The following is a 72,089-nucleotide window of genomic DNA, read 5'->3' as shown; positions in this document are numbered from 1 at the left end:
AATGAAATGACCATGTGGTTTTGTTCTTTGAGTTTGTTTATGTAGTGGATTGTATTGATGGATTTCCGTATATTGAACCAACCCTGCATTCCCGGGATAAAGCCTACTTGATCATGGTGGATGATCGTTTTGATGTGTTCTTGGATTCGGTTGGCAAGAATTTTATTGAGTATTTTTGCATCGATGTTCATAAGGGAAATTGGTCTGAAGTTCTCTTTCTTTGTTGGATCTTTGTGTGGCTTTGGTATCAGCGTAATTGTGGCTTCGTAGAAGGAATTGGGTAGTGTTCCTTCTGTTTCTATTTTGTGGAATAGTTTGAAGAGTATTGGTGTTAACTCTTCTTTGAAGGTCTGGTAGAATTCTGCACTGAAGCCATCTGGTCCTGTGCTTTTTTTGGTTGGAAGACTTTCTATGACTCCTTCTATTTCTTTAGGCATTATGGGACTGTTTAGATGGTCTAGTTGGTCCTGATTTAATTTTGGTATTTGGTATCTGTCAAGGAAATTGTCCATTTCCTCCAGATTCTCCAGTTGTGTTGAGTATAGGCTCTTGTAGTAGGATCTGATGATTTTTTGGATTTCCTCAGTTTCCGTTGTTATATCTCCCTTTTCCTTTCTAAGTTTGTTAATTTGGATACTTTCTCTGTGCCCTTTGGTCAGTCTGGCTAAGGGTTTATCTATCTTGTTGATTTTCTCAAAGAACCAGCTCCTGGTATTGTTGATTTTTTGTATGGTTCTCTTTGTTTCTACTTGATTGATTTCGGCCCTGAGTTTGATGATTTCCTGCCTTCTACTCCTCCTGGGCGAAATAGCTTCTTTTAGTTCTAGGGCTTTCAGGTGTGTCATTAAGCTGGTAATGTATGCTCTCTCCATTTTCTTTTTGGAGGCACTCAGGGCTATGAGTTTTCCTCTTAGCACTGCTTTCATTGTGTCCCATAGATTTGGGTATGTTGTGTTTTCATTTTCATTGTGTTCTAAAAAGTCTTTAATTTCTTTCTTTATTTCTTCCTTGACCAAGGTATCATTGAGTAGAGTATTGTTCATTTTCCACGTGTATGTGGGCTTTCTGTTGTTTCTGTTGCTATTGAAGACCACTTTTACTCCATAGTGATCAGATAGGAGGCTTGGGATTAGTTCGATCTTCTTATATTTGTTGAGGTCTGTCTTGTGACCAATTATATGGTCGATTTTGGAGATGGTACCATGAGGTGCTGAGAAAAAGGTATATTCTTTTGTTTTAGGATAGAATGTTCTATATATATCTGTTAAATCTAATTGGTCCAAAGCTTCAATTAGTTTCATTGTGTCCCTGTTTAGTTTCTGTTTTCCTGATCGGTCCATTGAGGAAAGTGCAGTGTTGAAGTCACCCACAATTATTGTGTTAGGTGCAATGTGTGCTTTTGGTTTTAATAAAGTTTCTTTTATGAAAGAGGGTGCCCTTGCATTTGGAGCATAGATGTTCAGGATTGACAGTTCTTCTTTTTGTATTTTTCCTTTGACCAGCAAGAAGTGTCCCTCAGGGTCTCTTTTGATGACTTTGGGTTGAAAGTCAATTTTATCTGATATTAAAATGGCTACTCCAGCTTGTTTCCTGAGACCATTTGCTTGTAAAATTGTCTTCCAGCCTTTTACTCTAAGGTAGTGTTTGTCTTTGACCCTGAGATGTGTTTCCTGTAAGCAGCAAAATGTAGGGTCCTGTTTACATATCCAGTCAGTTAGTCTGTGTCTTTTTATTGGGGCATTAAGTCCATTGGTGTTAAGAGATATTAAGGAATAGTGATTGTTACTTCCTATCATTTTTGACGTTATTTTTTAAATTTGAATGCTTAACTTCTTTTGGGTTTGATAAAAGGTTACTATCTTGCTTTTTCCAGGGTGAAGTTTCCCTCCTTGTATTGGTGTTGTCCTCCTATTATCCTTTTTAGGGCTGGGTTTGTGGATAGATATTGGGTAAACTTGGTTTTGTCATGAAATATCTTAGTTTCTCCATCTATGGTGATTGAGAGTTTTGCTGGATATAGTAGTTTTGGTTGGCATTTGTGTTCTCTTAGAGTCTGCATGAGATCTGCCCAGGACCTTCTAGCCTTCATAGTCTCAGGTGAAAAGTCTGCTGTGATTCTGATAGGTCTTCCTTTATATGTTACTTGGCCTTTTTCTCTTACTGCCTTTAGTATTCTTTCTTTGTTTAGAACATTTGGTGTTTTGATTATTATGTGACGGGAAGTATTTCTGTTCTGGTCCAGTCTGTTTGGAGTTCTGTAGGCTTCTTGTATATTCATGGGCATCTCTCTCTTTAGGTTAGGGAAGTTTTCTTCCATAATTTTATTGAAGATGTTTGCTGGCCCTTTAAGTTGTAAATCTTCACTCTCATCTATGCCTATAATCCTTAGGTTTGGTCTTCTCATTGTGTCCTGGATTTCCTGGATATTTTGGGTTACAAGCTTTTTGCATTTTGCATTTTCTTTAACTGTTGAGTCCATGGTTTCTATGGAATCTTCAGCATCTGAGATTCTTTCTTCTATCTCTTGTGTTCTGTTGTTGATATTTGCATCTCTGTCCCCTGATTTCTTCCCAAGGCTTTCTATCTCCAAAGTTGTCTCCCTTTGAGTTTTCTTAGTTGTTTCTACCTCTGATTTTAGATCCTGGATGGTTTTGCTTAGCTCCTTCACTTGCATGTTTGTGTTTTCCTGTAATTCTTTAAGAGATTTTTGTGTTTCGTCTTTCATGACCTCAGCCTGTTGACCAAAGTTCTCCTGTATTTCTTTAAGAGATTTTTGTGTTTTGTCTTTCATGACCTCAGCCTGTTGACCAAAGTTCTCCTGTATTTCTTTAAGTGTTTTTTGCATTTCCTCCTTGTTGGCTTTTGTATTCTCCTGGATTTCTTTCAATGATTTTTGTGTTTCCCTCGCAAGGGCTTCTAACTTTTGATCCATTTTCTCCTGAATTTCTTTATGTATGTCCTTCATGTGTTCCTGTACCAGCATCATGACCAGTGATTTTAAATCCAAATCTTGTTTTACTGGTGTGATGGGGTATCCAGGACATGTTGGTAGAGGAGAATTGGGTTCAGATGTTGCCATATTGCCTTGATTTCTGTTAGTGACGTTCCTGTGTTTGCCTTTTGCCATCTAGTTCTCACGGGTGTTAGTTTATCTTGTCAGTGCTGGACTCACCAGTGCAAGCTGCCCCTTCCCAGTTGGCCTCTGGTGCACAGCTTACCTCCTGCACTGCTTGTAGACAGTGTGCTGCTGCCCAGGCTGCTCCGATCCTGAAGCAGGCACCCGAAGGCTCCCGTTGGGGCCCGCTGGATTCACTGGAGCACACTGACTTCTCCCAGCTGGCCGCCCAGAAGCCCAGCTAGCCACTTGCAGGACTTGGATATGTGATGCTGCCGCCCAGACTGATCTGGATCCGGAAGCGGAGAGAGTAGAGCTGAGGGCTTCTGCCTGAGGCCTTGCCCCAGATTGTGTCTGTGGACCAGATGGAGCCTGTGTGCACCCCCAGGGAGTGCCGACGGTGTATGCTACTGTGACCTCCCCTGTGTTCCGCTCACTCCGCTGGGCAGCCGATCCGCCAACCGGGCTGTCGCACACAAGGTTAGCCTGGCCGCCAAGTCCCTGAGTCCAGACAAAAGCCTGGGAGGCCAAGGTCCGAGCAAAGTTCCCCTAGGGCTATGACTGTTAATTGGGTCCGCCAGGTGAGTAGGATGGCGGGCGGGCGCCCCCGTGCTCCCTGAAAGCGCTGGGAGAGTCTGCTTTGCTAACAATCACCTGGGCGGGTTGACTCACAGATGGCCCACCAAGCCGCCCAGTTCTTGGGGTCAGTCCTGTGCCTTTTGGGGCCTGGACCCCCGCTTTGTTAGCCTTAGGCTATGCCTGTTACAGGTCTGCCCGTCAGAGCTCTCTGTCGTCCTGCAGGCAAAATGGCGGCGGCGCGCACGCAGGCCTGGGCAAAAAACCTCCTGGCTGGGTTGGCACCCCGATGGCCCCCCGACCTGCCCAGGGCCTGGGTGCAGGCCAACGCCCGTCGGGCTCAGACCATCGCGGTGTTGGCCTCGGATTATGTTTGTGTACCTCAGTCTGTCCGATCCCTGGAGTACGGAACCAAGATGGATGCACCTCTCCTGACTGGTGGGAGGCCGAGTTCTGAAGTGGCCTCCGTGCAGGAAAGGCGCCGCACAACTGCAGCTGCTTGCTGCCCGGCTGGTCAGCGAAGGTCAGTGGTCGTGGGCGCAGGGCCTAACTGGTCCCTGTGACGCCTTGGTTCCACTGCTGATGGCCCTTCAGCTGGAGCAGCCACTGCTGCCGCTGCCGCCGCCGCCGCCAAAATGTGTAGCCCAGGCTGGCCTCGAACTCGTGATCCTCCTGCCTCTGCCTCCTTCAGCAAATCCTACCAGCGTGCGCCACCACAACCGATGTATCTAGTGATCGCCTAGATTGTAACAGTACGCATACACAATGCTATCTATCGGCATGTTGGGATGGTGGCTACGATACTGCCTTGGTAGTTCACCTACCCATGTTTGTGCCCATTCCAGTTATAGAAGACCCAGACACTTTTCCTATAGGACAATTGTTCCATTTCAAGAGAGATTTTGGTATTATTGTTGCCATTATTACAGCCATTACTATATCTGCAGCAGCCGCTGCTACTGCTGCAGTAGCCATGGCGTCTCAGGTGCAGACTGCAGAGGTAGTGAATAGTATAGTTGAGTGGTCTGCACGAGCCTTACAGACCCAAAATCAATATAATTCCCATTTAGAAGCTGGAATACGACTTTTGAATCAGAGAGTAGATATTCTACAAGAAGAAATTGATACACTTGTAACAATGGTGCAGGTATCTTGCGTTAAGCATACCCCAGGATTGTGTATTACTCCCCTTCAGGTAAATATGACAGCTCTAAAAGAAAGTCAGTACAATATAAGTGAATTCCTTAAAGGAAATTGGTCTCTTGAGGGAGAATTATTAACCAAACAGCTTGTATTTCAGATAGCTTCGCTTAAAGCCACAAGACTGAAGCCAATCACCGTGGAGGACCTGACCTCGTGGATCTCCAGTGCCTTTTCGTGGATCAAAGAGTGGGCTGGATTGTTAGCTATAGCCACCTTTATGTGCTCAGCAGCCTTTGTCTGCCTTTGGTGCTTCTGCCGTATTAGACGAGATCATGCAGCTCATAGAGCCGTAGTTTATCAGGCTCTTGCAGCTATAGACGCTCAGGAAGACGTCTCTGTGTGGTTGGCCTCTCTAAAATCTTAGAAGACTTCGCTCCAGGGTACACTGAGCATATAGTACTGTACATACTATACTGTCTGGAATCCAATGATACTCAATGACAGGCAAATTCTCAGCGCTTGGATCAACCTGAAACATGGGGCTCGGTGGGCGATAGGGTAACCCTTTGACGGGTAAGACTAAGTCGTGGCAGAGATGACATAAGTCAGGGGTCATTGGACAGTAGGATGCCAGTGACCCGATTAGCCCTGACCTGGGACGGCTTCTATTAAAACAAAAAAGGGTGATATGTAGTGAGCCACCCTTTGTTCTTCTCTGTTACAAGATGGTGCTGGCCACATGCAGCTCCCTGGTAGCAAATCACTTGAATACATGTGCAGTGTGCTGTATTATTTATCTCACTTACATGCTAATGAAGAACTCACTGAGTTCACCTATGAGAAAAACGGCTGGTTATCTCCCTGGGCAGATGAGGCTATCTAGGCTTCATAAGGTCAGGCTGGGAGAGAGCCCGGGCCGCCAAAAGAGGAAATAAGCTTAATTCAAGGTTTCCCGAATAAACCATTAAAGGAAGAAACTCCTTGGTGTTGCGTCCTCTTTGCTGGCGAAGGTGGACGCGACAGAGAAATTGAAACTAAAATGTAAAGTGTACCTATAATTGTGTTCAAAAGAATGAAGAGTAAATAACTTCTGGTGTTCTTTTCAGGTCAACATTAACCTTCAAACTACCTCCAGCAGAAACGTCAGGGGACATGGAGGCAAAGGGCCGGGGCTCCACACAGATCAGCATTAAAAAATCTGCTATGAGTGGACCATTAGCAACTTCTCATTTTGCACGGGGGGGCGGGGGGATTCAGAAAATGATTTCAAGCCTAGTGTTCTCATTAGAGGCCAATGAGGAAGTGGCATGGTGTTTGACAGTGAACACAAATGGGGTTGATGAAGAAAGCAAAGATTACCTGTCAGTTTACCTGGGGTTGCTCAGCTGTCCAGAGAGCCCAGGTTGGGCAAAGTTCAAATTCTGGATCACAAATTCTCAAGGAGAGAAATGTCAAAGTATGAAAAACCCCAATGTCGTAAGCTTTCAGCAATATGAAGACCGGGGATTCAAAAAGTACATCCTTCGAGGTTTCTTCCTCTCCCATCAGCAATGGCTTGTCGCTGAAGACCAGCTCAGCCTCTGCTGCAACATGAGCCTAGTAGAAGCCATCTTTAGCATGCCTGGACAGAAGATGACACCTGTAATCAAGGATTCAAGATAGATGTTGACAGATGACCTAGCAAAGCTGTGGGAGAAATCTCTCTTCACAGACTGTTCCCTATTGGTATGTGGCCATGTATTCAGGGCTCACAAGGCCATCCTAGCAGCTCGCTCTCCAGTTTTCAGAGCCATGTTTGAACATGAAATGCAGGAGAGCCTAAAGAACCTCGTTGAGATCCATGACCTGGAACCTCAGGTCTTCCAGATGATGTGCTTCATCTACTCAGGGGAAAAACATCACACCTCAACAGCAACTCCATGGCCATTGGTGTGCTGGCAGCAGCTGACAAGTATGGCCTGGAAGACTTGAAGGTCATGTGTGAGGATGCCCTTCTCAGGATCCTGTCTGTGGAGAAAGCTTTAGACACTCTCATCGTGGCTGATCTCCACAGCGCACAGTGACTGAAGACTCAGGCCCTGGATTTCATTGCACTTCATTCCTATGAAGTCTGTGAGACCTTGGGGTAGAAGGCAATGTTGGAGTCTCATCCCTACTTGGCAGCTGAAGCCTTCCACTCCCTGGATTCTGCACAGAGTATTTTCTTCTAGCCCTCACTCAAAGGCATAAAGAGATTTTAGGAGCTGGTCAGATATGACCAACTCCTGTCTTCCAATGGCAGCACCCAATGTAGTTACCAATGACTTCTGGTTAGAGTACAGTATTGCTGGAGCATTTACACTGCATCTGCAAGAAAGCAGCATGGTGGCTCAGGATTTAAAACAGCTCTGCTATGTTAAAATTTCAGGTGTGAATGGCAGAACAGGAGTCTCAGACAATCTAGATGATATCTGCCCTGTTGATGTTCCCTGTTTGTTTTTGTCTGACATGATGGAAACTGGGATTCAAGTTAGGTGCTGAACATGAGCACAGCCCAAAAGAATTTCATTGGGGAAAACTGTATGTACTGATCTAAACAGAACAAATGACCAGGGCCCAAAAAAAGGGAGAAATCAAACATGAATATTTATTTAAGACTTAAATGAAAATGAAGACTTTTTTAAGGCTCAGTTTGTGGGAACTCAGCTGCCAAAGGAATTACTGCTCTGTCAGAGAACTGTGGTTCATTTCCCAGCACACCCAAGAGAGTTTCAACCACCTGTAATTGGTCATCCAGAGGATCTGAGGCCCATCTCTGTTCTTCATGGCCACAAACAGCTCTGTAGACAAAATCCTAACCCAATAAAATATAATATGAATAAAATACTTGAAATCAGTCTATGGATTCCAGAGATGTTTATGTTCAGAGAAGTCACATATAGTCCAATCAGCCCTGCTCAGCTGTGGATATTTGTGGAGACTATCTTACCAGTATTACAAACACTTTGTCTTTTTTCTTGGCATCTACATTAGCCAAAAGCTCCATCATCATGCTCTTATGATGACTGAGAAGTGTAGACTAATGTGGAGGAAGTCTACTCCTCCTGGGAGAGAAGTGTTTGTTGGTCAAAGCATGCAAAAATCTTTTATGTATTTTGAAAATATTCGAAGAGATTGATTCATTATGTATTCATACTCCCTAGGCCAGTTGTTTCTCATCTTCTCAATGTTGTGCCCCCTTAATACAGTTCTTCCTGTTGTGGTCAACCAGAACCATTAAATTACTTGTTGGCTACTTCATTACTGTAGTGTGGCTCCTGTTATGAATTATACTATAAAGATCTGATATAGAGGATATTTGATATCCAACCCCCATGAAATGGTAAATACTCCACCACAGAGGATGAGGGAGCCACAGTTTGAGAAGCATGGCTCCAGGCCATGCCTGCCTTCATACCAGCTAGACTTCTTACAGAACTTCTTGCACTAAAGTTCCACCACACCTAATTCCACAATCTCAATTAACCTCTGTACCGCACCACCTGTGGGAGTCTTCACTGACCATTCTTTTTATATTTTGTGGATGCCACAGATCTTTCCCTTCTAGCCTCCCTACCCAACTCTATGCTATGTCCCAGGCTTTAAGTCCAGCTTGCACCCCTGCTAACAGAAGTGTCACTCTTTCCAATACAAGGGGGGAAACTACACCCTGGAAAAAGTAAGATAGTAACCTTCCTTCATCAAACCCAAAAGAAGATAATCACTCAAATATAAAAATAACATCAAAAATGACAGGAAGTACTAATCTCTATTCCTTAATATCTCTTAACATCAATGGGCTCAATTCCCCAATAAAAAGACATAAACTAACAGACTGGATAAGGAAACAGGACCCTACATTTTGCTGCATACAGGAAACACACCTAAATGTCAAAGACAAAAACTACCTTAGAGTAAAAGGCTGGAAGACAATTTTTCAAGCCAATGGTCTCGGGAAACGAGCTGGAGTAGCCATTCAAATGTCAGATAAAATCGACTTTCAACCTAAAGTCATCAAAAGAGACACTGAGGGACACTTCTTGATGGTCAAAGGAAAAATCCACCACGAAGAACTTTCAATTCTGAACATCTATGCTCCAAATACAAGGGCACCCTCATTCGTAAAAGAAACTTTACTAAAGTTCAAAGCACACATTGCACCTAACACAATAATTGTGGGGGACTTCAACACTCCACTCTCCTCAATGGACCGATCAGGAAAACAGAAACTAAACAGGGACACAGTAAAACTAATTGAAGCTTTAGACCAATTGGATTTGACAGATATTTATAGAACATTTCACCCTAAAGCAAAAGAATATACCTTTTTCTCAGCACCTCATGGTACCTTCTCCAAAATCGACCATATAATTGGTCGCAAGAAAGACCTCAACAAATACAAGAAGATCGAACTAATTCCATGCCTCCTATCAGAGCTCTATGGTGTAAGAGTGGTTTCAATAGCAACATGGAGGCTGAACAATACTCTACTCAATGACACCTTGGCCAAAGAAGAAATAAAGAAAGAAATCAGAGACGTTTTAGAATTTAATGAAAATGAAGGCACAACATAACCAAATCTTTGGGACACAATGAAAGCAGTGCTCAGAGGAAAACTCATAGCCCTGAGTGCCTCCAAAAAGAAAATGGAGAGAGCATATACTAGTAGCTTAGTGACACTGAAAACCCTGGAACAAATAGAAGCTATTTTACCCAGGAGGAGTAGAAGACAGGAAATCATCAAACTCAGGGCTGAAATCAATCAAGTGGAAACAAAGAGAACCATACAAAGAATCAACAAGTCCAGGAGCTGGTTCTTTGAGAAAATCAACAAGATAGATAAACCCTTAGCCAGACTGACCATAGGGCACAGAGAAAGTATCCAAATCAACAAAATTCGAAATGAAAGGGAGATATTACAACAGAAAATGACGATATAAAAAAAATCATCAGATCCTACTACAGAAGCCTATACTCAACACAACTGGAGAATCTGGAGGAAATGGACAATTTCCTAGAAAGATACCAAATACCAAAATTAAATCAGGACCAAATTGATCATCTAAACAGTCCCATAACCCCTAAAGAAATAGAAGGGTTCATAGAAAGTCTTCCAACCAAAAAAAAGCACAAGACCAGATGGTTTCAGTGCAGAATTCTATCAGACCTTCAAAGAAGACCTAACACCAAAACTCTTCAAACTATTCCACAAAATAGAAACAGAAGGAACCCCACCCAATTCCTTCTACGAAGCTACAATTACACTGATACCAAAACCACACAAAGATCCAACAAAGAAGGAAAACTTCAGACCAATCTCCCTTATGGACATCGATGCAAAAATACTCAATAAAATTCTTGCCAACCGAATCCAAGAACCCATGAAAACGGTCATCCACCATGATCAAGTAAGCTTTATCCCAGGGATGCAGGGTTGGTTCAATATACGGAAATCCATCAATACAATCCACTACATAAACAAACTCAAAGAACAAAACCACATGGTCATTTCATTGGATGCTGAAGAAGCATTTGACAAAATTCAACATCCTTTCATGCTTAAAGTCTTGGAGAGAACAGGAATTCAAGGCCCATACCTAAACATAGTAAAAGCAATATACAGCAAACCAGTCGCCAGCATCAAACTAAATGGAGAGAAACTTGAAGCAATCCCACTGAAATCAAGGATCAGACAAGGCTGCCCCCTTTCTCCGTATCTTTTCAATATTGTACTTGATGTAATAGCTCGGGCAATTCAACAACATAAGGAGGTCAAAGGGATACAAATTGGAAAGGAAGAAGTCAAACTTTCATTATTTGCAGATGACAGGATAGTCTTACTAAGTGACCCAAAAACTCCACTAGAGAACTCCTACAGCTGATAAACAACTTCAGCAAAGTGGCAGGTTATAAAATCAACTCAAGCAAATCAGTGGCCTTCTTATACTCAAAGGATAAGCAGGCTGAGAAAGAAATTAGGGAAATGACCCCCTTCACAATAGCCACAAACAGTATAAAGTATCTTTGGGTGACTCTTACCAAACATGTGAAAGATCTGTATGACAAGAACTTCAAGACTCTGAAGAAGAAAATGGAAGAAGACCTCAAAAAATGGAAAAACCTCCCATGTTAATGGATCAGCAGGATCAATATAGTTAAAATGGCCATCTTGCCAAAAGCAATATACAGATTCAATACAATACCCATCAAAATCCCAACTCAATTCTTCACAGAGTTAGAAAGAGCAATTATCAAATTCATCTGGAATAACAAAAAACCCAGTATAGATAAAACTATTCTCAGCAACAAAATAAAGTCTGGGGAAATCAGTATCCCTGACCTCAAGCAATATTACAGAGCAATAGTGTTAAAAACTGCATGGTATTGGTACAGTGACAGGCAGGAGGATCAATGGAACAAGATTGAATATCCAGAAATGAACCCACACACCTATGGCCACTTGATCCTCGACAAAGGGGCTGAAAACATTCAATGGAAAAAAGATAGCCTTTTCAACAAATGGTGCTGGTTCAACTGGTGGTCAGCATGCAGAAGAATGCAAATTGATCTATCCTTGTCTCCTTGTACTAAACTCAAATCCATATGGATCAAGGACCTCCACATAAAGCCAGATACCCTGAAGCTAATAGAAAAGAAACTGGGGAAGACCCTTGAGGAAATCGGTACAGGGAGAAAGTTTCTGAACAGAACACCAATAGCATATGCTCTAAGATCAAGAATTGACAAATGGGACCTCATACAATTACAAAGTTTCTGTAAGGCAAAGGACACCATCAAAAGGACAGATCGGCAACCAACAAATTGGGAAAAGATCTTCACCAATCCTACATCAGATAGAGGGCTAATATCCAATATATATAAAGAACTCAAGAAGTTAGACTCCAGAAAACCAAACAACCCTATTAAAAAATGGAGTACAGAGTTAAACAAAGAATTCTCACCTGAAGAATTTCGGATGGCAGAGAAACATCTTAAAAAATGCTCAACTTCATTAGTCATTAGGGAAATGCAAAACAAAACAACCCTGAGATTTCACCTTACACCAGTCAGAATGGCTAAGATTAAAAATTCAGGAGACAGCAGGTGTTGGAGAGGATGTGGAGAAAGAGGAACACTCCTCCACTGCTGGTGGGGTTGCAAATTGGTACAATCACTCTGGAAATCAGACTGGCGGTTCCTCTGAAAACTGGGCACCTCACTTCCAGAAGATCCTGCTATACCACTCCTGGGCATATACCCAGAGGATTCCCCACCATGTAATAAGGATACATGTTCTACTATGTTCATAGCAGCCCTATTTATAATTGCCAGAAGTTGGAAAGAACCCAGGTATCCCTCAACAGAAGAGTGGATGCAAAAAATGTGGTATATTTACACAATGGAGTACTATTCAGCCATTAGAAACAATGAATTCATGAAATTCTTAGGCAAATGGATGGAGCTGGAGAACATCATACTAAGTGAGGTAACCCAGACTCAAAAGATGAATCATGGTATGCACTCACTAATAAGTGGATATTAACCTAGAAAACTGGAATACCCAAAACATAATCCACACATCAAATGAGGTACAAGAAGAAATGAAGAGTGGCCCCTTGTTCTGGAAAGACTCAGTGAAGCAGTATTCGGCAAAACCAGAACAGGGAAGTGGTAAGGAGTGGGTGGGAGCACAGGGGGAGTGAAGGGGGCTTTCGGGACTTTCGGGGAGTGGGGGCTAGAAAAGGGGAAATCATTTGAAATGTAAATAAAAAATATATCGAATCTTACAAAAAAAAAATAAATTCAAGGCAAAGGGCAAACGCAGGAATGCTACTAACAGAAATCTAGGCAATATGGCAGCATCTGAACCAAACTCTCCAACATCAGCAAGTCCTGGTTATGCCAACACATCAGAGAAACAAGATTTGGATTTAAAATCACTGTTCATGATGCTGCTAGAAGAACACAAAAAGGACATGAATGATTCTCTTAAAGAAATGCAGAGGAACATGAATAAGCTAGAAACCGGTATAATAACAAACTCCTAATCAAGGACCTCCAGGAAGAAAAATTAGGAGCTAGAGCCAACAAAGAAAGAGAACTTAAGGCCAATTTTCTTTATGAATATCGATGAAAAAATACTTAATAAAAGTCTTGCTAACTGAGATCAAGAAAACATCAAAACAATCATCCACTATGATTCATCCCAGGGGTGCAGGGATGGTTCAATATAAGGAAATCCATCAATGCAATCCACTCCCTAAACAAACTCAAAGAATAAAATCCACAATATCACTTCATTAGATGGTGCAAAAGCATTTGACAAAATTGAGCATCCTTTCATGCTAAAAGTCTTGGAAAGGTCAGGAATTCAAGGCCCATCACCAAACATTCTCAAAGCAATATAGAGCAAACCAGTAGCCAACATCAAACTAAATGGAGAGAAATTGAAGCAACCCTACTAAAATCAGGGACTAGACAAGGCTGCCATCTCTCTCCGTATCTTTTCAATATAATACTTGAAATTCTAGCTTGAGCAATTAGACAACATTAGGAAGTCAAAGGGATATATATTGGAAAGGAAGAAGCCACTACTTTTTCATAATAAAGCTTTAAAATCATGGGCTATCTCCTCTTATCTAATCCTGCCAGGTTGGAGCAATGAAACAGGCTTCTCGGTGCTTCAGAACACAGACTGGACCAAGGAAAAAGAAACTACTCTTCCTTGTCTTTCCTTCTCTGATGTGGAAACAATCATGGTTGATTTCTCCTTGCCAATGGCCACAGTCATCTGTTCTGTTCAGTTCAAGGCAGAAACATTTCTCCAAAGAAACTCAGTTGTTCTCTGCCTATGGCCAGCTCTAAATTGAATCACAGTTTCCAAAAATCTAGACAAAATTCAAAGAGGAACATTAACAGCATAGATGTCAGGTAGAGTATCCCAGACTGCAGTCCTGCCTATTGCTCACCTACCATTTCAATATGTATAATATATTGCAGGTGTTTTAAATCCTGAGCCACCATGCTGCCGTTCCCCTGATAAAGTGCAAATGCTCCCTCAATACCGTTGTCTAACCAGAAGTCATTAGTGACAAAACTGGTTGTTGCTGTTGCAAAAGAGGTGCAGGTCACACCTGTCGAGCTCCTGAAATCACTTTAGGCATTTGAATGACGGCTCCAAGAAAGGACACTGTGCAGAAGGACTAAGGATTTTGAACATTTCTTTAGGTTCTTCTCATCCATTCGCTATTCCTCAGGTGAAAATTCGTTTTTATTGATATATTTTTTATTTACATTTCAAATGATTTCCCATTTTCTGGGTCCCCACTCCCCGCAAGTCCTATAAACCCTCTTCCCTTCCCCTGTTCCTCCATCTACCCCTTTCCACTTCCCTGTTCTGGAATTCCCCTATACTCTTGCACTGAGTCTTTCCAGAACCAGGGGCCACTCCATTCTTTTTGGACATCATTTAATTTGTGGATTATGTCTTGGGTATTCAAAGTTTCTAGGCGAATATCCACTTATCAGTGAGTGCATACCATGATTGATCTTTTGAGACTGGGTAACCTCATTTAGTATGATGTTCTCCAGCTCCATCCATTTGTCTAAGAATTTCATGAATTCATTGTTTGTAATGGCTGAATAGCATTCCATTGTGTAAATATACCACATTTTTTGTATCCATTCCTCTGCTGAAGGACACCTGGGTTCTTTTCAGCTTCTGTCTACTACAAATAGGGCTGCTATGAACATAGTAGAGCATATGTCCTTATTGCTTGCTGAAGAATCCTCTGGATAAATGCCCAGGAGTGCTATAACAGGGTCCTGAGGAAGTGTCATGCCCAGTTTTCTGAGGAACCGCCAGACTGATTTCCAAAGTGGTTGCACCATCTTGCAATCCTACCAGCAGCGGAGGAGTGCTCCTCTTTCTCCACATCCTCACCAATACCTGCTGTCTCCAGAGTTTTTGACTTTAGCCATTCTGACTGGTGTGAGGTGAAATCTCAGGGTTGTTTTGATTTGCATTTCCCTAATGATTAATGATGTTGAACATTTCTTAAGGTGTTTCTCAGCTCTCCGAAATTCTCCATGTGAAAATTCTTTGTTTAGCTCCGTGCCCCACTTTTTAATGGGGTTATTTGGTTCTCTGGGTTCTACCTTCTTGAGTTCTTTGTATATATTAGATATTAGCCCTCTGTTGGATTTAGGGTTCGTGAAGATCCTTTCCCAATCTGTTGGTTGATGTTTTGTCCTTTTGACAGTGTTCTTTGTCTTACAGAAACTTTGTAGTTTTATGAGGTCCAATTTGTCAATTCTTGATCTTAGAGCATAAGTATTGGTTTTCTATTCAAGAACTTTTTTTCCTGTGCCCATGTCCTCCAGGGCCTTCCCCAGTTTCTTTTCTATTAGTTTCAGTGTGTCAGGTTTTATGTAGAGGTCCTTGATCCATTTGGAGTTGAGCTTAGTACCAGGAGATAAGAATGGATCGATTCGCATTCTTCTGCATACTGACCTCCAACTGAACCAGCACCATTTTTTGAAAAGACTATCTTTTTTCCACTGGATGCTTTCAGCTCCTTTGTCGAAGATCAAGTGACCATAGGTGTGTTGGTTCATTTCTGGGTCTTGAATCCTATTCCATTGATCCATATGCCTGATATTGTACCAATACCATGCAGTTTTTATCACTATTTCTCTTTAGCAAAGTTTAAAGTCTGGGGTACTGAATTCCCCTGAAATTCTTTTACTGTTGAGAATAGTTTTAGCTATCCTGGGTTTTTTGTTATTCCAGATGAATTTGAGAATTGATCTTTCTAGCTCTATGAAGAACTGGGTTGGGATTTTTATGGGGATAGCATTGAATCTATAGATTGCCTTTGGCAAGATGGCCATTTTAAGTATATTAATCCCGCCAATGAATGAGCATGGACGATTTTTCTATTTTCTGAGATCTTCTTCCATTTCCTTCTTCAGAGATCTGAAGTTCTTGTCATATAGGTCTTTTACTTGTTTGGTTAGAGTCACCCCAAGTTACTTTATGCTGTTTGTAGCTATTGTGAAGGGAGTCATTTCCCTAACTTCTTTCTCAGTCTGCTTATCCTTTGAATATATAAAGGCTACTGATTTGCTTGCATTGATTTTGTAGCCAGCCACTTTGCTGAAGTTGTTTATCAACCTTAGGAGTTCTCTAGTAGAGTTTTTTAGGGTCACTTATGTATACTATTATATCATCTGCAAATAGTGATAGTTTGACTTCTTCCTTTCCAATTTGTATCCCTTTAACTTCCTTATGTTGTCTAATTGCTCTAGCTAAGACATCAAGAACTGTATTGAAAAGATATGGAGGGCCTTGTCTAGTCACTGATTTTAGTGGGATTGCTTCAAGTTTCTCTCCATTTAGTTTGATGTTGGCTACCAGCTTGCTGTATATTGCTTTTAATATCTTTTGATATGGGCCTCGAATTCCTGTCCTTTCCAAGACTTTTAGCATGAAAGGATGCTGAATTTTGTCAAATGCTTTTTCAGCATCTAATGAAATGATCATGTGGTTTTTTTTCCTTTGAGTTTGTTTATGTAGTGGATAGCATTTATGGATTTCCTTATATTGAACCATCCCTGCATCCCTTGGATGAAGCCTTCTTGATCATGGTGGATGATCATTTTGATGTGTTCTTGGAATTGGTGGGCAAGAATTTTATTTAGTATTTTTGCATTGATATTCATAAGGGAAATTGGCCTGAAATTCTCTTTCCTAGTTGGGTCTTTATGTGGTTTTGGTATCAGCGTAATAGTGGCTTCGAAGAAGGAGTTGGGTAGTGTTCCTTCTGTTTCTATTTGGTAGAAAAGTTTGAAGAGTATTGGTGCTAAGTCTTCTTTGAAGGTCTGATAGAATTGTGCACTGAAACCATCTGGTCCTGTGCTTTTTTTGGTCGGAAGCCTATCTATGACCCCTTCTATTTCTTTAGGGGTTATGGGTCTGTTTAGATGGTCTATTTGATGCTGGTTTAATTTTGGTAATTGGTATCTGTCTAAGAAAATGTCCATTTCCTCCAGATTCTCCAGTTGTGTTGAGTACCGGTTTTTGTAGTAGGATCTGATGATTTTTTGAATTTCCTCGGTTTCTGTTGTAATATCTCCATTTTCATTTCTAATTTTGTTAATTTGGATACTTTCTCTGTGCCCTTTGGTTAGTCTGGCTAAGGGTTTATATATCTTGTTGATTTTTTCAAAGAATCAGCTTTTGGTTTTGTTGATTCTGTGTATGGTCACTTGGTTTTTACTTGATTGATTTCAGTCCTGAGTTTGATGATTTCCTGTCTTCTTCTCCTCCTCGGTGAATTAGCTTCTTCTTGTTCCAGGGCTTTCAGTTGTTCCATTAATCTTCTTTTTTTTTAATTTTTTTTATTCGGTATATTATTTATTTACATTTCAAATGATTTCCCCTTTCCTAGTCCCCCACTCCCAAAAACTCCCGTAAGCTCCCTTCTCTCCCCCTGTCCTCCCACCCACCCCTTCCCACTTCCCCGTTCTGGTTTTGCTGAATACTGCTTCATTGAGTCTTTCCAGAACAAGGTGCCACTCTTCCTTTCTTCTTGTACCTCATTGGATGTGTAGATTATGTTTTGGGTAATCCAGGTTTCTAGATTAATATCCACTTATTAGTGAGTGCATACCATGATTCATCTTTTGAGTCTGCGTTACCAACACTTAGTATGATGTCACAGCATATTTGATCAAATTGTGAACCCCAAAATTGTGTTATGCTTGGAAGAAAACTGTTTTTAGTTGTGGAGAGGCTCAGCCTTGGCGCACAACTTTAATCCTTCTGGGTGGAATACAGACATTCACTTAGTACACACCTTTAATTCCAAACATTTAAGGTAAAGTTAGTTTATAGAAAGAAGCACCAATGTTCAGAGAAACTAAAAAATTAAAGAAAGATTAGACAGAAAAGGATATGCCCGACTGTTACTAGAAGAGAGAAGAAAGGAAAGAGATCACTGCAGAGAGAAAGAGAGAAGAAACAGGTAAAGATAGAATGAGTCAGAGAGTGAGAAGACCTTGAAGATAGAAGTGATTGTGAAAGTTAGTATGAGACCACGTGAGCAATTCAGGAGAAGATGAGAAAAGCCAGACTGAGTCAGTTACAGTGGAGCAGACTTTTGAGCCAGAACAAATTAAAGCAGACTGCCAGAGATCAGGGAGAACTAGAAAGTGGTGAGCTTATTCAGCTGTAAGTCTCAGAAGCTGAGAGCATTCTAAACCTAGATATGAATTGAGGGAAGCTAGAACCTTCCAGGACTAGTCTTAGATGAGCAGATCAAGGCAGAAAGCCTCAGAGACAACAATTAATATGTGCAAATAAAAGTTACTTTTATAGGAAATTATTTGAATTATTTGAAAGGTGCCTGCACTGTCATCCCTGAAGGTAAGTATGGTATGAGAAGGCATCTTCTGTTTAGACACCAGTGTCCAGAAAGTGTTAAATACATCCCCAGATTCTCATCTTTCTGGACATGTGACAGCTACCACTGGTTGTCTGTGTAGCCTCTGTCCCTCTATCAGTCTCTGTCTTTGTCTCTGTCTCTCTCATCTCTGTTTCTCTCCCCCCCACCCTCTCTTCCAACACACCCTGTCTCTGTCTACATACATTTGACTGTTGTTTTTTTGTAATGACAAGTTGTGTTCTCTGGTATGAGGATGCTTCCAGGGCTATATTCCTTCTGTGTGGTACAAAATTCTATTGGCTCTGGCAAGTCATCCATAAAATCACACCTCTCTGCCACCCCCTAACAAAATACCTCACAGAGGTCCCACTCTGCGACAGAGATTTCATTAGCAAAGCCTATGGTTGCTGCCCAGGGGGTCTCAGTTCTCCTATAGGAGGCAACTTCTACCTACATAAGCTTGTTCCTAGGAGCTAAGAAAACAATTTAGAACATCTCTCATGCAAAGGGCCTGTTGCACTGTGATCATCTACAAGATTTCAAATGTTAGACGTCAAATAGGGGATCCTCCTATTGAGGCACCAAAAGCATGAGATACAGAGTCACTGATGTTCAGAAGTGACTAATAAGTTTCAATAAGTCTAATGTGGGAATAAAAAATTAAAATAGATTCAGTTATTGAACATTGAGGGAGAAGCAAAATTGGAGCAAGACATACCGGAGAGCTAGGAGCTGTGGAGCTGACTGAAACACAGTAATTATTTCCATGTCCTCTAGGATGTGGGTCTTTCTAAGACATGACAACTGAAGAGATGAGAGTCACAGGCAGAATTTTACCTGTCAGTTTAAATGAGGGAAGTAATAACACCCTATTCTTTGATATGTGTTGAATATATGCTGTAACCCTTCAGAGGTTTGTGGCTCTTTTCCTGCACTCCATAAAGGAGCTCTTCCACATGCCCTACATTTGGTGAACCACAAGACAGATGACCAGTTAAGGAAAACACCCCATCCTTGATCATGCTTATGCCAAAATCAGTGTTAGACCAGCACAAGTATAAATAATATCTGTGCAGAGATTGACATGTTACCTTCATTTAGGGAAGACTGATCCCAGTAAGCAAAGGTGATGCCTATTCTTGTCTAGACTACCTGTGGACTTAAGTAACATCCAAAACTGGAGGGTGTGTCTTTAAAAACATTTTTTTTTTGCTTAAATTGAAACAGATAGTCCAATTCAAACACAGACTATTAAGTTAGAAAATCACATACCTTTAATCTGAGTCTTCAGGGAGGAAAACAAACACCTTTAATCCAGAATTTGAGACTAGAAGACCCACCCTTAATGGGGCCATGCCTTCTACTGGAGGCCTATATAAGCAAATGAGGAAGGAAGCTTTGTGTCTTTGCCTGCCTCCTCTCATCTTACTAGCAAGCCCATTCCTTCAGTGGCATTAGACCCTACTTCAGAATTCCAGCATATACTGAAGTAAACCTGAGACTTCAAACCTTGTGGACTAAGTAAGTACTGGCTTTACCCATTGTTGAAAAGCTGGACCTCAGTCTGTATGTTATATTCAGATATCCACTTTCAATTTATGTGGAGGAATTCATTCTACAGGTTCTCTACAGAACCCTGACTAATGAAATATACTTGAAATGAGAATGTATAGCATGTGTATATAGTTTAATATAGCTTTTGTATGGAATAGAGTTTATTTAGACCATGGAAAATTGAGTTGAGTAGGGATGAGAAGGAAGTAGAGGTAGAGAAAGACACACAGAGAGATAGCGTAAGAGAGAGAGAGGGAGAGAGAGAGAGAGAGAGAGAGAGAGAGAGAGAGAGAGAGAGAGAGAAAGAGAGAGAGAGAGAGAGAGAAGAGGGAGAGGAGAGAAGAGGAGAATCTGTCTAGTAACACTTTGGAGAATGAGGAGGATGGTGTAACAGGAGTGAGGGAGAAAGTGATTACAGAGTTTGGGAGAGGAAAAGACTAAAAGATGATCGGAGAGAAGTAGGGGGCAAACATCTCCTTTCATGGTGAGTCAACAGTACCTAGTTATTGCTAGGAAACTGTTGGGTGGACCCTAGAAAGAATTCTAGCATTCCATTATTTTGGATTAATTTAAAATAAAGGTGAAAACTAGGCAGAAATGATGGTGGAGCAGGGATAGGGACTCCGTGATCTTTAGCTATTTGCTGCTGTTTTGGGAGGATGTGTATTTGTGAAACTAAAGAAAATTTCTATTGGGAAGTTGGTTCCATCTTAGAAAGTTGGCTGTTTCCTTGCTATCCAGGGTTTGTGGAACCATCTTTAGGAAGAGGAGCAGATCCAGTCGAACCATTTGTGTCTTGGTGGTTGGTGTGAGGAAAGTCCCAAACCCAGGGAAGAGGAGAGGAATCCCATGGTCTGGAATAGGTCACAAGTGGGAACTTAGGCTATTGATTGGCAGTTGTACTTATCCAAATGGAGTCTGTTTCATCCATGAGAGGTCAATCTCATTGTGTTTCTTGGAGCTTATAAGTTTACAAAAGAGATAAATGTAGTTAATAGCATGAGAAGTCTTCAGGATGAGCTTTGGGAAGACAGAAACCTTTTGTGGAACAGGAACCAGAAGGGCTTTTTTTCTCTCTAGGAGACTGACTGTATACAAATGTAGTATAATGAGAAGCATTTTGAAGTATGTATTGAAAAGACAATTAACTGGAAAATTTGACAACCTTGTGAATATGATAATTGATCATATAGTTTAGCATGAGAAACACCTTGAGTTTAGAGTTAAAATATTTAGAATGAGAAACACTTTAAGTCTATAGGTTAAAGACAGTCAAAGGAAACTTCAAATTTGGACTTACAATTATAAAAGTGGGATTGTATAGTAGAGTGTTTTATTAAGGTTATGCTAATTTATAAAAACTATTAATGTTAGGACAGTGGCATAACAGGGAAGATAAATTTGAAGCATTTAGTCACTGGGAACTGAGCTTAGAAAAGGAAGTAACAGAAGGGTAGGTCTGAAAGGTTAAATCTGAACTGTGTGTACTTTATCTTGAATCCTGTGAGTGAGGCAAACTTGTCTGTCTTTGATAAGATATCTGGTAGTCATAATTAGTTAACAAATTGACTAATGAACTAATAAAGTGGGAGATTTAGATTTGGGGTAAAGAATTAGGGTTCTGTTTTCTAGAGTTAGCTTAGCTGTCAATGTAGTTAGACATTTATGAAAAGTAAATTAAAATCTAGAAGTCATTAATTAAAATGACAGAGTTTGCTCAATAGTCCACTACCTAGACAATTTTCCCAGGTACCTGGGTTCTCCATCATAACTCGGGCAGAGTCAATGTGGCCATTAGGCCTAGAAGACAAGAAGCTTTTTTCTTGAGGAGTAGAAATGTGGGAGAAAGCTGGGCGTGGTGGTGCACGCCTTTAATCCCAGCACTTGGGAGGCAGAGGCAGGTGGATTTCTGAGTTCAAGGCCAGCTTGGTCTTCAGAGCGAGTTCCAGGACAGCCAGGACTACACAGAGAAACCCTGACTCAAAAAAAAAAAATTTGTGAGAAATGACCCACCCTGTCCTAGGCAATATGAGACATTTAACTTTCTGGTTATCCTCAGTTTGACAATAATGTAGGCTGAGTGCCGGCATCAGCAAGGCAATGGAGCACAAAACCTCAGTGCTTATCATAATGCAGTCTAGGCAGTCTTGTCACTGCATACATCTTTTCAGAGATCTTGGTTGAGGGAGGGGGTGGTAACTGTTATACTATGGAGTCTTTCTGTCCTAATAAGCTTAAACATTTGTTGTTACATTTAGCACTTTCTGAGAAGAATGAGAGCTAGTATCTATTAAGCATATCTGAGTTAGGCAATCTTTAACTTAAAGCAGTGATCTTTTACCTGTTTGCTATTCTAAATCTTTAAATTAATATTTAAATTATTATTTATCAAGGCAGGATAGACATCAGAGACCCTGTCACGATGTTATAAGGTGAGGAGGCAGTGAGGTAGGAACTGCCCATAGCAAAGATGCTGGGTGATCATGGGACTGTCATTAACTAAGATGGCACTAAAGCTACAGCCATTCATCTGACCTCCCTTATTTAAGATGGTAATGAAGCAAAAGCATAGGAAAACCTTATCTGCTTACAAAAAAATGGCAGACACTCACAAGACTGCCCAGAACAAAGGTAGTGCTGAAGGGGTGGATGGGAGAACAGGGGGATGGAAGGGAGCTTATGTGACTTCGGGGAGTGGGGGACCTGAAAAGGGGAAATCATTTGAAATGTAAATAAAAAATATATCGAATAAAAAAAAGATAAAAAAGAAAAAAAAGATGGTGCTGAAGCAAAAGCATAGGAAAACCTTATTTTCCTACAAAAAAGATGGCAGACACTTACAAGACTGCCCAGAACAAAGGTAGCACTGAAGCTACAACTCTGCCTAGAGGAATGTAATGTGTTTGTTATATGTGGGAATGGCAGAAATAATTGTGCATCAGCAGATAAAAACATGTAAAAGGACATACGTATGGAGATGAATGGACACATTTTGTCTGGTGGACAGCAGGTCTCCCCTTTCACTGTAGTCAGCCTCTGTTGATGTGTACAGAGCAGTGGGTCTGATCTGTGCATGGAGCAGCTCAGCTGTCACACCTGGTTTAGAGCTGATGCAGAACAGAATGGAAAGAATTCAGAGAGCTGACAGTGGTGGTGGTGCGGGGACCCCAGGAGCACAGAGGCATAGGCAGCAGCTCAACCTCGTGTAAGCAGGGCACAAGTGGGGCAGGGCAAGGAAGCAAGCACCTTGGGTGGGTCAGGGAATAAGAGGCAGGGCCTGCAGCTGTGCTCTGTCTGCCTGCAACTCTGCTCTAGCATAGCATGTTTTGTGTCCCATCGTGTTGGGTCAGGCAGGGAGCAAGAAAGCAAGGGGGAACAGAGATAGGAGAATAGAGGCAGCCATAGATCAAGGTGGAACACTGTTTCTCAGTGTTTATCATACCACAATCAAGGCAGCCTTCTCACTGTGCCTGTATGTGGGAGGGAGAACAAAGAAGTAAAGTTGCAAGAGATGGAGGTAGTGGGAGGGGGCCCTGCATAGAAATCTTTCCATTTATCTGAATGGCTGGTGAGAGGTTTGTAAAAATTTAAGTGCCCTCAAACAGCAATGGAGAGTTATTGCTTAGTGGATATTGGGGCCAAATTTAGCCTGTGAATTTGGAAGCCTTTAAGAGTCCATGGCATCTCAGGAGGGAGCATGGGAGTGTCAGCGAAGATATACCCTTTCTGGGTGAGATCGGCAGTTATTAATTTCTGCTAGCAGCATTCTGAGGAAATGTTTATAGCTAAACAACAAGAGGGTCAGTTCACTAAGACCTCAAGCTTTGCTTTGTGGTCTGAGCTCAGGCCAGTACCTGAGTATGCTGTGAGGAGAATGGTCCACAAAGGCCTGGGGTTTCACAACAGTGAGAAAAGGAAATGATGCAGAGGAGAGAGGTAATCTCACAGAAGGGAAAATGTCCTAAAATGAGGAGTGAGCAAGGATGCCAGTCTTAAAGACTGTAAATGTCACCATCCACCAGGACACCATAAAGTGGCTGTGAGGTCAACACCCCTCCCTTGGGACCAGGGGATGTATACACTGACCAGTGTGGGAGAGGGAGCTAACCAATTTGCTGATGTTTGGATGGATAGTTCTAGAGAGCAATATTGTTGCTGACAAGTTCATGTGGCAGTGGGAGATGTTAACCTGTAATTTTCTAAATCTGAGTCACAACATCAATGCTGTGTTTTATAAAAAGAAATGCAGGACATGCCTATGGTAAGGGTGGGAGGGGTACTCTGGCTGGACCATGCTAAGGCTTCCCTTGCCCCTGGGGTACCAGTCATATGACAGGACTAGCATAGAACAGAGTTTATTTGCAGCCTTGGGAGGGGAGTTAAGTAGGGATACTATGAGAAGAGATGAAGAGGGAGAGGGAAAAAGAGAGACAATGAAAGAGAGAGAGAGAGAGACAGAGAGAGAGAGAGAGAGAGAGAGAGAGAGAGAGAGAGAGAGAGAGAGAGATTTAGAGAAATTGAAACTCAAATCGAATGTGTACCTATAATTGTATCCAAGAGCAAGACATATAAGTAACTTCTAGTTCTTCTTTCAGATCACCTTTAACTTCCAAATTCTACCTCCTTCAGAAATGTCAGGGGAAATGAAAGCCAAGAGCTGGGACTCCACACAGAACAGGGTTCAGAAATTCTGCTGAGTTGACCATTAGCAACTTTTCAACTTACATGTGGGGGATTCAGAAAGAGATTACAAGCCCAGTGTTCTCATCAGAGGCCAGTGAAGAAGTGGCATGGTGTTAGAGAGTACACACAAATGGGGTTGATGAAGAAAGCAAAGGTTACCTGTCAGTTCACCTGGTGTTGATCAGCCAACCAGGAAGCCTAGTTTGGGCCCAGTTCCAGTTCTGGATCATGAATTTCCAAGGAGAGAAATTTCAAAGTATGAAGAGCATGAAAGCTGCTTGCTTTCTGCCAAATCAACCACTGGGATTAAAAATGTTCCTCTCTCGAGATTTCCCCCTCTCCCTTCAGCATTGGCGTGTCCCTCAAGACCAGCTAACCCTTTGCTGCAAGGTGAGCATAGCGGGAGTCTTCTTTAGCATGCGAGGACAGAACATGACACCTGCAATCAAGGATCCAAGGCAGACGTTAATAGATGACCTAACAAAGCTGTGGGAGAAATCTTTTTTCACAGACTGCTCCCTATTGGTAGGTGACCATGAATTCAGGGCTCACAAGGCCATCCTAGCAGCTTGCTCTCCAGTTTTCAGAGCCATGTTTGAACATGAAATGCAGGAGAGACTAACCAACCTTGTGAAGATCCCTGACCTGGATCCTCAGGTCTTCAAGGAGATGATGGACTTCATCTACACAGGGAAGGCACCACACCTCAACAGCTACCCTATGGCCACTGGTGTGCTGACAGCAGCTGACAAGTATGGCCTGGAGGAATTGATGGTCATGTGTGAGGATGCCCTCTGCAGGATCCTCTCTGTGGAGAATGCTGCACACACTCTCATCCTGGCTGACCTCCACAGCAGAAAGAATCTAAAGACCAAGGCTCTGAATTTCATTGCACTTCATTCCTCTGAGGTCTCTGAGACCTCGGAGTGGAAGTCAATGTTGGAGTCACATCCCCACTTGGCAGCTGAAGCCTTTCACTCCCTGGATTCTGCACAGAATATTTTCTTTGAGCCCTCACTCAAACGCCTAAAGAGATTTTAGAAGCTAGTCAGACATGTCCAACACCTGTCTTCCAATGGCAACACCCAATGTAGCTATCAATGACTTCTGGTTAGAGTACAGTATTATGGGAGCATTTATACAGAATCTGTGGCAAGATAGCATGGTGGCTCAAGATTAAAACAGCTGTACTATGTTAAAATGGCAGGTGTGAGAAGGGCAGCACAAGAGTCTGGGTCAATCAAGTTGACATCTGCCCTGTTGATGTTCTTGTTTATTTTTTGACTGACACGTTGGAAACTGGGATTCAAGTTAGGTGCTGACCCTAAGCACAGCTCAACAGAGTTTCATCCAGGAAAACTGTATGTACTGATCTAAACAGAACAAATGACCAGGGCCCAGAGAAAGGGAGAAATCAAATATAAATGTTTATTTATCTGAGACTAAAATAACAATGAAGACTTTTTAAAGGCTCAGTTTGTGTGAACTCAGCTGCAAAAGGAATTACTGCTTTCTCAGAAAACTGATTCAATTCCAGCAGACACCGGAGAGTTTTTTCAGCCACCTGTAACTGGTGATGCAGTGGATCTGAGACACTTCTCTGGTCTCAATGGGCACAAACAGCTCTGTATACAAAACCTTAACCTAATAAAATATAATAAAAATAAAACAGTTGAAATCATTCGGTGGATTTCAGAGCTGTTTATGTTCCGAGAAGTCACATATAGTCCAATCAGCTCTGCTCAGCTCAAGATATTTGTGCAGATTTCCTACCAGTATTAGAAATCCTTTGTCTTTTTCTTGGCATCTAAATTAGCAAAAAGCTCCATCATCATGCTTTTATGATGACTAAGAAGAGTAGACCAATGTGGAGGAAGTCTACTCCTCCTGGGAGGGAATGTTTGTTGGTCAAGATATGCAAGAATCTTTTATGTATTTTGAAAACATTTGAAGGGATTCATTTCATATGGATTCATGCACCATAGGCCAGTAGTTCCTCTTCTCAATGTTGTGCCCTCTTAAAATAGTTCTTCTTGTTGTGGTCAACCAGAAGCATTAAATTACTTTGTGGCTACTTCATAACTGTAGTGTGGCTCCTGTTAGGAATTATATTGTAAAATCGGATATAGAGGATTTTTGATATTCAACCCCCATGAAATGGTCATTACTCTCCCAAAGAGAATGAGGAAGCCACAGGTTGAGAACCATGGCTCCAGGCCATGCTTTCTGTAACACCAGCCAGACCTCTTATTCAACTTCTCATACTAATGTTCTCCCAGACCCAATTCCACAATCTCTGTCAACCTCTGTACCACAATACCAGTGGGAGTCTTCACTGTCCATTCGTTTTATATCCAAGGATGCCATATATCTTTCCCTTTTGGCCTCCGTCTGAAGTTCTTCAGACGAAAATTCTTTGTTTAGCTTTGTACCCCATTTTTAATAGGGTTATTTGGTTCTCTGGGGTTTAAGTTCTTGAGTTCTTTGTATATATTGGATATTAGTCCTCTGTTGAATTTAGGGTTGGTGAAGATCCTTTCCCAATCTGTTGGGTGACATTTTGTCCTTTTGACAGTGTCCTTTGCCTTACAGAAATTTTATAATTTTATGAGGTCCCATTTGTCAATTCTTGATCTTAGAGCATAAGCTATTTGTGTTCTGTTCAGGAACTTTCCCCCTGTGCCCACGTCCTCAAGGGTCTACCCCAGTTTCTTTTTTTTTTTTTTCTTTTCTTTTCTTTTTTTTTTTTTTTGGCCTTGAATTAATTTTGTTTTTTAGATTCGATATATTTTTTATTTACATTTCAAATGATTTCCCCTTTTCTAGCCCCCACTCCCCGAAAGTCCCGTAAGCTCCCTTCTCTCCCCCTGTCCTCCCACCCACCCCTTACCACTTCCCTTTTCTGGTTTTGCCAAATACTGCTTCGCTGAGTCTTTCCAGAACAAGGGGCCACTCTTCCTTTTTTCTTGTACCTCTTTTGATGTGTGGGTTATGTTTTGGGTATTCCAGTTTTCTAGGTTAATATCCACTTATTAGTGAGTGCATACCATGATTCACCTTTTGAGTCAGGGTTACCTCACTTAGTATGATGTTCTCCAGCTCCATCCATTTGCCTAAGAATTTCATGAATTCATTGTTTGTAATGGGTGAATAGTACTCCATTGTGTAGATATACCACATTTTTTTTGCATCCACTCTTCTGTTGAGGGATTCCTGTGTTCTTTCCAGCATCTGGCAATTATAAATAGGGCTGCTATGAACATAGTAGAGCATGTATCCTTATTACATGGTGGGGAATCCTCTGGGTATATGCCCAGGAGTGGTATAGCAGGATCTTCTGGAAGTGAGGTGCCCAGTTTTCTGAGGAACCGCCAGACTGATTTCCAGAGTGGTTGTACCAATTTGCAACCCCACCAGCAGTGGAGGAGTGTTCCTCTTTCTCCACATCCTCTCCAACACCTGCTGTCTCCTGAATTTCTAATCCTAGCCATTCTGACTGGTGTAAGGTGAAATCTCAGGGTTGTTTTGATTTGCAGTTCCCTAATGACTAATGAAGTTGAACATTTTTTAAGATGCTTCTCCGCCATCCAAAATTCTTCAGGTGAGAATTCTTTGTTTAACTCTGTTTCCCATTTTTTAATAGGGTTGTTCGGTTTTCTGGAGTCTAACTTCTTGAGTTCTTTATATATATTGGATATTAGCCCTCTATCTGATGTAAGATTGGTGAAGATCTTTTCCCAATTTGTTGGTTGCCGATTTGTCCTCTTGATGGTGTCCTCTGCCTTACAGAAACTTTGTAATTTTATGAGGTCACATTTGTCAATTCTTGATCTTAGAGCATACGCTATTGGTGTTCTGTTCAGAAACTTTCACCCTGTACCGATGTCCTTAAGGGTCTTCCCCAGTTTCTTTTCTAATAGCTTCAGAGTGTCTGGCTTCAGAGGACCTTGATCCATTTGGATTTGAGCTTAGTACAAAGAGACAAGGATGGATCAATTCGCATTCTTCTGCATGCCGACCTCCAGTTGAACCAGCACCATTTGTTGAAAAGGTTATCTTTTTTCTATTGGATGTTTTCAGCCTCTTTGTCGAGGATCAAGTGGTCATAGGTGTGTGGGTTCATTTCTGGACCTTCAATCCTGTTCCATGGATTCTCCTGCCTGTCACTGTACCAATACCCTGCAGTTTTTAACACTATTGCTCTGTAGTATTGCTTGAGGTCAGGGATACTGATTCCCCCAGACTTTCTTATGTTGCTGAGAATAGTTTTATCTATCCTGGGTTTTTTGATATTCCCGATGAATTTGAGAATTGCTCTTTTTTTAAAATTCCATTTATTTTTTATTTACATTTCAAATGATTTCTTCTTTCCTGGCTCCCTACTTCCTGAAAGTCCCATATGCCCTCTCCCCTCCTCCTTTTCCCCCATCAACCCCTTCCCATTTCCTTGTTCTGGTATTGCCCTATACGTCTGCACTGAGCCTTTCCAGATCCAGTGGCCACTCCTCCATTCTTCTTGGACATCATTTGATATGTGGATTATGACTTGGGTATTCCAAGTTTCTAGACTAATATCCACTTACCAGTGAGCACATACCATGATATAGGTCTTTTGAGACGGGGTTACCTCACTTAGTATGATGTTCTCCAGCTCCATCCATTTGTCTAAGAATTTCATGAATTCATTGTTTCTAATGGCTGAATAGTACTCCACTGGGTATATATACCACATTTTTTGTATCCATTCCTCCATTTAGGGAAACCTGGTTTCTTTCCAGCTGCTGGCTATTATAAAAAGGGCTTCTATGAACATAGTGGAGCATGTATCCTTATTAGATCGAATTGCTCTTTCTAACTCTATGAAGAACTGTGTTGGGATTTTGAAAGGGATTGCATTGAATCTGTAGATTGCTTTTGACAAAATGGCCATTTTAACTATATTAATCCTGCCAATCCATGAGCATGGGAGAATTTTTCCATTTTCTGAGGTCTTCTTCCAATTCCTTTTTCAGAGACTTGAAGATCTTTTCATACATATCTTTCACTTGTTTGATCATAGTGACACCAAGACACTTTCTGTTGTTTGTGGCTATTGTGAAGGGTGTCATTTCCCAAATTTCTTTCTCAGTCTGCTTATCCTTTGAGTATAGGAAGTCTACTGATTTGCTTGAGTTGATTTTGTAACGAGCCACTTTGCTGAAGTTGTTTATCAGCTGTCAGACACTCTGAAGCTAATAGAAAAGATACTGGGGAAGACCCTTGAGGACATCGGTACAGGGGGAAAGTTCCTGAACAGAACACCAATAGCTTATGCTCTAAGATCAAGAATTGACAAATGGGACCTCATAAAATTACAAAGTTTCTGTAAAGCAAAGGACACTATCAAAAGGACAAATTGGCAACCATCAAATTGGGAAAAGATCTTCACCAACCCTACATCAGATAGAGGGCTAATATCCAATATATATAAAGAACTCAAGAAGTTAGACTCTAGAAAATGAAATAACCCTATTAAAAAAATGAAGTACAGAGTTAAACAAAGAATTTTCACCTGAAGAACTTTGGATGGCGGAGAAGCATCTTAAAAACTGCTCAACTTCATTAGTCATTAGGGAAATGCAAATCAAAACAACCCTGAGATTTCACTTTACACCAGTCAGAATGGCTAAGATTAAAAATTCAGGAGATAGCAGATGTTGGCGAGCATGTGGAGAAAGAGGAACATTCCTCCACTGCTGGTGGGATTGCAAATTGGTACAACCACTCTGGAAATCAGTCTGGCGGTTCCTCCAAAAACTTGGCACCTCACTTCCAGAAGATCCTGCTATACCACTCCTGGGCATAAACCCAGAAGATTCCCCAGCATGTAATAAGGATACATGTTTCACTATGTTCATAGCAGCCCTATTTATAACTGCCAGAAGCTGGAAAGAACCCAGGTATCCCTCAATAGAAGAGTGGATGCAAAAAAATGTGGTATATATACACAATGGAGTACTATTCAGCCATTGGAAACAATGAATTCATGAAATTCTTAGGCAAATGGATGGAGCTGGAGAACATCATACTAAGTGAGGTAAACCAGACACAAAAGATGAATTATGGTATGAATGCACTAGTAAGTAGATATTAACCTAGAAACCTGGAATACCAAAAACCTAATCCACACATTAAATGAGGTACAAGAAGAACAGAGGAGTGGCCCCATGTTCTGGAAAGACTCAGTGAAGCAGTATAGGGAAAAACCAGGGAGTTTTCTTCTTTCAGGAGCCAGTCCACATATACAAGCAGTCACCCGTGGGAAGCTGCATCTGTGTGTTTGGCAGGAGATAGAATTGCGGACCTCAACATGCTAGGCAAGTTCCCAAGCATTGAGCTAAATGTTTCCACACTTTGTACCCTCATTACTCTCACAGGCCCTTTCTTCCTTTCTTAATATTTATCAGATTTTCCTTCAGAAAACTTGGTCCAAGAAGGATGCAGAGCATCTAACATTGTGTTTCTGAGACTGATGTTACTCATAATTTGTTGTATCAGTGTACAAGGGAGCTCAGGTCTCCTTTCTCAGCACCACAGAGTATAAGACAAGGCTATTTCTAAGAATTGAAGGTAAACACCATCTACATCAAGAATTGAAGTATAACAAAAATTATGTTAATGCAAAACCCATAAGGGGATTTAAAAAGCTCAGCTCGTGATCTTTTCTGCTCTCCCATGGGCATTGGCTTCTCCCTGCAGACCAGCCCACCCTCTGCTGCACGGTGAGCATGGTACAAGGCTCCTTCAGCATGTCTGGAGACAACAGGAAGCTTTCAATCATCGTTCCAAAAAAATCTGAGACATCCACCTATGCCGCCTTCTATTCAAGAAAATGGTTATGGGCTGGAGAGATGGCTCACTTGTTAAGAGCACCGATCTCTCTTCCTGAGTTCCCGAGTTCAATTCCCAGCAACCACATGGTGGCTCACAACCATTCATAGTAAGGTCGGACACCCCCTTCTGGTGTGTCTGAGGACAACTACAGTGTACTTACATATAATAAGTAAATAAAGCTGTACAAGAAAAGAAAATGGTTAGGATGACTTCTGTTTGGACACATAGAATTCAGCCATGATCAGTTGATTCAGTGTCCAGAACGTGTGTGAGGCATTTCCAGACATTTCCGTGATAGAAGTCATTCAGGATGCAAACCCCAACACATACAAAGCATTTCCAGTTAAACCTAAAACCAAAGTGTATTTGATCATAGTCCATAGTGTTGGAGTGTAGAGCCAGGGAAATTTTAGTGATCTCCTAAAATACAGAGAGGTGCTCTGTTGCAACTCAAGAAGGATCTTTATTTTATTTGAGTTAGCTCCTGCCACACCATATCCATGTAAGGTGATTTCGGTGTTTGGGGAGCCCTGGATATCTATGTGGCAAGGCCATATACTAAGTAGCAAGCAGGGAGTAAATGTGAAAACATCTAATTGTAAAGCTACTGTGACCTTTAACATAATTGGCTAGTGCTGGGTGTCATAACATAAACTATTTTTTTTTGTTTTGTTTTTCCTCTGAGACAGGGTTTCTCTGTGTAGCCCTGGATGTCCTGGAACTCACTTTGTAGACCAGGCTGGCCTCAAACTCAGAAATCTGCCTGCCTCCACCTCAAAATTGCTGGGATTAAAGGCGTGCTCCACCACCATGTGTCTAACGTAAAGTTAATTTCTGTTCTCCTCTGCATTGGTGGTCATTAGCCAGGGGGTGGTTCTGTAATCTGGGGGTGCAGGTGTTGGTGGAATAACCTGGTCTTGTTGAGGATGTAAATTGAAGATGCTGGTCTTATTGGAGATTGGCTTAGAGAGTGATTAAGGGGGTGTAAATTGAAGATGCTGGTGTTATTGGAGATAGGCTCAGGTTTTGTTGAGGGGCAACTTGGAAACTAATGCTAGGTGCCAGGATGTTAATTTGAACAGGTTTTTAAAAATGGAGTCTGAACTTCAAAGATTTGACCATACATCAGGAATATCTGTATTCTCTTACCTTAATTTTTCATGTTCAAGTTTCTGCTCCTGGATATATATTTTTGTTAGCTAAATTGCATCAATGAAAAGTGTGGGTTTTGTAATTGAAACACACCCCCACAGACCCTAAATTACCAGAAGCAAATGCAGCTGTTGATCTAGCTTTTATTACTTAGCCAGCATATTTAAAAAAAAAAAAAACCTCCAGTGGGTTTAGAGCTTATGGAAAGGTGTTTGAGATATTTAGTGATAGTGGCAGAGAGTATTTAATTAAAGGACTACAAAAGATAAAAAAATAAGTGGACAGAAGCAACAGACTCCAGACCCGTAAAAAAGGCTGTTGGCAGTCAAGGAAAAACCAGAAGACTGCAGGAGGTGCCTAAAACAGATAGCTTCAGAGGAAGGAGGTAAGGGGGCCCTGAAGACCCTGAGGGGAAGTACAAAGTCTAAATGGAATAAAACACAGGAAAGAATAGAGCCATCTTCAGAGGTTTGGGGCTCTGCTCCTGCCCACCATACAGGAGCTCTTCCACATGCCTTACATTTTGTGAACACTCAGACTCCTGAGCAGTTAAGGAAAGCACCCCTTCCCTGATCATGTTTATGGTAGCAATCTGTAAGATCAGTGCATGGGTAAATAGTATCTGTGCAGAGATTTACATCATCTCTTTATTTATGCAAGGTTGTCCCTAGTAAGCAAAGTATATTGGTGATGGTTATTCTTCTAGTCTGCACTACTTGTGGACATACTAAAGTGGAAGGCATGCCTTTTAAATTTTTTTATTTTGCTTTTTTTCAAGACAGTGTTTCTCTGTGTAGCCATGGCTGTCCTGGAACTCACTTTGTAGACAAGGCTGGCCTTGAACTCAGAAATCTGCCTGCCTCTGCCTCCCAAATATTGGGATTAAAGGCGTATGCCCCCAGTGCCCTGCGAATTGTTTTTCTTAAGTTGAAGTAGGTAGATTCAGTTCAAATGCAGATTCTTCTTGTCAGAAACAACATACACATTTAATCTGAGAAAAACATACACCTTTAATCTGAGTCTTGAGGCAGAAAAACACACACCTTTAATCCAGATCTTCAGACTAGAAGACACTCCCTTAACTAGGCCACACCTTCTACTGGAGGCCCACAATAAGCATAAAGAAGAAGGAAGCTTTTTTCTTTGACTTCCTGCTCTCATCTAAATAGCAAGCCCATTCCTTCACTGGCATTAGACCCTTCTTCTTAAGAATTCCAGTATATACTGAAGAACACCTGAGACTTCACACCTTGTGGAATAAGTAAATACTGACTGTAGTCATTGTTATATTAGCTAGACCTCAGCCTGTATGTTATTCTTCTATATTCTCTGTCTATTTACATAAAGGAATTCATTCTGTACATTCTCTATAGGACCCTGAAAATACAACACACTTGAGATGAGAATATATAAAGTTTTACAGACTTTCCTATCCAGAGGTGGATAGAATAGCCCAACTAGTGACCACTGACCTAAGAGTCACGAAACTCAAACACATACACACACATAGAAATTCCAGTGTTTGGGGGAAAGAGAGAGGGGGGGAAGAGGGAAAGAGGAAGAGATGGAGGGAGAGGGAGAGGGGGAGGGAGATAGGCAAAGAGAGGGAGAGAGAGGGAGGGAAAGGGAGAGGGAGAGAGAGAGGGGAAAAGAGAGGGAGAGACGGAGAGAGAGGGAGAGAGAGGAAAAGGGATACGGAGAGGGAGACGGAGAGGAGAGAGAGAGAGAGAGAGAGAGAGAGAGAGAGAGAGAGAGAGAGAGAGAGAGAGAGAGAGAACTTAGGGAAATTGAAACTAAAATCCAAAGTATACCTATAATCGTGTTCAATAGGATGAAGAGTAAATAACCTCTGGTGTTCTCTCAGGTCAAGATTAACCTTCAAACTACCTCCAGCAGAAATTTCAGGGGACATGGAGACAAAGAGCTGGGGCTCCACACAGATCAGTGTAAAAAAAAAAATCTGCTATGAGTGGACTATAAGCAACTTCTCATTTTGCATGCGGGGAATTCAGAAAAGGATTTCAAGCCCAGTGTTCTCATTAGAGGCCAATGAAGAAATAGCATGGTGTTTGAGAGTACACCCAAACGGGGTTGATGAAGAAAGCAAAGATTACCTGTCAGTTTACCTGGGGTTGCTCAGCTGTCCAGAGAGCCCAGTTTGGGCAAAGTTCAAATTCTGGATCATAAATTCCCAAGGAGAGAAATGCCAAAGTATGAAGAACCCCAATGTCGTAAGCTTTCAGCAATACAAAAAGTGGGGATTCAAAAAGTTCATCCTTCTAGGTTTCCTCCTCTCCCATCAGCAATGGCTTGTCCCTGAAGACCAGCTCAGCCTCTGCTGCAAGGTGAGCATAATAGGAGCCATCTTTGCATGCCTGGACAGATCATGACACCTGCAATCAAGGAGCCAAGACAGATGTTGAGAGATGACCTAGCAAAGCTGTGGGAGAAATCTCTCTTCAAAGACTGAACCCTATTGGTAGGTGGCCATGTATTCAGGGCTCACCACGCCATCCTAGCAGCTTGTTCTCCAGTTTTCAGAGCCATGTTTGAACATGAAATGCAGGAGAGCCTAAAGAACATTGTTGAGATCCATGACTGGACCCTCAGGTCTTCCAGATGATGTACTTCATCTACTCAGGGGAAAAACACCACACCTCAACAGCAACTCCATGGCCACTGGTGTGCTGGCAGCTGCTGACAAGTATGGCCTGGAGGACTTGAAGGTCATGTGTGAGGATGCCCTCTTCAGGATACTCTCTGTGGAGAAAGCTGCAGACACTCTCATCCTGGCTGACCTCCACAGCACACAGTGGCTGAAGACTCAGGCCCTGGATTTCATTGCACTTCATTTCTCTGAAGTCTCTGAGAACTCAGAGTGGAAGGCAATGTTGGAGTCACATCCCTATTTGGCGGCTGAAGCCTTCCACTCCCTGGATTCTGCACAGAATGTTTTCTTTGAGCCCTCACTCAAAGGCATAAAGAGATTTTAGGAGCTAGTCAGATATGACCATCACCTGTCTTCCAATGGCAGCACCCAATATAGTTACCAATTACTTCTGGTTAGAGTACAGTATTGCTGGAGCATTTACACTGCATCTTCAAGAAAGCAGCATGGTGGCTCAGAATTTAAAACAGCTCTACTATGTTAAAATTGCAGGTGTGAATGGCAGAACAGGAGTCTCACACAATCTAGATGATATCTGCCCTGTTGAAGTTCTTGTTTGTTTTTGTCTGACATGATGGAAACTGGGATTCAAGGTAGGTGCTGACCATAAATAAGCACAGCCCAAAGGAATTTCATTGGGGGAAACTGTATGGACTGATCCAAACAGAACAAATGACCAGGGCCCAAAGAAAGGGAGATATCAAACATGAATATTTATTTATCTGAGACTTAAATGACAATGAAGACTTTTTAAAGGTTCAGTTTGTGGGAACTCAGCTGCAAAAGGAATTACTGCTCTGTCAGAGAACTGTGGTTCAGTTCCCAGCACACCCAGGAGAGTTTTCAACCAACTGTAACTGGTCATTCAGAGGATCTGAGGCCCTTCTCTGGTCTTCATGGCCACAAACAACTCTGTAAACAAAATCGTAACCCAATAAAATATAATATGAATAAAACATTTGAAATCAGTCTGTGGATTCCAGAGATGTTTAGGTTCAGAGAAGTCACATATAGTCCAATCAGCCCTGATCAGGTGTGGATATTCGTGGAGACTATATTACCAGAATTACAAACCCATTGTCTTTTCTTGGCATCTACATTAGCTAAAAGCTCCATCATCATGCTCTTATGATGACTAAGAAGTGTAGACCAGTGTGGAGGAAGTCTCCTCCTCCTGGGAGAGAAGTGTTTGTTGGTCAAAGCATGCAAAAATCTTTTATTAATTTTGAAAACATTCAAAGAGATTTATTCATTATGTATTCATATTCCCTAGGCCAGTAGTTTCTCATCTTCTCAGTGTTGTGCCCCCTTAATACCGTTCTTCCTGTTGTGGTCAACCAGAACCATTAAATAACTTGTTGGCTACTTCATTACTGTAGTGTGGCTCCCGTATGAATTATACTATAAAGATCTGATATAGAGGATATCTGATATCCAACCCCCATGAAATGGTCACTACTCCACCACAGAGGATGAGGGAGCCACAGTTTGAGAAGCATGGCTCCAGGCCATGCCTGCCTTCATACCAGCTAGACTTCTTACAGAACTTCTTGTACTAAAGTTCTACCACACCTAATTCCACAATCTCAATTAACCTCTGTACTGCACCACCTGTGGGAGTCTTCACTGACCATTCTTTTTATATCTTGTGGATGCCACAGATCTTTCCCTTCTAGCCTCCCTACCCAACTCTATGCTCTGCCCCAGGCTTTAAGTACAGCTTGCACCCCTGCTAACACAAGTGTCACTCTTTCCATGGTAACAGAAGGGTAAGGGCAGAATTAAAACTTGTCCTTTGCTTTCCCACTTACTATTTCCCCAATCCTATTCCAAGATTTATAGTGGGAAATTTGATGTGTTTTTTTTTTCTGTCCTGTAAAGCACCAAACAAGTGGATCACAAGACCTTCTCACCCATCTTCCTATAGCTGTTCAGCTGTTAAAGTGAATAGAATCCAGGCATGGATACACTGTTCCCATGTTCAGCCTGCCTGGAGTGAGAGGAAGTTCCCAAGGAATTAGCACTAGAACAATGGAAAGTCATGCCACGCTCAACTGATCTGCTGAAGTTGTTACTTCAATATTCCTAATTCTGCTCCCTTTATGCTGACATCTTACAACCATCACAGACCGTCTTCATCAGGCTCTTATGTTCACTTGGATAATTGTTAACATTGACCAAACAATCTCATCCATCAGGCCAGCCACATGGCCCCCACCTGAAACTTGCTTCCCATTTTTATAGTTTGACCTGGAAGATTTGTTGTATCACCAGTTAGACCCCTCTGTGAGAAAATACCTGTCAAAACAATATTTTTACATGCACCCAGAGCATCAGGTCCATCAGAGAGTCTGTGAAGGAGCTTCGGACTACTACTGTGCACAGTGGGGTTATGAAAGCACAGGTTCTACTGGGACTCTCACTAAAATCTGATTTCATCAAGCTAGTTGGGCTACCAACAAAAGAATACAAATGGAGGGACCCATGGCTCTGGCTGCATATGTAGCTTAGAATGGCCTTGTTGGAAATCATTGGGAGAAGTGGCTCTTGGTCTTGTGGGGGTTTTATGCTCCAGTAGAGGGGAATGCCTGGTCAGGAAGGCAGGAGTAGGTGCATGGGTAGGGGAGCACTCTCATAGAGGTAGGGGGAGGGGAATGGAATAGGGGGTTTTCGGAGGGGAGACTGGAAAGTGGATAACATTTGAAATGTAAGTAAAGAAAATATCCAATGAAAGAAAAGAAAAAAAGAAGAAAAACCTTCACGCTTCTCTCATGCATATTCACCTTATAGCCACCTGACACTCAGCTTCACTGAAAGAAGAAAACAGGCCACTGGATGGGATTCAGGCTATATTTGGGGATGTAGAGCATGTACAAAAAAAGGAGTTACGTATGCATACAGATTCCAGGGTAAGCAATAGAAATACTCTCTTCTCTATCCAACAAGTTGTTAGACAGGTTCTGGCTGGCTATTGGGCCCAATAAAGTCCTTGCAAGGCTGGACTTCAGGCCCTAGCCTCTGCCTATGACCACACCTACCCTAACATAAGTGTCACTAAGTTTACTCGCTTCCTGTCTCAACAACCCACTCCACAATCATGACCCCTGCATTTATGAAAGCTTGTTCCAGATAATTGACTCCTCCTGTCCTGATTTGACATAGGACTGTTGGTTATGCTTAAATGCCTAGCCCACCTACTATGATAGAACAGCTCTCCCTGGAAACTATTCACAGACTACAGAAAGTACTCAGTGTACATGGCAGCATTCAGAGAGAGGTAAGCTCACCCTTCAGTAACAGAAGAAAGCCTCTGTATTGGGAATCAGTTATCCTCAGAACGTTCACATCTCTGCAATTTCATTGTAACTCCTACCAATTAAGAATATGAGTGCCTCTTGCTTCCAGAGGATGATAGGTGGGCTTGTGCATCAGGACTTACCCCTTGCAGACATTCCCTAGTTGTAAATGTATCATCTGATATTGGTATCCTGGCACAGTAGTTACCCCAATAACCTCCCACACAGGGGAAAGCATTCCCAATGAATTAGACTCTGTAGGTCACCAGGTGAAAAGGGTTGCTGCACCTGTTGTGGTGTTCTCCACATTGCTTGGTATAGGAGTAGCTGGTACAGCTGGCACAGGAACTTCTGCACTAGATCTTCAATCTACCAGGTGAACAAACTGAGAGACAGCAGCCTCACAATCATCACATTAGATGCAGAAAAAGCCTTTGACAAAATCCAACATCCTTCTTGACAAAAGTCCCAAGAGACAGGGATGTAACTGAATATAAAAAAGGCAGTTTAGAGCAAGCCCATAGCCAACCAACATCAACTTAAATGGAGAGAAACTTGAAAAATTCCACTAAAATCCAGACAAGGAAAGGTGGTCTCCTCTGTATATATACCTATTAAATAGGGCACTTGATGTCTTTGATCAATAAGACCACTGAAGCAGATCAAGGGTATACAAATTAGAAAGGAAGAAGTCAAATATTGTTATTTGTATTAACATGAGGGTAGACATATGTCTCTGCATGGGTCTAGAGGAGGTGCCGGAGCTGAATCGGGGAATTTTATACTATCTCCTATCCCTGAGTGAGATGTTCTCTCTAACTCATAACTGCCTGGAAATGAAAAATTATTTTTCCAGCAGATTTACTCTGGTTATACAAAGAATATTTAAGAGTAGGCCAACTCTCAAGGAGTTGATGGCCTACACAAATGCTGAATTGTACTTTTTAATTTCTCTCATATGCTTTGTTTAGTCATTTTTCTACACTTTTGCTTTTATGTTTTGGTTCATGATTTTGTGTTTTATTGACTTTATGCATTTGTGTGTAAGTGCATGTAAGTTTCATGTGTGTTTTCTTTGTTTTTCATCCTGGTTTTGTTTTTCTGCTTGTCATCTAACTGGAAGCAGTGAGACCTGAGCAGTACAGTGAGTAGTGAGATGGGGAGGGACTGGAAGGAGATGGGGAAAGGCAAATTGTAATCTGAATATTTTGTGTGGAAAACTCATTTTCAATAAAAACGAAAGAAAAGCAGGGCCTCTGTAAGGTGATTTTGTCATATGCTAATCCTTAGGTATAGGAAAGTACTCTCATACAAAAATTCAATCCAGGAATCCCAACATGTTTCTGATCGAGCAAGGATTTGGAGATTGAGAAAGTCCTGCTTAACCATGGCTTTGAGGCCTTCCTTGACTGTCGAGCTTCTACCATATAAAGAGTAAAAGAGTATAAAGGAAGTGAGGAGGTCCTTGCCAATTGGCTCTTCTACCATTATATCCCTAGAGCAGGTATCATTTATGAAGAAATGCATGTGTTGATCCTTCCTGACCTTCACACTGTAGGAATAAATTCCATGGTTTTAAATTACACAGTATAATGCAATTTATTATGCCAGAATGGTATTTTTTCTTAATTCCAATAACACAAGATAGAGCTAGTCAGCAGATACAAAAACCTGCAAAAATTTCCAATAGAGGAGACAATAAAATATTTTCATGGACTCCCAAACTTCTCAATATTAGTAATAGTCAGGGAATGGTGTGGACACAACTGTGTGGGAAGATGGAGAAACTATAGGGACAGAGGCTGAATTCCTCATTCCAAAGACTGATGCTGAGCGGATGAACCTGAAAGAAGAGATTGTGGTCTGTTAGCTCTGTATCCCAGATTCCTCAGAATTCACTTGTCAAGTTTCCCTTCAACTCGACCTCATGCTGAGGACAACCACAGGTGTGTAATCAGAATCAAATGGGACAGGGCCTGAGGAGATGACTGAGCACTTGGTGCTCTGGCTGCCAGTCAATAGAACCAGGTTTCATTCCTAGTAGCAATGGGCAACTCACAAAAGTCTAGCTGTCAGTCTCATGGGATCTAGTGCCTTCCTCTGGATTCTGTGGGTAGCACACATGCAGATAGGCATGCAGAAACAACACTCTAAACATGAAGTAAACCATTTTTCTAAAACATTGATTGAGGCAATAGAGATCCACAGGAGGGAGATAAGGTTTTGCTCAGAATTGGGAGAACCAGCCAAGTGTACTGGCTGGTTTTGTGTGTCAACTTGACACAGACTGGAGTTATCACAGAGAAAGGAGCTTCAGTTGGGGAAGTGCCTCCATGAGATCCAGCTGTGGGGCATTTTCTCAATTAGTGATCAAGTGGGGAGGGCCCCTTTTGGGTGGTACCACCACTGGGCTGGTATTCTTGGGTTCAATAAGAGAGCAGGCTGCGCAAGCCAGGGGGAGCAAGCCAGTAAGGAACATCTATTCAGGGCCTCTGCATCAGCTCCTGCTTCCTAACCTGTTTGAGTTCCAGTCCTGACTTCCTTTTGTGATGAACAGCAATGCAGCAATGTAAGCTGAATAAACCCTTTCCTTCCAAGCTTGCTTCTTGGTCATAATGTTTGTGCAGGAATAGAAACCCTGACTAAGACACCAAGAATATGAGCAAAAAGGGTACGTTTATGTATTTTATTTTATTCTCTCTTCCTGATATTTGGTTACCACTTAATTTAATGTCCCTAATGGCATTGCACTAAAACATAACCAGAGGGGATCTACTTAGAAACACTTCTTATCTCATTCTGAAAGTTTTGGAAAACTACTATTTTTTCTCCCCAGGCATCTGCTCCTCCTCCTCCTTCTTTAATTAAGCATGAATTCTTTATTAATACTGTATAATCTGAGTGAGCAGTGTTTCCCTCAATTCTTCTAGTTCTTTCCCACGTCCTTTCCCATATGGATCCTCTACATTTCTGTCTGTCATCAGAAAAGGACAGCTGGTACAGATCCATGGAGGCCATGGGACTGCTGCCTCAGTGTCTGTGAGTTAAAGGGGATTCAAAGGGCATTGTCTTCCCGAGAATCTCCATTCCCTGTCTCCCTCCCTGCTTCTGATCATCTTCCTTAGGGCTCTCTGAACTATGAGGGCATGGATTTAAGGGAAACATCTCATTTACAGTTGTGTGTATGAAGATCTTTCTTTGTCTCTGTCTCTCCAATGTCTCTGTCTCTGTCTCTCTCTGCATAATGTCTGGGTGTTAATCTCTGTATTTGTTCCAGTCTGCTGCAGGAGGAAGCTTCTCTGATGAGTGAATAAGGTATTAATTAAGGAGATTATTAAGATTAAAGGATTATTGGAAGATATTTTACCCTTTTTAAAGAAGACCAGTAGTATTTTACAGGTGTTTTACTCCAGTTCACTGGGTTATCTATCATCTGGTTTGTTTTAGTTGGTGTTCTGGACCAAGGACTTGTACCTCTGCTCCTTCCCCAGCCGGTTCTCCCTCAACAGGTATACAGGCCTGCAAATCTGTAATGAATAAATCCCTTTGGATGTTTTCAAAACATTTAATAGATTTTGCATGCCTTAATCCACAAACACATCTCTCCCAGAAGGATTAGACTCCCTCTACTATGGCATAGTCTTCTCAGTCGTCATAAGAGCATGAGGGTGGAGTTCTCATTTTCCAACATTAAATTCCAAGGAAAAAGACCAAGGGTTTCTAATATTGGTAGGAGAGTGAGGGCTCTGTTCAAACATCCACAGCTGAGCTAGGCTGCTTGGTCTACATGTTACTTCTCTGAAATAAACATCTCTGGAAACAACAGACTGATTTCAAAAGTTTTATTCATCTTGTATTTTATTTGGTTAAGGTTTTGTCTACAGAGTTCTTTGTGGCCATGGAGACAAGAGGAGGGCCTCAGATCTCTGATTCACCAGTTTCAGGTGGTGAAAAACTCTCCTGTGTGTGTAGCGAACTTAGCAAGAGATCTCTGAGAGAGCAGTAATTGCTTTTGAAGCCGAGTTCCCTGAACCTTGAATGTTTAAAAAGAAACTCTTCATTGTCTTTCCTTCACTGATGAGGAAGCAATCATGGTTGATTTCTCCTTGCCAATGGCCACAGTCATCTCTTCTGTTCAGTCCAAGGCAGAAGTGTTTCTCCAAAGAAACACAGTTGTTCTCTGCCTAGGGCCAGCTCTAAATTGAATCAGTTTTCAAACAATCAGACAAATTCAAACAGGAACATTAACATCATAGATGTCATGTAGAGTGTCCCAGACTGCAGTGCTGCCTATTGCTCACCTACCATTTCAGTATGTATAATATATTGCAGGTGTTTTAAATCCTGAGCCACCATGCTGCCATTCCCCTGATAAAGTGCAAATGCTCCCTCAATACCATTGTCTAAGCAGAAGTCATTGGTAAAAAAGCTGGTTGTTGCTGTTGCAGAAGAGGTGCAGGTCACAGCTGTCCATCTTCTGAGATCACTTTAGGCATTTAAATCATGGCTCCAAAGAAGGACACTGTGCAGAAGCCAGGGAGCAGAAGGCTTCAGCCACCAAGGGGGGATGTGACTCCACCAATGACTTCCACCCTGAGGTCTTAGAGACCTCATAGGCAAAATCTGTAATGAAATCCAGGGCCTGAGTCTTCAGCCACTGTGTGCTGTGGAGGTCAGCCAGGATGAGAGTGTTTGCAGCATTCTCCACAGAGAGGATCCTGCAGAGGGCATCCTCACACATGGCCTTCAAGCCGTCCAGGCCATACCTGTCAGCAGCTGCCAGCAGACCAGAGGCCATGGAGTAGCTCTTGAGGTTTGGTGCCTTCCCTGTGTAGATGAAGCCCATCATCTCCTGGAAGACTTGGGGATCCAAGTCATGAATCTCAACGAGGTTTTTTAGTCTCTCCTGCATTTCATGTTCAAACATGGCTCTGAAAACTGGAGAGCGAGCTGCTAGGATGGCCTTGTGAGCCCTGAATTCATGGCCACCTACCAATAGGGAGCAGTCTGTGAAGATGGAATTCTCCCAAAGCTTCCCTAGGTCATCTGCCAACACATGCCTTGGATCCTTGATTGCAGGTGTCATGTTCTGTCCAGGCATGCTGAAGATGGCTCCCGCTATGCTCACCTTGCAGCAGATGGTGAGCTGGTCTTCAGGGAGAAGTAAACGATGATGGGAGAGGAGGAAATCTCGAAGGATGAACTCTTTGAATCCCCTGTGTTGGTATTGCCAAAAGCTTACAACACTGGGGTTCTTCCTACTTTGACATTTCTCTCCTTGGGAATTTATGATCCAGAACTCAAACTTTGCCCAAACTGGGCACACGGGACAGCTGAGCAATCCCAGGTCAACTGACAGGTAATCTTTGCTTTCTTTATCAACTCCATTTGGGTATACTCTCAAACACCATGCCACTTCCTCATTGTCCTCTAATGAGAACTCTGGGCTTCTAATCTCTTTCTGAATTCCATCCATGCAAAATGAGAAGTTGCTAATGGTCCACTCATAGCAGATGTTTTTTACACTGATCTGTGTGGAGCCCTTGGCTTCCATGTCCCCTGACATTTCTGTTGGCGGTAGTTTGGAGGTTAACATTGATCTGAAAAGAAGAACTAGCATTTATTGATTCTTCATCCTGATACATACAATTATATATACTCTTTAGATTTTATTTTAGATTTCTCCTAAATTCTTTCTCTCTGCTGTTTTTCTCTCTGTCTCTGTGTAACTGTCTCTGGTTCTCTGTGTCTCTCTTCCCCCCTCTCTGTCTTCTCTCTCTCTTTCTCTCTCTCTCTGAGTATATATCTGTGTGTGTTTATTGAACATACAGAATTAATTCCTTTATATAAATAGAAAGAGGATATATGAGAACAACATAAATTCAACTAATATAACAATGACTACAGTCAGTACTTACTTAGTCCACGAGGTTTGAAGTCTCAGGTTTTCTTCAGTATATGCTGGTATTCTGAAGTAGAGTCTAATGCCAGTGAAGAAATGGGCTCGCTAGTAAGATGAGAGCAGGCAGGCAAAGACACAAAGTCTACTTCTTCATATGCTTATATAGGCCTCCAGTAGAAGGCGTGGCCCTATTAAGGATGTGTCTTCACGTCTCAGCTTCTGGATTAAAGGTGTTTGTTTTACTGCCTGAAGACTCAGATTAAAGGTGTGTGATTTTCAACCCTAAGAATCTGTGTTTGAACTGGATCTATCTATTTCAATTTAAGCAAAACAAGCTTTTAAAAGATGATCCCTCCATTTTATATGTTACATGAGTCCACAGGTAGTCTAGACAAGAAGAGCCATCACCAGGGTACTTTGCTTACTGAGACTTCAGACTTCCATAAATGAAGGTATCATGTCAATATCTGCAAAGCTATTATTTACTCCTGTGCTGGTTTTTACACTGATTTCTGCCATAAACCTGATCAGGGAAGGGATGTTTTCCTTAACTGGTCAAGAGTCTGAGTGTTCACCAAATGGAGGGCATGTAGAAGAGCTCCTGTATGGTGGTCAGGAATCAGAGCCCCAAAACTCTGAAGATGGCTTTCTTCTTTCCTGTGTGTTATTCCAATCAGAAGCACAGACCTTGTGATCACTCCTCCCAATTTGGTCGGTGGTAGTCTTGTACTTCCCTCCGAGGAAATCCTTCTTCAGAGCCAATTAGAACAATGGTTCTGGAATATCCTAAATGCTTCTCTTTCTGTTTCTCTCTGTCTCTCTGTCTCTCTGTCTCTCTGTCTCTGTCTCTGTCTCTGTCTCTGTCTCTCTCTCTCTCTCTCTCTCTCTCTCTCTCTCTCTCTCTCTGTGTGTGTGTGTGTGTGTGTGTGTGTGTGTGTGTTTATCTGGTTTTTTGAGACAGGGTTTCTCTGTGTAGCCCTGGCTGTCCTGGAACTCACTTTGTAGACCAGGCTGGCCTCAAACTCTGAAATCTGCCTGTCTCTGCCTCCCAAATGCTGGGATTAAAGGTGTGTGGCACCACTGCCTGGCTGGATTCTCCTTTTTTCAATTTTTATTTTATTAATTTTCATCTGAAATTCTGCCTCACTGCAGTGCTCCCCTCACAGTTTTTCAGCCCTCCCCCATCTCCTTGGCCTCTGAGAGGGTGCTCCCCATGCATTCCCCCTCCCTGGGGCATTAAGTCTCTATAGGATTAGGCACATCCTCTTCCACTGAGGCCAGACAATGTATGCCTGTACTTCATTTGTTCTTGGGGCATCAGACAAGTTCATGTATGCTCACTGGTTGGTGGCTTAGTCTCTGGTGGCCCCTGAAAGTCCAGATTAGGTGATACTGGTCATTTTTTTTAGAGTTGCCATCTCCTTTAGTTCCTTTAATCCTTCGCCTAACTCATCCATAGGGTTCCCCTACTACAATCCAATGCTTAGCTGTAACTGCATTTCAGTTAGCTGTTGGTAGAGCCTCTGAGAGGACAGCCATGCTAGCCTCCTGTCTGCATGGAAAACATAGCATTAGTAGCGTATGTGTGTCTGTGTGTGTGTGTTCTGCCCAAACAGCATTACATGCAAATTTTCACTGCAAGTAATCAATGTTCTGGTTCAAGGATTCTGCTTTCTGAAACATCATAGGAGTGGCTCCTCCATGACCTCCAGAAGCTGGTAGATGGAGTAGATTGTCAGGTGAACCATGTCAAAACATTGGCTTCCAGCGTGGATTGCAGCAGAGTGAGTGAGCCCAGGTTTTGTGTTCTGGCTTTTTTGCCATTATTTTTTTTTCAATTTTACTTAAATATCTTCTTTATTTACATTTCAAATGTCCTCTTTGCTCAATGCCCCTCTGAAAACCTCTATCCCATCCCCTCCCTCTGCTCACTAACCCACCCACTCCAGCTTCCCTGACCTGGTAGGGGTACTCTGAGGCAATGAGCCTTCAAGGGTCCAAGGGTCTCTCCTCTCATTGATGTCTGTTCAGGCTATCCTCTGTTACCCATGTGTCTGGAGTCATCGTTTCTTCCATGTGTACTCTCTCATTTGTGCTTAAGTCCCTGAGAACTCTGGGATTACTGGTTGGTTCGTATTTTTGTTCATCCTATGGGGTTGCAAACACTTTCAACACCTTGGGTCCTTTAGCTAGTTCCTCCATTGAAACCCTTTGCTCATTTCAATGTTGGGATGTGTGTGCATCCCCCTCTGTATTTGTCAGGCACTGGCAAAGCCTCTCAGAAGAGAGTTATATCTGGCTCCTGTCAGCAAGCACTTATTGGCATCCACAATAGTGTCTGGGTTTGTTAACTGCATATGGGATGCCCCTGCCACAGGTGGGGAAGTCTATGGATATCCATTCTTTTACTCTCTGCTCCACACTTTGTATTTCTTCCCATGGGTATTTTGTACCCCTTCTAAGAAGAATCAATGTAGCAACACTTTGGTCTTCTTTCTTCTTGAGCTTCATGTGGTCTTTGAATTGTATTTTGGGTATTCTGAGCTTCTAGGCTAATATCCACTTATCAGTGAGTTGGTCTTGAAGTCCTCTATCAGCATCATGCAATGTGATTTTAAATTCAAATCTTGATCTGTGGTATATTTGGTTATCCAGAACTTGCTGTGCTGGGAGAACTGGCTTCTGATGATGCTAAGTAGCCTTGGTTTTTGTTGGTAGGGTTCTTGGGCTTGACTTTCACCATCTTGTTATTTTTGGTGTTACATGGTTCTGTTGTTTCTGTGTTCCTACCTGGAGCTTGTACTTCCTGTGGGCCTGTAAGCCTGTGCCAGCACTCCCGGGAGCCCAGCTCTCTTCTGGTGGGACCTGTGCACAGATGGCTGTGGAGCATCCCCAGCTCCATGGTACAGATAGCTCAACTGTTTTTTTTTTTTTTTTTTTTTTTTTTTTTTAATAATAGCTCAACCTGTGTCATTTTTTTTCATTTAATGTTTTTGTGTTTGTTTTAGATATTAACTTAGTTATGAAGAATGACATCAATTAAAATAAACTTATTTTCCCAGAACAGCCCTAGTGTGTATCCTAGGGTACCACTTCAGTTTAGGTTCTTCTGCTTCTGTCTCTTGAATATCATTTTCAGAAGGACACCTCTGACTTTAGCTTCAGAGTTGATCTTTTGGGCACTTATTTTTTTCTTTCTTTTTTTTATTCGATGTATTCTTTATTTACATTTCAAATGATTTCCCCTTTTCTGGGTCCCCACTCCCTGCAAGCCCCATAAGCCTTCTTCTCTCTCCCTGTTCCTCCAGACAGGGTTTCTCTGTGTAGTCCTGGATGTCCTGGAACTCAGTTTGTAGACCAGGCTGGCCTCGAACTCAGAAATCTGCTTGTCTCCTTCTCACAAATGCTGTGGTTAAAGGCATGCTCCACCACCACCTGGCTAACATAAACTTAACTTCTGTTCCCCTCTGCATTGATGGTCATTAGGCAGGTGGTGGTTTTGTAATCTGGGGTTGCAGGTGTGTTGTTGGAATAACCTGGTCTTGTTGAGGGTGCCAATTGAAGATGCTGGTCTTATTAGAGATTGGCTTAGAGAGTGAAGCTAGGCTCAGGTTTTGTTGAGGGGCATCTTGGAAACTAATGCTAGGTGCCAGGATATTAATTTGAACAGATTTTTTAAAAATGGAGTCTGAATTTCAAAAATCTGACCATACATCAGGAATATCTGTGTTCTCTAGTCTTAGTTTTTGGTGTTCAAGTTTCTGATGCTGGATAACTATTCTTGTTAGCTAAATTGTATCAATGAATAATGTGGAATTTGTAATTAAAACACACCCCCACAGAAAGCAGAAGCAAAGACAGCTTTTGATCTAGCTTTTATTAATTAGGCAGCATATTTAAAAAAACCTGCAGAGGGTCTAGAGGTTAGGGAAAGGTGTTTGAGAGATTTAGTGATAGTGGCAGAGAGAGTATTTAATAAAAGAGGACTACAAAAGAGAAAAAAGTTAAGTGGCCAGAAGCAACAGACTCCAGACCCATCAAAAAGTCTGTTGGCAGTCAAGGAAAAATCAGAAGAATGTAGGAGATGCCTAAAACAGATAGTTTCAGAGGAAGGAGGTAAGGGGGCCCTGAAGACCCTGAGGGGAAGTACAAAGTGTAAATGGAATAAAACACAGGAAAGAATAGAGCCATCTTCAGAGGTTTGGGGCTCTGATCCTGCCCACCATACAGGAGCTCTTCCACATGCTTTACATTTTGTGAACACTCAGACTCCTGAGCAGTTAAGGAAAGCACCCCTTCCCTGATCATGTTTATGATAGCATTTGTAAGACCAGTGCATGGGTAAATCGTATCTGTGCAGAGATTTACATCATCTCTTTATTTATGCAAGATTGTCCCTAGTAAGCAAAGTATATTGTTGATGGTTATTGTTCTAGTCTGCACTACTTGTGGACATACTAAAGTGGAAGGCATGCCTTTTAAATTTTTTTTCTTTTGCTTTTTTTCAAGACAGTGTTTCTCTGTGTAGCCATGGCTGTCCTGGAACTCACTTTGTAGACAAGGCTGGCCTTGAACTCAGAAATCTGCCTGCCTCTGCCTCCCAAATATTGGGATTAAAGGCGTGTGCCCCCAGTGCCCTGCGAATTTTTTTTCTTAAGTTGAAGTAGGTAGATTCAGTTCAAATGCAGATTCTTCTTGTCAGAAAAAACATACACATTTAATCTGAGAAAAACATACACCTTTAATCTGAGTCTTGAGGCAGAAAAACACACACCTTTAATCCAGATCTTCAGACTAGAAGACACTCCCTTAACTAGGCCACACCTTCTACTGGAGGCCCACAATAAGCATAAAGAAGAAGGAAGCTTTTTTCTTTGGCTTCCTGCTCTCATCTAAATAGCAAGCCCATTCCTTCACTGGCATTAGACCCTTCTTCTTAAGAATTCCAGTATATACTGAAGAACACCTGAGACTTCACACCTTGTGGAATAAGTAAATACTGACTGTAGTCATTGTTATATTAGCTAGACCTCAGCCTGTATGTTATTCTTCTATATTCTCTGTCTATTTACATAAAGGAATTCATTCTGTACATTCTCTATAGGACCCTGAAAATACAACACACTTGAGATGAGAATATATAAAGTTTTACAGACTTTCCTATCCAGAGGTGGATAGAATAGCCCAACTAGTGGCCACTGACCTAAGAGTCACGAAACTCAAACACATACACACACATAGAAATTCCAGTGTTTGGGGGAAAGAGAGAGGGGGGAAGAGGGAAAGAGGGAGAGATGGAGGGAGAGGGAGAGGGGGAGGGAGATAGGCAAAGAGAGGGAGAGAGAGGGAGAGAGAGGGAGGTAAAGGGAAAGGGAGAGAGAGAGGAAAAGAGAGGGAGAGACGGAGAGAGAGGGAGAGAGAGGAAAAGGGAGACGGAGAGGGAGACGGAGAGGGAGAGAGAGAGAGAGAGAGACAGAGAGATAGACAGAGAGAGGGAGAGAGAGAGAGAGAGAGAGAGAGAGAGAGAGAGAGAGAGAGAGAGAGAGAGAACTTAGGGAAATTGAAACTAAAATCCAAAGTATACCTATAATCGTGTTCAATAGGATGAAGAGTAAATAACCTCTGGTGTTCTCTCAGGTCAAGATTAACCTTCAAACTACCTCCAGCAGAAATGTCAGGGGACATGGAGACAAAGAGCTGGGGCTCCACACAGATCAGTGTAAAAAAAAAATCTGCTATAAGTGGACTATAAGCAACTTCTCATTTTGCATGCGGGGAATTCAGAAAAGGATTTCAAGCCCAGTGTTCTCATTAGAGGCCAATGAAGAAATAGCATGGTGTTTGAGAGTACACCCAAACGGGGTTGATGAAGAAAGCAAAGATTACCTGTCAGTTTACCTGGGGTTGCTCAGCTGTCCAGAGAGCCCAGTTTGGGCAAAGTTCAAATTCTGGATCATAAATTCCCAAGGAGAGAAATGCCAAAGTATGAAGAACCCCAATGTCGTAAGCTTTCAGCAATACAAAAAGTGGGGATTCAAAAAGTTCATCCTTCTAGGTTTCCTCCTCTCCCATCAGCAATGGCTTGTCCCTGAAGACCAGCTCAGCCTCTGCTGCAAGGTGAGCATAATAGGAGCCATCTTTGCATGCCTGGACAGATCATGACACCTGCAATCAAGGAGCCAAGACAGATGTTGAGAGATGACCTAGCAAAGCTGTGGGAGAAATCTCTCTTCAAAGACTGAACCCTATTGGTAGGTGGCCATGTATTCAGGGCTCACCACGCCATCCTAGCAGCTTGTTCTCCAGTTTTCAGAGCCATGTTTGAACATGAAATGCAGGAGAGCCTAAAGAACATTGTTGAGATCCATGACTGGACCCTCAGGTCTTCCAGATGATGTACTTCATCTACTCAGGGGAAAAACACCACACCTCAACAGCAACTCCATGGCCACTGGTGTGCTGGCAGCTGCTGACAAGTATGGCCTGGAGGACTTGAAGGTCATGTGTGAGGATGCCCTCTTCAGGATACTCTCTGTGGAGAAAGATGCAGACACTCTCATCCTGGCTGACCTCCACAGCACACAGTGGCTTAAGACTCAGGCCCTGGATTTCATTGCACTTCATTTCTCTGAAGTCTCTGAGAACTCAGAGTGGAAGGCAATGTTGGAGTCACATCCCTATTTGGCGGCTGAAGCCTTCCACTCCCTGGATTCTGCACAGAATGTTTTCTTTGAGCCCTCACTCAAAGGCATAAAGAGATTTTAGGAGCTAGTCAGATATGACCCTCACCTGTCTTCCAATGGCAGCACCCAATATAGTTACCAATTACTTCTGGTTAGAGTACAGTATTGCTGGAGCATTTACACTACATCTTCAAGAAAGCAGCATGGTGGCTCAGAATTTAAAACAGCTCTACTATGTTAAAATTGCAGGTGTGAATGGCAGAACAGGAGTCTCACACAATCTAGATGATATCTGCCCTGTTGAAGTTCTTGTTTGTTTTTGTCTGACATGATGGAAACTGGGATTCAAGGTAGGTGCTGACCATAAATAAGCACAGCCCAAAGGAATTTCATTGGGGGAAACTGTATGGACTGATCCAAACAGAACAAATGACCAGGGCCCAAAGAAAGGGAGATATCAAACATGAATATTTATTTATCTGAGACTTAAATGACAATGAAGACTTTTTAAAGGTTCAGTTTGTGGGAACTCAGCTGCAAAAGGAATTACTGCTCTGTCAGAGAACTGTGGTTCAGTTCCCAGCACACCCAGGAGAGTTTTCAACCAACTGTAACTGGTCATTCAGAGGATCTGAGGCCCTTCTCTGGTCTTCATGGCCACAAACAACTCTGTAAACAAAATCGTAACCCAATAAAATATAATATGAATAAAACATTTGAAATCAGTCTGTGGATTCCAGAGATGTTTAGGTTCAGAGAAGTCACATATAGTCCAATCAGCCCTGATCAGGTGTGGATATTCGTGGAGACTATATTACCAGAATTACAAACCCATTGTCTTTTCTTGGCATCTACATTAGCTAAAAGCTCCATCATCATGCTCTTATGATGACTAAGAAGTGTAGACCAGTGTGGAGGAAGTCTCCTCCTCCTGGGAGAGAAGTGTTTGTTGGTCAAAGCATGCAAAAATCTTTTATTAATTTTGAAAACATTCAAAGAGATTTATTCATTATGTATTCATATTCCCTAGGCCAGTAGTTTCTCATCTTCTCAGTGTTGTGCCCCCTTAATACCGTTCTTCCTGTTGTGGTCAACCAGAACCATTAAATAACTTGTTGGCTACTTCATTACTGTAGTGTGGCTCCCGTATGAATTATACTATAAAGATCTGATATAGAGGATATCTGATATCCAACCCCCATGAAATGGTCAATACTCCACCACAGAGGATGAGGGAGCCACAGTTTGAGAAGCATGGCTCCAGGCCATGCCTGCCTTCATACCAGCTAGACTTCTTACAGAACTTCTTGTACTAAAGTTCTACCACACCTAATTCCACAATCTCAATTAACCTCTGTACTGCACCACCTGTGGGAGTCTTCACTGACCATTCTTTTTATATCTTGTGGATGCCACAGATCTTTCCCTTCTAGCCTCCCTACCCAACTCTATGCTCTGCCCCAGGCTTTAAGTACAGCTTGCACCCCTGCTAACACAAGTGTCACTCTTTCCATGGTAACAGAAGGGTAAGGGCAGAATTAAAACTTGTCCTTTGCTTTCCCACTTACTATTTCCCCAATCCTATTCCAAGATTTATAGTGGGAAATTTGATGTGTTTTTTTTTTCTGTCCTGTAAAGCACCAAACAAGTGGATCACAAGACCTTCTCACCCATCTTCCTATAGCTGTTCAGCTGTTAAAGTGAATAGAATCCAGGCATGGATACACTGTTCCCATGTTCAGCCTGCCTGGAGTGAGAGGAAGTTCCCAAGGAATTAGCACTAGAAAATGGAAAGTCATGCCACGCTCAGCTGATCTGCTGAAGTTGTTACTTCAATATTCCTAATTCTGCTCCCTTTATGCTGACATCTTACAACCATCACAGACCGTCTTCATCAGGCTCTTATGTTCACTTGGATAATTGTTAACATTGACCAAACAATCTCATCCATCAGGCCAGCCACATGGCCCCCACCTGAAACTTGCTTCCCATTTTTATAGTTTGACCTGGAAGATTTGTTGTATCACCAGTTAGACCCCTCTGTGAGAAAATACCTGTCAAAACAATATTTTTACATGCACCCAGAGCATCAGGTCCATCAGAGAGTCTGTGAAGGAGCTTCGGACAACTACTGTGCACAGTGGGGTTATGAAAGCACAGGTTCTACTGGGACTCTCACTAAAATCTGATTTCATCAAGCTAGTTGGGCTACCAACAAAAGAATACAAATGGAGGGACCCATGGCTCTGGCTGCATATGTAGCTTAGAATGGCCTTGTTGGAAATCATTGGGAGAAGTGGCTCTTGGTCTTGTGGGGGTTTTATGCTCCAGTAGAGGGGAATGCCTGGTCAGGAAGGCAGGAGTAGGTGCATGGGTAGGGGAGCACTCTCATAGAGGTAGGGGGAGGGGAATGGAATAGGGGGTTTTCGGAGGGGAGACTGGAAAGTGGATAACATTTGAAATGTAAGTAAAGAAAATATCCAATGAAAGAAAAGAAAAAAAGAAGAAAAACCTTCACGCTTCTCTCATGCATATTCACCTTATAGCCACCTGACACTCAGCTTCACTGAAAGAAGAAAACAGGCCACTGGATGGGATTCAGGCTATATTTGGGGATGTAGAGCATGTACAAAAAAAGGAGTTACGTATGCATACAGATTCCAGGGTAAGCAATAGAAATACTCTCTTCTCTATCCAACAAGTTGTTAGACAGGTTCTGGCTGGCTATTGGGCCCAATAAAGTCCTTGCAAGGCTGGACTTCAGGCCCTAGCCTCTGCCTATGACCACACCTACCCTAACATAAGTGTCACTAAGTTTACTCGCTTCCTGTCTCAACAACCCACTCCACAATCATGACCCCTGCATTTATGAAAGCTTGTTCCAGATAATTGACTCCTCCTGTCCTGATTTGACATAGGACTGTTGGTTATGCTTAAATGCCTAGCCCACCTACTATGATAGAACAGCTCTCCCTGGAAACTATTCACAGACTACAGAAAGTACTCAGTGTACATGGCAGCATTCAGAGAGAGGTAAGCTCACCCTTCAGTAACAGAAGAAAGCCTCTGTATTGGGAATCAGTTATCCTCAGAACGTTCACATCTCTGCAATTTCATTGTAACTCCTACCAATTAAGAATATGAGTGCCTCTTGCTTCCAGAGGATGATAGGTGGGCTTGTGCATCAGGACTTACCCCTTGCAGACATTCCCTAGTTGTAAATGTATCATCTGATATTTGTATCCTGGCACAGTAGTTACCCCAATAACCTCCCACACAGGGGAAAGCATTCCCAATGAATTAGACTCTGTAGGTCACCAGGTGAAAAGGGTTGCTGCACCTGTTGTGGTGTTCTCCACCTTGCTTGGTATAGGAGTAGCTGGTACAGCTGGCACAGGAACTTCTGCACTAGATCTTCAATCTACCAGGTGAACAAACTGAGAGACAGCAGCCTCACAATCATCACATTAGATGCAGAAAAAGCCTTTGACAAAATCCAACATCCTTCTTGACAAAAGTCCCAAGAGACAGGGATGTAACTGAATATAAAAAAGGCAGTTTAGAGCAAGCCCATAGCCAACCAACATCAACTTAAATGGAGAGAAACTTGAAAAATTCCACTAAAATCCAGACAAGTTAAGGTGGTCTCCTCTGTATACATACCTATTAAATAGGGCACTTGATGTCTTTGAGCAATAAGACCACTGAAGCAGATCAAGGGTATACAAATTAGAAAGGAAGAAGTCAAATATTGTTATTTGTATTAACATGAGGGTAGACATATGTCTCTGCATGGGTCTAGAGGAGGTGCCGGAGCTGAATCGGGGAATTTTATACTATCTCCTATCCCTGAGTGAGATGTTCTCTCTAACTCATAACTGCCTGGAAATGAAAAATTATTTTTCCAGCAGATTTACTCTGGTTATACAAAGAATATTTAAGAGTAGGCCAACTCTCAAGGAGTTGATGGCCTACACAAATGCTGAATTGTACTTTTTAATTTCTCTCATATGCTTTGTTTAGTCATTTTTCTACACTTTTGCTTTTATGTTTTGGTTCATGATTTTGTGTTTTATTGACTTTATGCATTTGTGTGTAAGTGCATGTAAGTTTCATGTGTGTTTTCTTTGTTTTTCAACCTGGTTTTGTTTTTCTGCTTGTCATCTAACTGGAAGGAGTGAGACCTGAGCAGTACAGTGAGTAGTGAGATGGGGAGGGACTGGAAGGAGATGGGGAAAGGCAAATTGTAATCTGAATATTTTGTGTGGAAAACTCATTTTCAATAAAAAAGAAAGAAAAGCAGGGCCTCTGTAAGGTGATTTTGTGATATGCTAATCCTTAGGTATAGGAAAGTACTCTCATACAAAAATTCAATCCAGGAATCCCAACATGTTTCTGATCGAGCAAGGATTTGGAGATTGAGAAAGTCCTGCTTAACCATGGCTTTGAGGCCTGCCTTGACTGTTGAGCTTCTACCATATAAAGAGTAAAAGAGTATAAAGGAAGTGAGGAGGTCCTTGCCAATTGGCTCTTCTACCATTATATCCCTAGAGCATGTATCATTTATGAAGAAATGCATGTGTTGATCCTTCCTGACCTTCACACTGTAGGAATAAATTCCATGGTTTTAAATTACACAGTATAATGTAATTTATTATGCCAGAATGGTATTTTTTCTTAATTCCAATAACACAAGATAGAGCTAGTCAGCAGATACAAAAACCTGCAAAAATTTCCAATAGAGGAGACAATAAAATATTTTCATGGACTCCCAAACTTCTCAATATTAGTAATAGTCAGGGAATGGTGTGGACACAACTGTGTGGGAAGATGGAGAAACTATAGGGACAGAGGCTGAATTCCTCATTCCAAAGACTGATGCTGAGAGGATGAACCTGAAAGAAGAGATTGTGTTCTGTTAGCTCTGTATCCAGATTCCTCAGAATTCACTTGTCAAGTTTCCCTTCAACTCGACCTCATGCTGAGGACAACCACAGGTGTGTAATCAGAATCAAATGGGACAGGGCCTGAGGAGATGACTGAGCACTTGGTGCTCTGGCTGCCAGTCAATAGAACCAGGTTTCATTCCTAGTAGCAATGGGCAACTCACAAAAGTCTAGCTGTCAGTCTCATGGGATCTAGTGCCTTCCTCTGGATTCTGTGGGTAGCACACATGCAGATAGGCATGCAGAAACAACACTCTAAACATGAAGTAAACCATTTTTCTAAAACATTGATTGAGGCAATAGAGATCCACAGGAGGGAGATAAGGTTTTGCTCAGAATTGGGAGAACCAGCCAAGTGTACTGGCTGGTTTTGTGTGTCAACTTGACACAGACTGGAGTTATCACAGAGAAAGGAGCTTCAGTTGGGGAAGTGCCTCCATGAGATCCAGCTGTGGGGCATTTTCTCAATTAGTGATCAAGTGGGGAGGGCCCCTTTTGGGTGGTACCACCACTGGGCTGGTATTCTTGGGTTCAATAAGAGAGCAGGCTGCGCAAGCCAGGGGGAGCAAGCCAGTAAGGAACATCTATTCAGGGCCTCTGCATCAGCTCCTGCTTCCTAACCTGTTTGAGTTCCAGTCCTGACTTCCTTTTGTGATGAACAGCAATGCAGCAGTGTAAGCTGAATAAACCCTTTCCTTCCAAGCTTGCTTCTTGGTCATAATGTTTGTGCAGGAATAGAAACCCTGACTAAGACACCAAGAATATGAGCAAAAAGGGTACGTTTATGTATTTTATTTTATTCTCTCTTCCTGATATTTGGTTACCACTTAATTTAATGTCCCTAATGGCATTGCACTAAAACATAACCAGAGGGGATCTACTTAGAAACACTTCTTATCTCATTCTGAAAGTTTTGGAAAACTACTATTTTTTCTCCCCAGGCATCTGCTCCTCCTCCTCCTTCTTTAATTAAGCATGAATTCTTTATTAATACTGTATAATCTGAGTGAGCAGTGTTTCCCTCAATTCTTCTAGTTCTTTCCCACGTCCTTTCCCATATGGATCCTCTACATTTCTGTCTGTCATCAGAAAAGGACAGCTGGTACAGATCCATGGAGGCCATGGGACTGCTGCCTCAGTGTCTGTGAGTTAAAGGGGATTCAAAGGGCATTGTCTTCCCGAGAATCTCCATTCCCTGTCTCCCTCCCTGCTTCTGATCATCTTCCTTAGGGCTCTCTGAACTATGAGGGCATGGATTTAAGGGAAACATCTCATTTACAGTTGTGTGTATGAAGATCTTTCTTTGTCTCTGTCTCTCCAATGTCTCTGTCTCTGTCTCTCTCTGCATAATGTCTGGGTGTTAATCTCTGTATTTGTTCCAGTCTGCTGCAGGAGGAAGCTTCTCTGATGAGTGAATAAGGTATTAATTAAGGAGATTATTAAGATTAAAGGATTATTGGAAGATATTTTACCCTTTTTAAAGAAGACCAGTAGTATTTTACAGGTGTTTTACTCCAGTTCACTGGGTTATCTATCATCTGGTTTGTTTTAGTTGGTGTTCTGGACCAAGGACTTGTACCTCTGCTCCTTCCCCAGCCGGTTCTCCCTCAACAGGTATACAGGCCTGCAAATCTGTAATGAATAAATCCCTTTGGATGTTTTCAAAACATTTAATAGATTTTGCATGCCTTAATCCACAAACACATCTCTCCCAGAAGGATTAGACTCCCTCTACTATGGCATAGTCTTCTCAGTCGTCATAAGAGCATGAGGGTGGAGTTCTCATTTTCCAACATTAAATTCCAAGGAAAAAGACCAAGGGTTTCTAATATTGGTAGGAGAGTGAGGGCTCTGTTCAAACATCCACAGCTGAGCTAGGCTGCTTGGTCTACATGTTACTTCTCTGAAATAAACATCTCTGGAAACAACAGACTGATTTCAAAAGTTTTATTCATCTTGTATTTTATTTGGTTAAGGTTTTGTCTACAGAGTTCTTTGTGGCCATGGAGACAAGAGGAGGGCCTCAGATCTCTGATTCACCAGTTTCAGGTGGTGAAAAACTCTCCTGTGTGTGTAGCGAACTTAGCAAGAGATCTCTGAGAGAGCAGTAATTGCTTTTGAAGCCGAGTTCCCTGAACCTTGAATGTTTAAAAAGAAACTCTTCATTGTCTTTCCTTCACTGATGAGGAAGCAATCATGGTTGATTTCTCCTTGCCAATGGCCACAGTCATCTCTTCTGTTCAGTCCAAGGCAGAAGTGTTTCTCCAAAGAAACACAGTTGTTCTCTGCCTAGGGCCAGCTCTAAATTGAATCAGTTTTCAAACAATCAGACAAATTCAAACAGGAACATTAACATCATAGATGTCATGTAGAGTGTCCCAGACTGCAGTGCTGCCTATTGCTCACCTACCATTTCAGTATGTATAATATATTGCAAGTGTTTTAAATCCTGAGCCACCATGCTGCCATTCCCCTGATAAAGTGCAAATGCTCCCTCAATACCATTGTCTAAGCAGAAGTCATTGGTAAAAAAGCTGGTTGTTGCTGTTGCAGAAGAGGTGCAGGTCACAGCTGTCCATCTTCTGAGATCACTTTAGGCATTTAAATCATGGCTCCAAAGAAGGACACTGTGCAGAAGCCAGGGAGCAGAAGGCTTCAGCCACCAAGGGGGGATGTGACTCCACCAATGACTTCCACCCTGAGGTCTTAGAGACCTCATAGGCAAAATCTGTAATGAAATCCAGGGCCTGAGTCTTCAGCCACTGTGTGCTGTGGAGGTCAGCCAGGATGAGAGTGTTTGCAGCATTCTCCACAGAGAGGATCCTGCAGAGGGCATCCTCACACATGGCCTTCAAGCCGTCCAGGCCATACCTGTCAGCAGCTGCCAGCAGACCAGAGGCCATGGAGTAGCTCTTGAGGTTTGGTGCCTTCCATGTGTAGATGAAGCCCATCATCTCCTGGAAGACTTGGGGATCAAAGTCATGAATCTCAACGAGGTTTTTTAGTCTCTCCTGCATTTCATGTTCAAACATGGCTCTGAAAACTGGAGAGCGAGCTGCTAGGATGGCCTTGTGAGCCCTGAATTCATGGCCACCCACCAATAGGGAGCAGTCTGTGAAGATGGAATTCTCCCAAAGCTTCCCTAGGTCATCTGCCAACACATGCCTTGGATCCTTGATTGCAGGTGTCATGTTCTGTCCAGGCATGCTGAAGATGGCTCCCGCTATGCTCACCTTGCAGCAGATGGTGAGCAGGTCTTCAGGGAGAAGTAAATGCTGATGGGAGAGGAGGAAATCTCGAAGGATGAACTCTTTGAATCCCCTGTGTTGGTATTGCCAAAAGCTTACAACACTGGGGTTCTTCCTACTTTGACATTTCTCTCCTTGGGAATTTATGATCCAGAACTCAAACTTTGCCCAAACTGGGCACACGGGACAGCTGAGCAATCCCAGGTCAACTGACAGGTAATCTTTGCTTTCTTTATCAACTCCATTTGGGTATACTCTCAAACACCATGCCACTTCCTCATTGTCCTCTAATGAGAACTCTGGGCTTCTAATCTCTTTCTGAATTCCATCCATGCAAAATGAGAAGTTGCTAATGGTCCACTCATAGCAGATGTTTTTTACACTGATCTGTGTGGAGCCCTTGGCTTCCATGTCCCCTGACATTTCTGTTGGCGGTAGTTTGGAGGTTAACATTGATCTGAAAAGAAGAACTAGCATTTATTGATTCTTCATCCTGATACATACAATTATATATACTCTTTAGATTTTATTTTAGATTTCTCCTAAATTCTTTCTCTCTGCTGTTTTTCTCTCTGTCTCTGTGTAACTGTCTCTGGTTCTCTGTGTCTCTCTTCCCCCCTCTCTGTCTTCTCTCTCTCTTTCTCTCTCTCTCTGAGTATATATCTGTGTGTGTTTATTGAACATACAGAATTAATTCCTTTATATAAATAGAAAGAGGATATATGAGAACAACATAAATTCAACTAATATAACAATGACTACAGTCAGTACTTACTTAGTCCACGAGGTTTGAAGTCTCAGGTTTTCTTCAGTATATGCTGGTATTCTGAAGTAGAGTCTAATGCCAGTGAAGAAATGGGCTCGCTAGTAAGATGAGAGCAGGCAGGCAAAGACACAAAGTCTCCTTCTTCATATAGGCCTCCAGTAGAAGGCGTGGCCCTATTAAGGATGTGTCTTCACGTCTCAGCTTCTGGATTAAAGGTGTTTGTTTTACTGCCTGAAGACTCAGATTAAAGGTGTGTGATTTTCAACCCTAAGAATCTGTGTTTGAACTGGATCTATCTATTTCAATTTAAGCAAAACAAGCTTTTAAAAGATGATCCCTCCATTTTATATGTTACATGAGTCCACAGGTAGTCTAGACAAGAAGAGCCATCACCAGGGTACTTTGCTTACTGAGACTTCAGACTTCCATAAATGAAGGTATCATGTCAATATCTGCAAAGCTATTATTTACTCCTGTGCTGGTTTTTACACTGATTTCTGCCATAAACCTGATCAGGGAAGGGATGTTTTCCTTAACTGGTCAAGAGTCTGAGTGTTCACCAAATGGAGGGCATGTAGAAGAGCTCCTGTATGGTGGTCAGGAATCAGAGCCCCAAAACTCTGAAGATGGCTTTCTTCTTTCCTGTGTGTTATTCCAATCAGAAGCACAGACCTTGTGATCACTCCTCCCAATTTGGTCGGTGGTAGTCTTGTACTTCCCTCCGAGGAAATCCTTCTTCAGAGCCAATTAGAACAATGGTTCTGGAATATCCTAAATGCTTCTCTTTCTGTTTCTCTCTGTCTCTCTGTCTCTCTGTCTCTCTGTCTCTGTCTCTGTCTCTGTCTCTGTCTCTGTCTCTCTCTCTCTCTCTCTCTCTCTCTCTCTCTCTCTCTGTGTGTGTGTGTGTGTGTGTGTGTGTGTGTGTGTGTGTTTATCTGGTTTTTTGAGACAGGGTTTCTCTGTGTAGCCCTGGCTGTCCTGGAACTCACTTTGTAGACCAGGCTGGCCTCAAACTCTGAAATCTGCCTGTCTCTGCCTCCCAAATGCTGGGATTAAAGGTGTGTGGCACCACTGCCTGGCTGGATTCTCCTTTTTTCAATTTTTATTTTATTAATTTTCATCTGAAATTCTGCCTCACTGCAGTGCTCCCCTCACAGTTTTTCAGCCCTCCCCCATCTCCTTGGCCTCTGAGAGGGTGCTCCCCATGCATTCCCCCTCCCTGGGGCATTAAGTCTCTATAGGATTAGGCACATCCTCTTCCACTGAGGCCAGACAATGTATGCCTGTACTTCATTTGTTCTTGGGGCATCAGACAAGTTCATGTATGCTCACTGGTTGGTGGCTTAGTCTCTGGTGGCCCCTGAAAGTCCAGATTAGGTGATACTGGTCATTTTTTTTAGAGTTGCCATCTCCTTTAGTTCCTTTAATCCTTCGCCTAACTCATCCATAGGGTTCCCCTACTACAATCCAATGCTTAGCTGTAACTGCATTTCAGTTAGCTGTTGGTAGAGCCTCTGAGAGGACAGCCATGCTAGCCTCCTGTCTGCATGGAAAACATAGCATTAGTAGCGTATGTGTGTCTGTGTGTGTGTGTTCTGCCCAAACAGCATTACATGCAAATTTTCACTGCAAGTAATCAATGTTCTGGTTCAAGGATTCTGCTTTCTGAAACATCATAGGAGTGGCTCCTCCATGACCTCCAGAAGCTGGTAGATGGAGTAGATTGTCAGGTGAACCATGTCAAAACATTGGCTTCCAGCGTGGATTGCAGCAGAGTGAGTGAGCCCAGGTTTTGTGTTCTGGCTTTTTTGCCATTATTTTTTTTTCAATTTTACTTAAATATCTTCTTTATTTACATTTCAAATGTCCTCTTTGCTCAATGCCCCTCTGAAAACCTCTATCCCATCCCCTCCCTCTGCTCACTAACCCACCCACTCCAGCTTCCCTGACCTGGTAGGGGTACTCTGAGGCAATGAGCCTTCAAGGGTCCAAGGGTCTCTCCTCTCATTGATGTCTGTTCAGGCTATCCTCTGTTACCCATGTGTCTGGAGTCATCGTTTCTTCCATGTGTACTCTCTCATTTGTGCTTAAGTCCCTGAGAACTCTGGGATTACTGGTTGGTTCGTATTTTTGTTCATCCTATGGGGTTGCAAACACTTTCAACACCTTGGGTCCTTTAGCTAGTTCCTCCATTGAAACCCTTTGCTCATTTCAATGTTGGGATGTGTGTGCATCCCCCTCTGTATTTGTCAGGCACTGGCAAAGCCTCTCAGAAGAGAGTTATATCTGGCTCCTGTCAGCAAGCACTTATTGGCATCCACAATAGTGTCTGGGTTTGTTAACTGCATATGGGATGCCCCTGCCACAGGTGGGGAAGTCTATGGATATCCATTCTTTTACTCTCTGCTCCACACTTTGTATTTCTTCCCATGGGTATTTTGTACCCCTTCTAAGAAGAATCAATGTAGCAACACTTTGGTCTTCTTTCTTCTTGAGCTTCATGTGGTCTTTGAATTGTATTTTGGGTATTCTGAGCTTCTAGGCTAATATCCACTTATCAGTGAGTTGGTCTTGAAGTCCTCTATCAGCATCATGCAATGTGATTTTAAATTCAAATCTTGATCTGTGGTATATTTGGTTATCCAGAACTTGCTGTGCTGGGAGAACTGGCTTCTGATGATGCTAAGTAGCCTTGGTTTTTGTTGGTAGGGTTCTTGGGCTTGACTTTCACCATCTTGTTATTTTTGGTGTTACATGGTTCTGTTGTTTCTGTGTTCCTACCTGGAGCTTGTACTTCCTGTGGGCCTGTAAGCCTGTGCCAGCACTCCCGGGAGCCCAGCTCTCTTCTGGTGGGACCTGTGCACAGATGGCTGTGGAGCATCCCCAGCTCCATGGTACAGATAGCTCAACTGTTTTTTTTTTTTTTTTTTTTTTTTTTTTTTTTTTTTTTTTTAATAATAGCTCAACCTGTGTCATTTTTTTTCATTTCATGTTTTTGTGTTTGTTTTAGATATTAACTTAGTTATGAAGAATGACATCAATTAAAATAAACTTATTTTCCCAGAACAGCCCTAGTGTGTATCCTAGGGTACCACTTCAGTTTAGGTTCTTCTGCCTCTGTCTCTTGAATATCATTTTCAGAAGGACACCTCTGACTTTAGCTTCAGAGTTGATCTTTTGGGCACTTATTTTTTTCTTTCTTTTTTTTATTCGATGTATTCTTTATTTACATTTCAAATGATTTCCCCTTTTCTGGGTCCCCACTCCCTGCAAGCCCCATAAGCCTTCTTCTCTCTCCCTGTTCCTCCAGACAGGGTTTCTCTGTGTAGTCCTGGATGTCCTGGAACTCAGTTTGTAGACCAGGCTGGCCTCGAACTCAGAAATCTGCTTGTCTCCTTCTCACAAATGCTGTGGTTAAAGGCATGCTCCACCACCACCTGGCTAACATAAACTTAACTTCTGTTCCCCTCTGCATTGATGGTCATTAGGCAGGTGGTGGTTTTGTAATCTGGGGTTGCAGGTGTGTTGTTGGAATAACCTGGTCTTGTTGAGGGTGCCAATTGAAGATGCTGGTCTTATTAGAGATTGGCTTAGAGAGTGAAGCTAGGCTCAGGTTTTGTTGAGGGGCATCTTGGAAACTAATGCTAGGTGCCAGGATATTAATTTGAACAGATTTTTTAAAAATGGAGTCTGAATTTCAAAAATCTGACCATACATCAGGAATATCTGTGTTCTCTAGTCTTAGTTTTTGGTGTTCAAGTTTCTGATGCTGGATAACTATTCTTGTTAGCTAAATTGTATCAATGAATAATGTGGAATTTGTAATTAAAACACACCCCCACAGAAAGCAGAAGCAAAGACAGCTTTTGATCTAGCTTTTATTAATTAGGCAGCATATTTAAAAAAACCTGCAGAGGGTCTAGAGGTTAGGGAAAGGTGTTTGAGAGATTTAGTGATAGTGGCAGAGAGAGTATTTAATAAAAGAGGACTACAAAAGAGAAAAAAGTTAAGTGGCCAGAAGCAACAGACTCCAGACCCATCAAAAAGTCTGTTGGCAGTCAAGGAAAAATCAGAAGAATGTAGGAGATGCCTAAAACAGATAGTTTCAGAGGAAGGAGGTAAGGGGGCCCTGAAGACCCTGAGGGGAAGTACAAAGTGTAAATGGAATAAAACACAGGAAAGAATAGAGCCATCTTCAGAGGTTTGGGGCTCTGATCCTGCCCACCATACAGGAGCTCTTCCACATGCTTTACATTTTGTGAACACTCAGACTCCTGAGCAGTTAAGGAAAGCACCCCTTCCCTGATCATGTTTATGATAGCATTTGTAAGACCAGTGCATGGGTAAATCTTATCTGTGCAGAGATTTACATCATCTCTTTATTTATGCAAGATTGTCCCTAGTAAGCAAAGTATATTGTTGATGGTTATTGTTCTAGTCTGCACTACTTGTGGACATACTAAAGTGGAAGGCATGCCTTTTAAATTTTTTTTCTTTTGCTTTTTTTCAAGACAGTGTTTCTCTGTGTAGCCATGGCTGTCCTGGAACTCACTTTGTAGACAATGCTGGCCTTGAACTCAGAAATCTGCCTGCCTCTGCCTCCCAAATATTGGGATTAAAGGCGTGTGCCCCCAGTGCCCTGCGAATTTTTTTTCTTAAGTTGAAGTAGGTAGATTCAGTTCAAATGCAGATTCTTCTTGTCAGAAAAAACATACACATTTAATCTGAGAAAAACATACACCTTTAATCTGAGTCTTGAGGCAGAAAAACACACACCTTTAATCCAGATCTTCAGACTAGAAGACACTCCCTTAACTAGGCCACACCTTCTACTTGAGGCCCACAATAAGCATAAAGAAGAAGGAAGCTTTTTTCTTTGGCTTCCTGCTCTCATCTAAATAGCAAGCCCATTCCTTCACTGGCATTAGACCCTTCTTCTTAAGAATTCCAGTATATACTGAAGAACACCTGAGACTTCACACCTTGTGGAATAAGTAAATACTGACTGTAGTCATTGTTATATTAGCTAGACCTCAGCCTGTATGTTATTCTTCTATATTCTCTGTCTATTTACATAAAGGAATTCATTCTGTACATTCTCTATAGGACCCTGAAAATACAACACGCTTGAGATGAGAATATATAAAGTTTTACAGACTTTCCTATCCAGAGGTGGATAGAATAGCCCAACTAGTGGCCACTGACCTAAGAGTCACGAAACTCAAACACATACACACACATAGAAATTCCAGTGTTTGGGGGAAAGAGAGAGGGGGGAAGAGGGAAAGAGGGAGAGATGGAGGGAGAGGGAGAGGGGGAGGGAGATAGGCAAAGAGAGGGAGAGAGAGGGAGAGAGAGGGAGGTAAAGGGAAAGGGAGAGAGAGAGGAAAAGAGAGGGAGAGACGGAGAGAGAGGGAGAGAGAGGAAAAGGGAGACGGAGAGGGAGACGGAGAGGGAGAGAGAGAGAGAGAGAGAGAGACAGAGAGATAGACAGAGAGAGGGAGAGAGAGAGAGAGAGAGAGAGAGAGAGAGAGAGAGAGAGAGAGAGAGAGAGAGAACTTAGGGAAATTGAAACTAAAATCCAAAGTATACCTATAATCGTGTTCAATAGGATGAAGAGTAAATAACCTCTGGTGTTCTCTCAGGTCAAGATTAACCTTCAAACTACCTCCAGCAGAAATGTCAGGGGACATGGAGACAAAGAGCTGGGGCTCCACACAGATCAGTGTAAAAAAAAAATCTGCTATAAGTGGACTATAAGCAACTTCTCATTTTGCATGCGGGGAATTCAGAAAAGGATTTCAAGCCCAGTGTTCTCATTAGAGGCCAATGAAGAAATAGCATGGTGTTTGAGAGTACACCCAAACGGGGTTGATGAAGAAAGCAAAGATTACCTGTCAGTTTACCTGGGGTTGCTCAGCTGTCCAGAGAGCCCAGTTTGGGCAAAGTTCAAATTCTGGATCATAAATTCCCAAGGAGAGAAATGCCAAAGTATGAAGAACCCCAATGTCGTAAGCTTTCAGCAATACAAAAAGTGGGGATTCAAAAAGTTCATCCTTCTAGGTTTCCTCCTCTCCCATCAGCAATGGCTTGTCCCTGAAGACCAGCTCAGCCTCTGCTGCAAGGTGAGCATAATAGGAGCCATCTTTGCATGCCTGGACAGATCATGACACCTGCAATCAAGGAGCCAAGACAGATGTTGAGAGATGACCTAGCAAAGCTGTGGGAGAAATCTCTCTTCAAAGACTGAACCCTATTGGTAGGTGGCCATGTATTCAGGGCTCACCACGCCATCCTAGCAGCTTGTTCTCCAGTTTTCAGAGCCATGTTTGAACATGAAATGCAGGAGAGCCTAAAGAACATTGTTGAGATCCATGACTGGACCCTCAGGTCTTCCAGATGATGTACTTCATCTACTCAGGGGAAAAACACCACACCTCAACAGCAACTCCATGGCCACTGGTGTGCTGGCAGCTGCTGACAAGTATGGCCTGGAGGACTTGAAGGTCATGTGTGAGGATGCCCTCTTCAGGATACTCTCTGTGGAGAAAGCTGCAGACACTCTCATCCTGGCTGACCTCCACAGCACACAGTGGCTGAAGACTCAGGCCCTGGATTTCATTGCACTTCATTTCTCTGAAGTCTCTGAGAACTCAGAGTGGAAGGCAATGTTGGAGTCACATCCCTATTTGGCGGCTGAAGCCTTCCACTCCCTGGATTCTGCACAGAATGTTTTCTTTGAGCCCTCACTCAAAGGCATAAAGAGATTTTAGGAGCTAGTCAGATATGACCATCACCTGTCTTCCAATGGCAGCACCCAATATAGTTACCAATTACTTCTGGTTAGAGTACAGTATTGCTGGAGCATTTACACTGCATCTTCAAGAAAGCAGCATGGTGGCTCAGAATTTAAAACAGCTCTACTATGTTAAAATTGCAGGTGTGAATGGCAGAACAGGAGTCTCACACAATCTAGATGATATCTGCCCTGTTGAAGTTCTTGTTTGTTTTTGTCTGACATGATGGAAACTGGGATTCAAGGTAGGTGCTGACCATAAATAAGCACAGCCCAAAGGAATTTCATTGGGGGAAACTGTATGGACTGATCCAAACAGAACAAATGACCAGGGCCCAAAGAATGGGAGATATCAAACATGAATATTTATTTATCTGAGACTTAAATGACAATGAAGACTTTTTAAAGGTTCAGTTTGTGGGAACTCAGCTGCAAAAGGAATTACTGCTCTGTCAGAGAACTGTGGTTCAGTTCCCAGCACACCCAGGAGAGTTTTCAACCAACTGTAACTGGTCATTCAGAGGATCTGAGGCCCTTCTCTGGTCTTCATGGCCACAAACAACTCTGTAAACAAAATCGTAACCCAATAAAATATAATATGAATAAAACATTTGAAATCAGTCTGTGGATTCCAGAGATGTTTAGGTTCAGAGAAGTCACATATAGTCCAATCAGCCCTGATCAGGTGTGGATATTCGTGGAGACTATATTACCAGAATTACAAACCCATTGTCTTTTCTTGGCATCTACATTAGCTAAAAGCTCCATCATCATGCTCTTATGATGACTAAGAAGTGTAGACCAGTGTGGAGGAAGTCTCCTCCTCCTGGGAGAGAAGTGTTTGTTGGTCAAAGCATGCAAAAATCTTTTATTAATTTTGAAAACATTCAAAGAGATTTATTCATTATGTATTCATATTCCCTAGGCCAGTAGTTTCTCATCTTCTCAGTGTTGTGCCCCCTTAATACCGTTCTTCCTGTTGTGGTCAACCAGAACCATTAAATAACTTGTTGGCTACTTCATTACTGTAGTGTGGCTCCCGTATGAATTATACTATAAAGATCTGATATAGAGGATATCTGATATCCAACCCCCATGAAATGGTCACTACTCCACCACAGAGGATGAGGGAGCCACAGTTTGAGAAGCATGGCTCCAGGCCATGCCTGCCTTCATACCAGCTAGACTTCTTACAGAACTTCTTGTACTAAAGTTCTACCACACCTAATTCCACAATCTCAATTAACCTCTGTACTGCACCACCTGTGGGAGTCTTCACTGACCATTCTTTTTATATCTTGTGGATGCCACAGATCTTTCCCTTCTAGCCTCCCTACCCAACTCTATGCTCTGCCCCAGGCTTTAAGTACAGCTTGCACCCCTGCTAACACAAGTGTCACTCTTTCCATGGTAACAGAAGGGTAAGGGCAGAATTAAAACTTGTCCTTTGCTTTCCCACTTACTATTTCCCCAATCCTATTCCAAGATTTATAGTGGGAAATTTGATGTGTTTTTTTTTTTCTGTCCTGTAAAGCACCAAACAAGTGGATCACAAGACCTTCTCACCCATCTTCCTATAGCTGTTCAGCTGTTAAAGTGAATAGAATCCAGGCATGGATACACTGTTCCCATGTTCAGCCTGCCTGGAGTGAGAGGAAGTTCCCAAGGAATTAGCACTAGAACAATGGAAAGTCATGCCACGCTCAGCTGATCTGCTGAAGTTGTTACTTCAATATTCCTAATTCTGCTCCCTTTATGCTGACATCTTACAACCATCACAGACCGTCTTCATCAGGCTCTTATGTTCACTTGGATAATTGTTAACATTGACCAAACAATCTCATCCATCAGGCCAGCCACATGGCCCCCACCTGAAACTTGCTTCCCATTTTTATAGTTTGACCTGGAAGATTTGTTGTATCACCAGTTAGACCCCTCTGTGAGAAAATACCTGTCAAAACAATATTTTTACATGCACCCAGAGCATCAGGTCCATCAGAGAGTCTGTGAAGGAGCTTCGGACTACTACTGTGCACAGTGGGGTTATGAAAGCACAGGTTCTACTGGGACTCTCACTAAAATCTGATTTCATCAAGCTAGTTGGGCTACCAACAAAAGAATACAAATGGAGGGACCCATGGCTCTGGCTGCATATGTAGCTTAGAATGGCCTTGTTGGAAATCATTGGGAGAAGTGGCTCTTGGTCTTGTGGGGGTTTTATGCTCCAGTAGAGGGGAATGCCTGGTCAGGAAGGCAGGAGTAGGTGCATGGGTAGGGGAGCACTCTCATAGAGGTAGGGGGAGGGGAATGGAATAGGGGGTTTTCGGAGGGGAGACTGGAAAGTGGATAACATTTGAAATGTAAGTAAAGAAAATATCCAATGAAAGAAAAGAAAAAAAGAAGAAAAACCTTCACGCTTCTCTCATGCATATTCACCTTATAGCCACCTGACACTCAGCTTCACTGAAAGAAGAAAACAGGCCACTGGATGGGATTCAGGCTATATTTGGGGATGTAGAGCATGTACAAAAAAAGGAGTTACGTATGCATACAGATTCCAGGGTAAGCAATAGAAATACTCTCTTCTCTATCCAACAAGTTGTTAGACAGGTTCTGGCTGGCTATTGGGCCCAATAAAGTCCTTGCAAGGCTGGACTTCAGGCCCTAGCCTCTGCCTATGACCACACCTACCCTAACATAAGTGTCACTAAGTTTACTCGCTTCCTGTCTCAACAACCCACTCCACAATCATGACCCCTGCATTTATGAAAGCTTGTTCCAGATAATTGACTCCTCCTGTCCTGATTTGACATAGGACTGTTGGTTATGCTTAAATGCCTAGCCCACCTACTATGATAGAACAGCTCTCCCTGGAAACTATTCACAGACTACAGAAAGTACTCAGTGTACATGGCAGCATTCAGAGAGAGGTAAGCTCACCCTTCAGTAACAGAAGAAAGCCTCTGTATTGGGAATCAGTTATCCTCAGAACGTTCACATCTCTGCAATTTCATTGTAACTCCTACCAATTAAGAATATGAGTGCCTCTTGCTTCCAGAGGATGATAGGTGGGCTTGTGCATCAGGACTTACCCCTTGCAGACATTCCCTAGTTGTAAATGTATCATCTGATATTTGTATCCTGGCACAGTAGTTACCCCAATAACCTCCCACACAGGGGAAAGCATTCCCAATGAATTAGACTCTGTAGGTCACCAGGTGAAAAGGGTTGCTGCACCTGTTGTGGTGTTCTCCACCTTGCTTGGTATAGGAGTAGCTGGTACAGCTGGCACAGGAACTTCTGCACTAGATCTTCAATCTACCAGGTGAACAAACTGAGAGACAGCAGCCTCACAATCATCACATTAGATGCAGAAAAAGCCTTTGACAAAATCCAACATCCTTCTTGACAAAAGTCCCAAGAGACAGGGATGTAACTGAATATAAAAAAGGCAGTTTAGAGCAAGCCCATAGCCAACCAACATCAACTTAAATGGAGAGAAACTTGAAAAATTCCACTAAAATCCAGACAAGTTAAGGTGGTCTCCTCTGTATACATACCTATTAAATAGGGCACTTGATGTCTTTGAGCAATAAGACCACTGAAGCAGATCAAGGGTATACAAATTAGAAAGGAAGAAGTCAAATATTGTTATTTGTATTAACATGAGGGTAGACATATGTCTCTGCATGGGTCTAGAGGAGGTGCCGGAGCTGAATCGGGGAATTTTATACTATCTCCTATCCCTGAGTGAGATGTTCTCTCTAACTCATAACTGCCTGGAAATGAAAAATTATTTTTCCAGCAGATTTACCCTGGTTATACAAAGAATATTTAAGAGTAGGCCAACTATCAAGGAGTTGATGGCCTACACAAATGCTGAATTGTACTTTTTAATTTCTCTCATATGCTTTGTTTAGTCATTTTTCTACACTTTTGCTTTTATGTTTTGGTTCATGATTTTGTGTTTTATTGACTTTATGCATTTGTGTGTAAGTGCATGTATGTTTCATGTGTGTTTTCTTTGTTTTTCATCCTGGTTTTGTTTTTCTGCTTGTCATCTAACTGGAAGGAGTGAGACCTGAGCAGTACAGTGAGTAGTGAGATGGGGAGGGACTGGAAGGAGATGGGGAAAGGCAAATTGTAATCTGAATATTTTGTGTGGAAAAATCATTTTCAATAAAAAGGAAAGAAAAGCAGGGCCTCTGTAAGGTGATTTGGTCATATGCTAATCCTTAGGAATAGGAAAGTACTCTCATACAAAAATTCAATCCAGGAATCCCTACATGTTTCTGATCGAGCAAGGATTTGGAGATCGAGAAAGTCCTGTTTAACCATGACTTTGAGGCCTGCCTTGACTGTTGAGCTTCTACCATAATAAGAGTAAAAGAGTATAAAGGAAGTGAGTAGGTCCTTGCCAATTGGCTCTTCTACCATTATATCCCTAGAGCAGGTATCATTTATGAAGAAATGCATGTGTTGATCCTTCCTGACCTTCACACTGTGGGAATAAATTCCATGGTTTATAAATTACACAGTATAATGTAATTTATTATGCCAGAATGGTATTTTTTCTTAATTCCAATAACACAAGATAGAGCTAGTCAGCAGATACAAAAACCTGCAAAAATTTCCAATAGAGGAGACAATAAAATATTTTCATGGACTCCCAAACTTCTCAATATTAGTAATAGTCAGGGAATGGCGTGGACACAATTGTGTGGGAAGATGGAGAAACTATAGGGACAGAGGCTGAATTCCTCATTCCAAAGACTGATGCTGAGAAGATGAACCTGAAAGAAGAGATTGTGCTCTGTTAGCTCTGTATCCCAGATTCCTCAGAATTCACTTGTCAAGTTTCCCTTCAACTCGACCTCATGCTGAGGACAACCACAGGTGTGTAATCAGAATCAAATGGGACAGGGCCTGAGGAGATGACTGAGCACTTGGTGCTCTGGCTGCCAGTCAATAGAAACAGGTTTCATTCCTAGTAGCAATGGGCAACTCACAAAAGTCTAGCTGTCAGTTTCATGGGATCTAGTGCCCTCCTCTGGATTCTGTGGGTAGCACACATGCAGATAGGCATGCAGAAACAACACTCTAAACATGAAGTAAGCCATTTTTCTAAAACATTGATTGAGGCAATAGAGATCCACAGGAGGTAGATAAGGTTTTTCTCAGAATTGGAAGAACCAGCCAAGTGTACTGGCTGGTTTTGTGTG

At 42.2% G+C, this 72,089-nt stretch overlaps 2 protein-coding genes and 2 pseudogenes across 2 annotated transcripts; 2 read left to right on the top strand and 2 right to left on the bottom strand.

Annotated features, from left to right (window-relative positions):
• The first annotated feature begins 24,485 nt into the window (after positions 1 to 24,485).
• LOC127683610 (TD and POZ domain-containing protein 2-like) lies at positions 24,486 to 25,578 on the top strand (annotated as a pseudogene).
• A 5,673-nt stretch (positions 25,579 to 31,251) lies between these two features.
• On the top strand, positions 31,252 to 35,561 carry LOC127683609 (TD and POZ domain-containing protein 2-like; annotated as a pseudogene).
• A 7,466-nt stretch (positions 35,562 to 43,027) lies between these two features.
• Positions 43,028 to 44,092, bottom strand: LOC127683044 (TD and POZ domain-containing protein 1-like). The gene has a single exon (XM_052179895.1). It carries the CDS (start codon positions 44,090 to 44,092, stop codon positions 43,028 to 43,030), a length of 1,065 nt encoding a protein of 354 aa, XP_052035855.1.
• Positions 44,093 to 57,605: 13,513 nt separating this feature from the next.
• Positions 57,606 to 59,728, bottom strand: LOC127683608 (TD and POZ domain-containing protein 2-like). The gene is made up of 2 exons (XM_052180931.1): positions 58,691 to 59,728; positions 57,606 to 57,689 (listed from the first exon to the last, which is right to left on the bottom strand). Exons 1-2 carry the CDS (start codon positions 59,726 to 59,728, stop codon positions 57,606 to 57,608), a joined length of 1,122 nt encoding a protein of 373 aa, XP_052036891.1.
• Positions 59,729 to 72,089: the final 12,361 nt, after the last annotated feature.

This window comes from Apodemus sylvaticus, chromosome 4, assembly GCF_947179515.1.
Source record: "Apodemus sylvaticus chromosome 4, mApoSyl1.1, whole genome shotgun sequence".
Lineage (NCBI taxonomy): Eukaryota > Metazoa > Chordata > Mammalia > Rodentia > Muridae > Apodemus > Apodemus sylvaticus.
The sequence above is the reverse complement of the archived record's forward strand: the minus strand, read 5'-3'. Positions and strand labels throughout refer to the sequence as shown.

Bases quoted from the DNA above. Each gene is read 5' to 3' on its own strand.
- LOC127683044 (XM_052179895.1), bottom strand. From the start codon at position 44,092: ATGTCAGGGGACATGGAAGCCAAGGGCTCCACACAGATCAGTGTAAAA.
- LOC127683608 (XM_052180931.1), bottom strand. From the start codon at position 59,728: ATGTCAGGGGACATGGAAGCCAAGGGCTCCACACAGATCAGTGTAAAA. The intron at 57,690-58,690 runs GCACAGTGTCCT...TATTCATTACAG, and splicing joins CCTTCTGCTCCCTGGCTTCT to ATTTGCAGGCCTGTATACCT.